This window comes from Macaca nemestrina, chromosome 13 (assembly GCF_043159975.1).
Source record: "Macaca nemestrina isolate mMacNem1 chromosome 13, mMacNem.hap1, whole genome shotgun sequence".
NCBI lineage: Eukaryota > Metazoa > Chordata > Mammalia > Primates > Cercopithecidae > Macaca > Macaca nemestrina.
This window is the reverse complement of record NC_092137.1, coordinates 67,803,522-67,875,610: the sequence shown is the minus strand read 5'-3', so window position 1 is coordinate 67,875,610 and position 72,089 is coordinate 67,803,522. Positions and strand designations below refer to the sequence as shown.

Genomic DNA, 72,089 nt, shown 5'->3' with positions numbered 1-72,089 from the left:
GTAAGACCACAATGAATAGATAAACAAACAAACATATAATATAAAAGTAGTGGAAGTATGCAAGTGAAGCCCATAACGTAGTGCCTGGAACCTAATGTTAAATAACTGCAAATTATTATTCCTGTTAATAATAATTATTAATTATTATAATAATTACATAAAGTTGTTATATATACAATATTATTACATAATATATTGTTATTATATAAGATAGTGGGTGTTCTGGTTATCTACCTTTTCATAACCAATCACATGAAAATTTAATGTCTTAAAATAACAACAACAATTTATTTTGCTCATAAATCTGCAATTTGGGCAAGGCTCAGTGACATCAGCTGAGACATCTCAACTGGAGGCTGGAGAATTCTTTCCAAGATGGTCCACTTACATGCTTAGTAAGTGAGTGCTAGTTATTACATGAGAGCTCAATCAAGGCTATTGGCTGGAGGCCTCAGTTTCTACCAAAATAGGACTTACAACGGGGCTGCTTGAGCTTCCTGACTACATGGAGGCTAGGATCCAAGAGTTTTTCAAGTGACAGAAAGTGAAAGCTGTCCTTAAAGTCCTGACCCTAGAAATTATCAGCATCACTTCAGTGATGTGAGTCAAGCAGTCACAGAGTCTGTGAGTCAAGCAGTCACAGAGTCTGGCCACTTTGAAGAGGAGAGGCCATAAACACCTATTTTCAATGGGAAGAAGATCAAAGAATTTGTAGCCATTGTTGATCTGGCACAGTGGGTTAACATACAAGGTCAAAAATGCAATCATTCCTTTTCATGAAATACCGGCTTATTTGGCTGCAGCACATTTTAAAAGCAATTCTATTTTTCATTTTAGGTTCTTGCATGAAGTAGGTAGCATAATTGGTGTTGCCCTTATTCTGCAGGGATTGAGACAGATTTTAACTTTGCTTAAGGTGCCAGCCATATTGTATAAACCTAAGGAAGTTTGCTTCTTCTCAGTCCCCAAGTGCTTTCCATAACTTTTTCCAGGTTGTGACTGGGTTTTAACCAGTCACACACACTGGTCTGTGACTCAAGAAGTACATAGTTTTAATGGTCAGATCAGCGTACCACTTGTACCCAAGTTTTACAATATCCAGCTGTGGAATGGATCATCTTGTCTCTGAGGTCTCAGTTACTGAGATTATTGTTCACTCTTGGTGTACCATCTGTTGTCTGGATCTTCCTAAGTGATTTTCTGGGTTGGCTTTCTTTTTCTCTGGGAATAGAGGAAGTTGTCAAAAGCCCAATACATTCTTTTCTGCATTGCAAAACCATCAGGATTTAATTAAGGAAAAATCTGTTAGCAACAATTGATTTGTTCAACTGTCACTCAATTTCAAGTATTTTCTCTCTCCTTTTATTAAGAATTACTTAGAAGTTGTGGATGCCCAGCTCTGGTCTTTTGAGTGTGTTCCCATCTACTTCACCTCCTATCCTTAGTGAGTTTTCCATAATTACATTGTAGTTTGAAAACTAATTCTGTTTGGAAGCTGTTAAAATCTTTCATTTAACACTGAATCTTTTTTAGATATCTTTAGATTCAGATAACTTAACTAAAAAAAATGAGTTGATTAAACCTGACAACTTTGAGTTGTTGGAAAGTGTTTTAAACAATTGTCTAGAACTTCGGAAAATCTACTTCATGTTTGTCTCTAGCTCCTTTCCTGAATTTTTAGTCTCCTTTTATTTCGAGGAAAGTTGCAACCATGTGTTTCTGATTCATTTGTAACTAACTTATTTAGAATTAGCTCAAGAAGCTATTGTTTTGTAAGAACATGTACTTTAAAGCTGTATGTAATCCATTTTAAGCCCTTTCTCTTCTTTAAGTAAGGAAAAATTATTTGCCAGACTTTACCTGAGAATCCAAAATTGGTTTGTTTCAAGATGCTGGAGCCATTGACAGTACTGAATGTAAGTCCAGGTATTGCAGCAAACTCTGTCTGTTCCTCCATTTTTGCCTAGAATTGGTATGGATACGAATTTGTGAACATGTCATTAGATCATTGGGCCGCACTTGACCAGTCTGCAGTTGAGGTTTCCCCAGGACCTAAAAAACATCCATATATCTGGTTATGCATAGATTGATGAGTCTGCTCTCTGGTGAGGCCATTTTAGGACATTAAGAGATTTGGAGATACAATATAGAATTGAATCCCCCATTATTGCAAATGTTTTGGAATTGGAAGAATAGTACCTCCACATGGCAAGATGAACACCTTTGTAAACCAAAGAAAGAAACATTTGCCTTGACCAAATGCAGTTTAAAACATAAAGGAAACAAGAGAATGAAGATATTGAGAAACTAAATAACTGGAAGAGAGCTGGCACAGAAATGGTGAGGGTGAAGTGAGGAATGGGTCTTAGAATGGTGGTTCTAAGCCTAGCTAACAATCAAGAGTCACCTAAATGTGCACTTGTTTCACAAGCACAGATTCCTGTGCCTCAGGATGGGCTGATTCAGGCGCCTATATTTTCTAAAAGCTCCTCAAGTGATTCTAATGATCAGCCTAGTTTGGGGACCATATTGTCATTGGGGAAACATCTGTAAACTTTTCATGCATATAAGCATACATATACCCCCCATCCCCCAACACACAAACACACACACAAACAAGAAAGCACAATTATCACAGAGGGAACTAAAGTCCAGTCTGGGCCACAACAGTCTCTTTTATCCCCTGAAATCTGACTCTGCCTTCCCTCAAACTTTAGGAATAGAAATCAGCTAAGTTAGCAGTTTTACTTCTGCATTCTTCCATACAATTCAGACTACCTCTTTCACTAGGTCTCAAGTCAGGCCCTGAGGTGGGTGGGAGAACAAGACAAAGTAGATAGGTAGCTGCGGACACCTGCGACTATGGGGGAGCGCTTCCCTGTGTCTTGAGTATTTAATGTCCAGGTCACAACTTTATTATATGCTTATGAAAAAAGCCCCAGCGTCATTACCAGGAATCCTCTATCTATACCAGGACTACATTATGTAATTTTATTGCTTTTTGGAATCTTGCCAATATCCTCAATGGAATTCTTAATTGTTCGAAAGGAGTTGAGTAAAGAGGTTGGTGATGATGCCAAGTCCAGTGGGTGACGATGATCAGTCCATAACACCAGATTGCCCATCCATTCAGGGCAGTGCCTTCCCAATAGACTGACCGTTTGTTTCCAGATTATGTTTGGGAATGGGTCCAACTTGGTTTCAACAACTAAATTCACCAGGTAAAAGCCCTCCTTATGATTTTACTAGACTAGCATTTTCAACAGCCATTAATGAGCCAAGTACTATGCAATTTTATAAATTAAGGGATTCAGGCTATAATTATGTGTAAATCCTCCCCAAATTACCTGCTCTAGTCAGAAGGCATGGTCTGAAAAAGGAAGCAATAATGTTTTGGAAAAATGATGACATTCTGTAAATAAACTCTGGCAGCAAAAATTTCTTGGCAAAAGTAATGTTCAAGTCAATAAGCCTCAATTTATTACTACATGAATCAGAAATTAATTCTTCCTCAGTCATTTCCATACTTCTGAAGTATGACATCATTGGCAGAATCTGAACACTATGGGTACCTAGACTCGTCATATAGTAAGTCAAAATGAACGTAAACAGTTGAAGAGGGAAGCAACTTAGTTTTCTTGAAATTTTCTGGAGAATTGAGTTTACTGTAATGAGAATATATGAGGCTGCCAAAGGGTGTGAGGGGGATGGGAGAAGTGGAATTATTATGACCTTGGTGTCCATAGGGGCATTTGTATTCTCTGGGGGATAACAAAGCCAAATACGCAAAAGTCTGTTCACAAGGAGACGTTGTTGCTGGGACTACCTTTTATTCAGCTCTTTTGATCCTTTTCTCCTTTTCCAAGGAATGATATAATCTCTGATTCCGCTTTTGGAGTACTTCCCAGCGCATCCCTTTGTTGTCTTCTAACCTTCCATCCATGTGTCAGAGTGGTGTGAAAACATCCAAGCGTCCTGCTTAGGAAAATGTATTTGCTACTGATATTGTTTGGCAAAACACCTTGACAGGGTATTTTGGTTGTGAAAAGTGAAACGTCAAGTCAAGATCTAGAGGCAGGAGGCAAAATAAAGGCAAAATAAATCCCTGAGAGCAAGAGGGGATGAGGGACTCAGAAAAATTGGAAGCTTGGCGCTACAAGATCAAAGGAGAGAGGCTGGCTTAGCAACATGGTGGGCATCAGGGATGGTGGGGGCATGGGCTAAGCTGTTTTATAATGGCAATGTTTGATACTACATTTTAAATTGTTTGCTGCACTGCTCTGAGAACAGGAGCCCCTTGGGGTACCATGAACTTGAGTAGAGTTCACTATGTATACTTCCTTGTGTTGGCAATCATTTGGCAGAGGAATTAAAAGGAGATGAGGTGGCAGCCCACACTGGGGTTAACCTATGTGGTGAGATGGTTACAGGAGACGAGACACTGGGTAGAGGGCAGACTATTAGAGTAGAAGAGCATTAGAGACAAATGAGCCCCTGAGACTCCTCTACTCTTGTGTGAGTCAGCTCCCATCTCATAAGGGCCTCTGTGGTCATCTCTCAGCTAGTCTTGCTCTTCCCTCTGCTGCCCTGCTATCATCCTTTCTCTACAACAGCAACTGAGGTGAGCTTTAAAAATGTAAATCTGATCATGATGGCTTCTCATTCCTTTCAGAATAAATTCTAAATTCTCCGCCATGGTCGAGCAAGCCCTGTGCAGCCTGGCTCATGGTTGCCCCTCTGACCTCCTCTCTTCCACCCTTCTCCTTCCCTCCCACTGATCTGCCCACACTGGCCACCTTACTGTTTCTCCTACGCACTAAACTCCTCCCCATCTCAGGTTTCTACACTTTGTGTCTCTTCTGCCTGATAAGCTCTTTGCCCAGATGTTGGCATAGCTGGCTCCCAGACATCATTCAGATCCTAACTTACATGTCACCTTTACAATAAGACCTCCCTTGACCATCCTACTTAACATACTCAACCCTCAACAGCTACTTTTGATTCTTTACTCTGTTTCATTGCTTTTCATTGCGCTTATTATCATCTTCCATTTTTATTTATTTGCTTATTTATTTGCTGTCTGTCTTCCTGGGGTTGATAGCCTCTAAAACAGCCTCAATGTTCTCTGTCTTCTGGTATTTCTCATCTTGAATGTGGGCTGAATCTAGTGACTTCTTTCTAATGAGTAGAATTCAGGAAAAGTGATGGGATTAGGTTACAAAAAGAGTGTGACTTGCATCTTGCCTTCTCTTGCCCTCTCTCACTCTGTCTCTGGGGTCCTTGCTCTAGGGGCTGCAAACTGTTATGTTGTGAGTAACCTATGGGGAGGCTCTTGTGGCAAGGAACTGAGGCCTCTGGCCAACAGCCAGCAAGGACCTGAGGCCTGTAAACACCTGAGGCTGTGTGAGTGACTTTGGAAAAAGGTCCCTTCCCAGCTGGCTTAGAGATGACCATAGCTCCAGCTCATACCTTGTAACGTTATGACCCTGAGTCAGAGGCCCCCAACTGAGCCACACCCGGATTCCTGACCCACAGAAACTGTAGAGCAGTAAATGTTTCTCATTTTAAGTCACTAAGTTTGGGGGTGCTTTGTTATGCCATAATAGGTAACATACTGCTCCGCTGGAATGAAAGCTCAATGTGAGTAGAGACTTCCTCTGTCTTGTTTCGCACTCTCTCCTAAACAAATAGTATAATGCCTGGCACACAAAAGGCACCCAATATATTTTTAGTTTAAATTAGTCAATTAATACTGGGATAGGAAGGGAAGAACACTGGGTTTTTCAAAATATGTTGAATCGGGGCTTGAGACAACATTGATATTTAAAGTTGAGGCTAGTCTTTTTTTGTTTGTTTTTTGTTGTTGTTGTTGTTTTGAGACGGAGTCTCGCTCCGTCGCCCAAGCTGGAGTGCTAGCGTATGATCTTGATCTCGGCTCACTGCAAGCTCCAAGGCTATTCTTACAGTTGACTCCAGAAGTCTCAGGAGTACTCATGTAACATTCTGGTAATACCAGGCTCATAATACTAATCTCTTGAGCACGATTATTGATGATGGTCTCTGTTGCTGAGCAAACTTCCACTGACAAGCCCAAGCTGAGGGTGGGGCCAAATGTTACCCAGTTGCTGTGTGCATTTGGAAGAATGACTCAAACCTCCCACACTTCCCTCATCTGTAAAGACCTCAATGGGGTGTGGGTAATACAGAGAATAAAATATGAAATGGGCTAAGGTTTGCTCGCAATAAATGGTGGTCTCCCCTCCCTCAGGGAGCTTGTTATCTAAATGAGGAGACAAGATCTGTGCATAAGAAAGAAGACTCACAACACTCCACATGAAGCATAATGTGATGTTAAATACCAGCTGTTTTCCAGGCAGGAGTTACAATAGAATAATTAATTATTTTATGGTTCTTCTTTTCTGTAGGGTGTTGGGTGCACATTTGTCACCTGGGAATACTACCAGCAAGCCCCATATTTTTTCTGCAGTAAATGCTGGAAAGGAAAAAGAAATGCTGAAAATGATGAAGTAATTCCAATTCTGCTGATAGAGACCTGGAAATGCACTAGGGAAAAATGACAAGAGTGTAACACATTTATTCCTACTGCTGATTATGTCATAATGATTATTTTATGCTGTTTGAAGAAGACTCACTGTTCTGAAGAACTAGCATCCATTTCCAGGAAAGACAGAGCTGGGATTCTCAATCCATACTCCATGGGATGAACCACATTGAAAATAATGATTTCCTTCTAATAGCTTACTCTACATTATCTACAGAATTCCTTGGGATTCTACAGAAACCTAATAATATAGTAGTAATAATAATAACAGAGGTTTGTTTTTGCTATGTGTTATCTAATATTCAGATTGTGAGCAGCTGTTTTGGAAGGCAAGAAGAGTGAATGGATGTGAAGTCATCTTAGAAATGTCCAGGTTTCCAAAAGAAATTTCACTTTTAAAAGAAAATAGCCTAATGTGAACCACATTAGAATCAGCACATCTAATCCTACGGAGAAAAAGTGACCATGGCTGTCTACACATATAGGCAGGTCATTCAAGCTCATTCAAAAATTCCATTTTCACTGGTGGTCCGTCTGTGTCCACATGGTGACAAATGGCCCCGGCAGGGTTTTCGAGGTGTTGGCGCCACCAGTGAGTGCCAGATGGAATGTGGTGAAAGTTCTGATTTGTACCTTTCAGACCAAAGGTACTTTCCAGAATGGACGGGTCCTTCTGGCTGCCTTTTGTAAGTGCAGCCACAGGTATTCTGTTGAAGCCTGTGGGTGAGAAAGACATAAACAGGTGCTATAAATTTGTCAGACCAGGAAGCCACAGGCCATTTAGTAAATGGTAAACCCAATGGCCCAAAAGAACAAAGGGGTCTCTTTTCATCAGAATGATCAGGCTCATTCAACAAATATTTATTGAGTACCCACTCTCTGCCAGATGGAAGAGCCACTGACAAGCCCTCTTATTTAAAGAGTGCCTGAAGTGAGGAAGCAAACCCCCAAATCATCTGGGATGGTATGAACTGAACTCTGGACCGCAACATGCTGGAAAGGAGGAGCTGGGGTCCCAAGGGCAGGCCAAGCATCCTAAACCTGTGACACTCACCCTGCCCACACTCTCAGAGCTGCAGCTTTCATGGGGGTGAGTTTTCTGCCTTGATTTACTCAGGCCAAAATGATTTACCTTTCATTTTCTGGAGAAAATACAGCTTTTTCTGTAGTATTTCACAAGCCAGACCATTCTCTCAGGGAAGTGAAACAGCATTGCTTCTCAACTGAAATCTGAATTTCATCTTCCAAAGTTTATATCTTTGAGTCGTAATGATTGAGTCATAAAGACCAAAAAGGATGTTGAAAGCTAATTTATTTACCACACTATGGCTTAGACTATTCTAGAAATATGAAAATATCTCCTGTTAAAGCAGACTTTCTGAGGAGAAACCATTGCTTTTTCAACTAACGTTTTACCATGTTTTATTGCCTTCATAGTTAACTATTTTTTTTTTTAAATCATATCTAACGTAAGTCTCTCAAGCAGCATTTATATCTCTTTTACAATACTTCACCCCTGGACAGTTGAATAGTAGTTGATCAAGTCTCATATAACAGTAATTAAATTGTCACCTTGGTGTTTTTCAGACCCAATTCTTGCTAATTCTTTGTAGGTGACATGAATGCTTGTAAATGAGCTTGCTGAATGGGAGACCAAGAACAATGATGATATTGAGCTGTTACTACGTGCCAGACATTTAACCCTTTCATCCAGATTATCTCAGTCATTCCTTACAAAAAGGCTTTTGAGGTAAGTTCAATCATTTCCCCCATTTTATAAGTGGGAAAACTGAGACTTTACGAGAGGTCAATATTTACACTATACCCCCACTGGGAAGGGGTGCAGCTGAGATGTATTTCCAGTTAATTACACAGATGAGACTGCCTGCTTTTTCTATGAATATTTCCAACTATTAGATTGAGTAAGGGTTAGTTAATCAACGTATTACTTTAAAAATCAACTTGTTCATGTTCTAATGCCCGTTTGTCACTCAAGTGTTTACAAAATCGGGGGATAATTTTTTTCTAGACTCTCACTCCTTTTCCAGATATAAGCTCTTAAAAGCCTTTGTTTAATCTTTGATGTAATAGCTGGTGAGATATCTAATACCTTTGCTATTTTCTTTGAGGATATAAGTCTTGATATTTATCTGTTTAAGCCAGTAGCTCTCAACCTTGGCTGTGCATTAGAATCCCTTACAGTAGCTTTTAAAGATCCTGATGCTGGACCACACCCAAGGCCAATTAAATTAGAATTGCTGAGGGTGATACCCGGGTGATTACAATGAGCATCCAAGGTTGAAACCACTGATGTAAACAACTCTGCCCTGGACTTTCCTGTACCTCCATTTCACCTGGACTGCTGTGGCTTTCACTTATCTAGTTAGAACTATGATTTGGCCAATTCATCGCTCATTCCCAAAGGGGATCTCATTACCAGTCTCTAATACAGAGGCTGAAAAAGCTAAATATTCTGTCTTCCAGATGTCCTTGCAACTGGAGGTGCCATATGATACAGTTCTGCCCAAAGACAAGAAAGTGAATGTCTGTTGAGGGCTTCCAAAAAGCCAATACATACAGGTGTCACCAACAACAGGTAAGTCAATTCAGGTGGTTGGATTTTTCACTTTTCGTCTGAATGTTTACCTGCATCTGAATGTCTCCATAGACATAGGCTGAGCATGTGACTTGAGTCAAAGTTAATTTGAGTAAGAAACCAAGGGGGAATTTTATCTCTTTTTATTGATGCCTTGGTCTCTTTCCATTTTTTCATAGAGACCCAGGAGTCCATGTCAAAAGTGTCCTAAAGAGGAGGTAAAGGCTAAGAAATTTGAGAACCCTAAGATTTTCTTTGAAATTCTGTGGAGATGATGCTAAGAGGATCAATTATAAAATGCTTATTGGATGTAATTTCCATGTTAGATGGGTGAGATTTCCAGGGAGAAGCCTAAGGGATTGTAGGTAATATAAAGCCTCAAGGTAGAAAACACTGACTCTGAGCCTGTGTATTCATAATGTGTGTGTGCGTGTGTATATGTAATCCGTTTGCTGATCTTTGTTCAACTTTTTATTAAACTATAATGTATGTGCAGAAAAATGCACATATTATAACATAGAATTGAAAGAATGTTCACAAATGACCATATCTTTGAACCCAATACCCAGGTCACAAAACAGAACATTACCAGAACCCTAAACACCCTGGTTCTCCCTTCTAATAACTACCTTTTTAACCAGCAATATCCACCAGGCTGCCATTCTTTCCTTTTTAAAAAACAGACCAATGAGTGGAAACGCAAGGTCACCCTTTCGCCTGTTTTCACTTGCTCTCGATTGACATGGGGAAGTAAAACCTGTACTATGGCACACTTAATTATGGGAAAATGAAAAGAAAGAAATAAAAACCAGACCAACAAAGCAAAGATTTAAGTTGGCATCGCTTTCCATATAATTGTGATGCCGGCAGACACTCAATAAACATATCAGCATTGTTAAAATGATTTATCAGCCAAATAGTTGAATGTAAAATATTATCAATACAGGTGTCATCATTGATCTTTCTTGGGTCTCACTGCTGAAGAATGGGGCTGTAAGATGATTTCAACAAACAATCCTTGACAGGAAACCAAAGGCAACAAGGCACAGGGACAGACAGCTGACAAATGCAGTATGGGGCCATTAAAGCATGTGATGAATTTGCCAGGAAAGTATATATTTGTGCAAGAGGTGAGCTCATATCTCCCATAAATTTGTCAGCCGTGACACAGTGTTCTCTGGCTTGGCATGAGTAATGCCTTGCTATTTGCTGCCTTTGTCTGGCAAAAGCTCTATCAGTCACTCCAGGGTTATTTACAAAGAAACGTGTCTATCAGTTACAAGGACATGACTTTGCTGCTAAAAGATAACAAAAGAGGAAATCAGGCAGTGGCCTCTCAGCGAGGGATGCGTCTTTTCCAGACAAGCTCTGGACTGGAATGAATCAGATGGACGGCAATTGGCCGGGCTGGCCCAGTGCCTGGCATGACCAGCCTTAGTGCATTTATCCACACTGATTAGATTAGAAATTATTAATAGGGGGCTACGGAGTAGAGCAAAAGGTCATTTAGAGTTTAATTCTGTTCTCAGATAACTTCATTTCGGCTGATGGGATTGTTATTGTAGGGGTTTTATATGTTTATAGGAAACAATATACTCAATAATGAAGTCCTGCCTCCTTCTGCAAGGTCAGGAAAGCTATTGTGTGGCTAGATTGAAGTCTTCACAATTGTGTTAATTAAGTAACAGTGATTGGACTTGGTCTTCTCTTGAAATGCATTTAAGAGCCTAAAAGCTGCTGAGAATGTATTCTTTCAATATAAATATATAGTAAAGCAAGTGAGACCAGAAAGCAGCCGACGATTGAGTAAACAGAAGAGCTGACATGAAGCTTTTACTTAAGGAAGACAGGAGCCTGGTTGGCAGATGTAACTTCTTGCCACATAAATACAAATGTCTTGTCAGTTTATGATTAAACATAACAGGTCCCTTTTTCTTACTCAATTCCTGATGAATCTGAAAGATAAAGCTGTAGAATGTATCATTGATGGCACATTATGTCTCGTCGGTTACTTTGTTCCCTCGCAGGCCTGCCTATATGAGGCAGATGATCAGAGTATGGTAAGAGGCATGTCCTTCTCAGATTAAAGGGCCATAGCCTTGGTCTTGGCTTATAGTCCAGGGTCATTCTGGAGAGGGAACTCAGCTTTGTCCCCTCCTCTAGAGGGCTTATAACTCAGATATTAACTTTTGCTGAAGATGGTTGCAATTTTGTTTGTTTTGAGATACCAGATCTCTTCTAAATAGCTAAAAAAGAATTTAGTTGACTCTAAGTGAAAAGTGGGTTCATGGAAAGCACTTTGTTGCCACGTGTTTCTTAAAGACCACAGAAGACTTTTGGGCTCCATTTAAGCAAGTCCCCTTCCATTTGGCTCCAGATGCAGTGATACCCCATGAAGGGGAAGTTTAAAGTGAAACTTGGCAACTGGTGATTGAGTCTTATCTTTCTAGCCCTCCTCCAACACCCCCACCCACACATACAAGAGAACCACCATCCAAAGACAGAATTTAGGAGAGTTGTTGAATGGAAATGATAGGTTCATTGATGTAAGTTTTATAAAATACCTCTAAGGCAGAGATTCTCAAATGGAAGTGATTTTGTTCCCCAAAGGACATTTGACAATGTCTGGAGACATTTGGGGCTGTAACAACTAGGGGTGGATGGTTGCTACTGGCATCTAGTGGGTAGAGCCAGGGATACTGCTAAATATTCTGCAATGCCTGCCGCACACATAGAACAAAGAGTCATCCAGGCCAAAATGTCAGTAGTGTGAAGGTTGAGGAACCCTGCTCTCAAGAACCTTTGAATCTATGAAGAATGAGGAGTTGGGAGAGGTTACTCTCTCTAGGGAATGGATTACCATACAGAATTTCTACTTAGAAAAAAAATCTGTAATTATGACATTATAAATAATCATACTAGAATTTGGAAACATTTCTTATAAAATGTGCTCGGCCAGGTGTGGTGGCTCACGCCTGTAATCCCAGCACTTTGGGAGGCCGAGGTGGGCAGATCACGAGGTCAGGAGATCGAAACCATCCTAGCTAACATGGTGAGACCCTGTCTCTACTAAAAATACAAAAAAATTAGCCAAGTGTGGTGTTGGGTGCCTGTAGTCTCAGCTACTCGGGAGGCTGAGGCAGGAGAAAGGCGTGAACCTGGGAGGCAGAGCTTGCAGTGAGCCGAGATGGTGCCACTGCACTCCAGCCTGGGTGAAAGAGTGAGACTGCATCTCAAAAAAAATAATAATTAATTAATTAATTAATTAAAATGTCCTCATTTCAATGAAAAATTGGGAGATAGAAAAATACTGCTTTTTTGTTGTTGCTGTTGTGCCACATGATTTTAGAGTTATTTGCTACATGTGCTGCATGATTTTAGAGTTATCATGGTGTGATGAAATGTCAAGACTCAAAAGCTTTGTATGAATATGCATGAGGTGGCATGATGTACTGGAAGGAAGACTAAACTGAGATCCCATATATCTAAATGCAACCTTGCCATCGATGAAACATGAGCCTGGTCAAGTTTTTTAACCCATGTAGGCCTCAATTACTGTTTCTGGCCAGACACCAAGACTGAGAAGCTTGACATCATTACTTGGCTATTCCTTCCTCAACCACAGTCATAGCCAGGACAAGGATTTCTCCTTATTTCTGAACCTACAGTCATCCCTTCCTTTATATTACCAGTGGCCTGACTTTAGTTTGAGTCTTTGTTGCTTCACATCTGGACTGTTGCAGTGGTTTCCTAGCCGATGGTTTACCCTTGGACATATGCAATGAAATGCTGCCATTTTGTCTGTTTAAACCATTGCTTTTTTCATGTCACTCCTTTCAATTTCTTCAATGGCTTCCCATTGCCTCTAACGGTTACTCTTGGTGTGACACCCCCATCCCTCCCTGATAAGCCTAAGAATACTTTTCTATCCTTGTCCCAGGTGTTTTCCCTACTTGGATCGTTGCTGTCTCCATCACATTAATGCGCTTACTACCTTCTCCATAATGGCATATCCTAGATTGAAAGTCTTGTTGCTCAGCATTTGTTCAGAAACACCCTCCTTCCTGGAACGTTCCCTCTCTATTGTTCTCTCTCATTCTTCTTTCAAATCTAAAATCCAGAGCATCTCAAAAAAGCTTAATGAGATTTCCAGTGATATCGCTGTCCTCTGAGTTCCTATGTACTTATGATTGTCTGAGTGGTGTGCATAGTACTTACTATATTTTACTTTGTATAAAATTTTTCTTCTCCCTTCATTTACATCTTTCATCCCTTCTCAACTAAGAGAAAAGAGTCCACCACACTGAGTAGGCTTTACATGAGCTAATACGGGGTTCAATGGGAAAGGTAAAGAAATGTTTTATACCATCTTCTGGGTTTCGTGCACCTTCATGATTGGCTAAAACTAAGACATTTTGGGAGAGAATCATAGCGATGTATTCACACACATAAATTAAAATGTAAAGTCTTTCAATAGGCTCTAAGCCTCATCATGACAGTCATGATGCCCAAGACACCTTGTGTCCTCTTGGCTTTGATGTAGAAGGTGTCCAAAGAAGGCTTAGGTGAATGATTTTATTTTGCACATGACTTTCTATGTCAAAATTATCAGTGAAAAAAAATAGTGTCCAGGGTTGGGGGACTTTCAGTTACTACAGAAAGCACTTTGCATTTAAAAAAATATTTTACTAGCATTCATTTTTTTTTTTAATTTTTGAGAGAAACATCTCTGTTTAAATGTGTCTCTTTGTAATCCAAAAGTGAAAGTTTTTTTCTGAAGGTCTCAGTTGACTCTTGTAACTTGATTCCAAAGACAATGGATTCCACTAGACTCCTAAACTTAAACAAAATGGTCAAATTTTGACATGGAGTTGGAGAAAGTGATCCATATTGCTTACTGTTTGGGGAGGGTGCTTTCTGTTTTTTGTTTGTTTTTCTTTAGAAAGCTGTCTGGGATATAGATATAATGTGTGATTTTATGCCACATGAGCATCAAAGTGTTCTTTTCATCTTTCCTTTTGACTTAAGCATACTCATGGTTAATGTAGGCCAATAGATTTTAAAGATGCAGCCATCTGCCTTGCCTTACCTGTAAAAGTTTGCTTGTTCTTACCTCCTTTGTAGGTCCCCAAAGTTTTATACATCCTTTATGTATAAAAAGGATGGCATGGCTGTCTATATACTGCAATATTCATGTCAGGATTTCCAAGTCTTGGCTACGACATTGTTTTATTTTATTTTTTTAAACTGGAGTCACCAACATGATTGCCATAGTTAGACACACTTCTTTATTATTACCTGACTTGTTTTGTTTTTAATCTATTCATTTGCTAATGTTGTTCCCTTCAACTAGACTGCTTCCCTGTTAAAAGGACAATATAGCTAAATGCAATGTTTCTTAAACTGTGGCCCCTGGACCAGCAGCATTGGCGTCATATAAGGACTTGTTAGAAAGACAAACTCCCAGGTGTTATTTATTGAATTAAAAACTCTAGGGCTGGATTTTAACAAGCCCTCCAGAGCTTCTGATGGAAGAATAAGACTGAGAACCACTGGCTTTTATTGTTCACACTGTGGCCTCTAGGGCAGGCTGCTTGAATTCAGATATTTAACCTACAAGTCACTTAACTTTCCTGTGCTTCAGTTTCCTTCACCTATGAATGGAATAATAATAGTACTATCCATGTAGAGTTTTGGTGAGATTAGATTGAGATAATACATTTTAAAAATATAGTAAGTCCTGGCACCTGGGGAGCACTTCATAAACTTTAGCTGTTGTTTTCAAATTTTTCCCATTCTCTAGGCTTAGAGCACTTCTTCCTCTTGATCATCTTTCCAGTTCTTGCTGGGCTGACCCCTTCCCCTCTCTTGAACATCGCTGACACCTCTCTTCACCTCTTCTGATGTTGTCAAAGCAGGGAGAAGGGTACATATATTTTCTGCAGTCAAATACTGAGCTTTCCCCTCATTAACTTACTTTTTTTTCTTGAAAACCTATACTTAATGAGGAACAAACAAAGAGGCAGAATACAATGCACTTAATTTTTTTCTTAGGTCTGGTTTCTATTTAAAATTTAATCTAATTTTTAAAGTCTAACTGATTTTTTTTTTTTCTAGGCCTTGGGAATATGAACCCGTACTTGTTTAGTCCTTGGGAATATGAGTCTGTACAAGCATAATTGATATAAGGATGGATGGTGGGGGGGGAGGTAGTGTTTTCTGCCTGTCTTCAATGATGAATCCTTCTTGTTTGTTCTAGATGCTTCTGGACTTGTTATCCTGTGTCATTTCTACCTGGTGCCAGTTTTTGACAAATGATAGTAGCAAGGTGTGGTATGCTACCTTAGGTTCCTATTTTCCCTGAGTGCTTGGATGTAATAATTTTAGAGACAGCCAAATGGCTCATGAGTCTTGCCCTCAGGAGCTCAGCACAGAGGGGATCCTCACTAGCCTATCAGATGCCTCCTTGGAAAATGGTGGAAGTGTAAGAGAGCAAGATGAATGGACATTTGTGTATCACATTCTTTGAGAATTGAATAGAGGATTTATGGTGTTCCCTGACTTGACACACTTCACACTTGTCATGTTGGCACATTGCATTATACTCTGCTGCCCATGGGGCTTTTGATGATGTTTCAGAAACAGGTAATAGATGTTTCTGTGCTGTATCCATGCATTTGCAGGGAAAGATCCAATATTAAAAACAAAGGTACAGTAGAATCCATCGCTATCAACCAAACACAAAAGCCTACCTCTGTTTTCTGCTGTCTCGTTAGTCTCAGTTCCTTACCTAGACATATATAGCCCTTCTCCAACTAGATATGGTACCCCTGAAATAACAGCATAGCCCATAATCAGTGCTGTTGCTTTATGCACAGTTTAACGTTGATTTGGGAGTGTCGCAATTGGTGACTACTGTTCTGGCAGCACAGTGCAGTAGAAAGAACACTGGATTAAGTATCGTGATGTTAACCCTGGCTTGGCTGGGGACCTCCTGCGTGTGAACTTGGATGAATCTCCTGCGGCCGTGGCCTAGTTGCACAGAAATTCCTGACCAGCCTCCCTCCCAGGAGGAAGACATGAGAACTCGTTTTGAAAAGTATACTTTTCATACTTTTTTGATTTGCTAAGTATGGAAGTGAGAGAAAACCACCTATTTGACTATTCATGAGGCAGTTGGAATACAAATGTATTTGTCCTCAATTTTACAGAAAGAGAAACAGGGCCTTAAAAAGGATGAGGAACACTGTAAGTGATGGACAAAGAAGGCCTGGACTTCTGTCTTCTGCTTACTAGTTGAGGTTCCCTGAAATTTCTACATCTACCTTAAACCCACACCCCATACTCAAAGGGCCACCGCAGGCCTGAGCAGTAAGGAATCAGCAACAGCTATGCTGTGCTCAGGGTAAGAGGCCTTTTGTTCATCTTTTGGGTGAAATTCTGCAGCAATCCTTGAAAAAGAAGGCTCCAATAATGGCTGTTACTAAATTTTCCAATAGCCAGGCAAAAAAGAGGCCACAGATGCAATTACTTTTATGAAAAAAATGTTTTAAATGAAGATTTCTTTTACAATTGTTTATGAACAGAGAGTCTAACTGGTTGCATATAAGTAGTGAACACTGTATGTTTACCACCTTCGTGAAATTAGAACAGTATTTGTAGATCCTTTTCATATGCACCCTGTCTTCACCAATAGAGCATCAGAAAGAGCAGAAGCTTTGATTTTTAATTCTCTGTCATCTTCTCAAATTCCAGAGGTCAATGCTCATTAGAAATAGACTTATCAACTTCAAGTGAAGACAGGTTGAAAACATCTGGAATAAAATAAAGAGAAAATTTCTGAGCCTAATAGTCTCTCATCCCATCTCCCAAGTAAATTAGGATCCCTTTAAGACATCATCTGTCACGATTAACTACATATATTCCCCAACTTCAATATTTCTGCTGCTATTTAGGGCTTTTGTAGGGCTGCTTAAGGTTCTTATAAGCCCTAATGTTAAATCCTGTGATGTTGGAGTTGCTGACAGCTCTGCCTCTGTGTCGCGTGCTTTAAGCATTCAGTCTAGCATCTTTTCTTTCCTATTCATGCCACCGGGGTGCTACCAGCTTCCCCAGTGTTCTCCTGAAAAGATCTTGAATCAAGAGGTAAGACCTGAAAAACATGCAAGGGATCATCACAAGAAGCTGTAGGGGTAAAGAGAGGACTGTGAATTGCAGAGTGACCTATATCTAAGTATCAGTCAAGTATGCACTCTAGTTAAGTTATACTGTCCAGTTCATGAGAAGGGTGCATGCTATGTGTAACAGCATAACATGGTTCTATGTATGTAAGTCATAATGATTTAATTTTTGCATTCACACTGACCTTGCTTTTGTATTAATTAGCTATTACTGTGAAACAAATTATGCCAAAATTTAGCAGCTTAAAATGATACACATTTACGATCTCACAGTTTCTGTAGTTCAGGAATCCAGGCACAGCTTAGCTGGGTCTTTGGCATCATAGTTTTTTACAAGTTTGCAATCAAGGTTTTAGTCTAGGGGTTGCATTCTCATCTGAAGCCAGGATTGAGAAAGGATGTGCATCCAAAGCCACTCTCATGGTTGATGTTAGGACTCAGTTTCCATATGGGCATTGTACTGAAGGCTTCAGTTCCTTGCCAGCTGCTGACTGCAGGCCACCCTCCATTATTTGCTGTGTGGACCTCTCCAACATGGCAGCTTCCTTCATCCAAATAGGCAAACTCTGAAGACTGCTATAGAATGAATGTTTATGTTTTCCCCAAATGCATGTGGTGAAACCCAATCCCCAATGTGATAGTATTAGGAGGTAAGGCCTTTGGCAGATAATTAGGTTATGAGGGAGGAGCCCTCATGAATGGGATGAATGCCCTTATAAAAGGGACCCCAGTGAGCTGTTTCTTTCTTCTGCTGTGTTAGGACACAGCAAGAAGATGGCTATCTATGAACCTGAGTATGTCTAGCCCTCACCAGACACTGAATCTGCCAGAACCTTGATCTTGGATTTCTAGCCTCCAGAGTTGTGAGAGCTAAATTTCTGTTGTTTGTAAACCACCCAGTCTGTGGTATTCTGTTATAGCGGCCTGAACAGACTAATATAAAGACAATAAGGAAAATTTGTTAGCAAGATGGAAGTCGCAATCTTTTGTAACCTAGTCACAGAAGTGACAGCCTATCACTTTTGCCTTATTGTGTTTATTAGAAGCAAGTCACTAGGTCCAGCCTACCCTCAGGGGGAAGAAATTCCACCAGGGCACAAATACCAGGAGATGGGTATCAGTGGAGACCACCTGAGAAGTCTGCCTACTAAGGCTTTCCATGTCTACCTCCAAACAAGGAAATCTATCATGATTATTGCATGTGCCCCGAGCACTGGGTTTGGGTGACATTAAGCGGAATGAAGGTAATTGTTCAGAAAACCTTCAGCAGGAGAGTCTGCCCTGTGTCTAGTTTCTCTTTTGCTTCAGAAAATACTTATTTGAAATGTTTCTAACTTAATAATACTTTGTGTTACCTGAGGGTCTCTAAAGGCTTTGTAAGCATCAGAACAAAAAAATTATTCTCCACTTTCTGGGAGTTCTTAGATCATTATTTTACTGGTACAGTAACTGGTTCTCCTAGTTCACCATGACGCTTGCTTGTTTATTGTGCTGACGATTTGGACCATCAAAAGTGTGGAGTTAAGATAATCAGGGGAGAGAATATTAGAACCAGAATCAAAGTAGCCTAAAGTTACCTCTTTATGTACCTTGTTTCTTCCATCTGCAAACTGTAAGCTCCAGTGTCTTTTCTCAGGTGGTCACAATGTAGTTTGAGCATAGAGGGATTGTGGATGAAGATGCTCTGAGTTATTTAGAAGAGGTGCACTAAATCAATAGTGGATGGTTATTTGATTAAAATGGCTAATTTTAAAATCTTCATTTTCTCTCAGTTATATTGCTCCTATGTTATGTCAAACACTGGTCATATCTTGCCTTGTTCCCCTCTCCATCTGTTCTGCATGCTGCAGCTGTAATAGTGTTTATGCGATGTTCAACTGACCATATCACTCCCCTACGTAAAACTCTACAATGATATGCAAAGATCATCATACTAGAGTGTCAAGTGAACAAAGCAGAGTTATATAGACATATTGTTTATATATATAAAACATATTTCCCAAAGGAGACTCAAGAAGTTTGTATTAGTGGTTCCCATGTCTAAGGGAAAGAACAGAGGAAGACTCTCTTTTAAACTGTAAACCTTTAATGCTTTCAAATTTTGTGCCATGTGACTACACAACTGAATTAAAAACAAAACAAAACAAAACTCTTCTATGGCCCTGAATACCTTTAGGAGAAATGCAAATTCCTAACCTGGAAGACTCTCACAATAGGATCCTTTGCCCACTTTACATAATTTTCTGCTGCTCACTCTCCTGCAAACCCCTTCCCCATATTCACCTTAAGGGAAGCCTGCTTTTCTGCTGCCATGTGCTGCTTTCTCTGCAGCAGACCCACTGAGCCAGGCGCAGGCCCCACACATGACACCTTCTTGTCTCTGCACTTTGGCCCTTACTATCCCTTCTTCTTGGCATGACTTTTCACCACTCTTCACCCAGCTAAGTCATCCTCCAGGAAGCTCTTTCTGTATCCCCCACAATACCATGTGCCATTTCTTTGTACAAATTTTCATTGCAGCATATACTGCATTATATTCACAGCAGGTACCAGTCTCAAGCTACAAACTCAGGATGCAAGAAGCATGCATTTTAATTTTTTTCTGCAACTAAGCTTATCTAGCATAACTCTTGTCTTAGGTGAGGTTCCCCACAAACACGCTGAGATGAGGATTTGTGTGCAAACAATTTATTAAGGAAGCACTCCAGGAGAAACTGAGGGCATTGAGGAGCAGGAGTGTAAGGAGAAGACATCAGGCAAGGGTATAGTTTTAGGCAAAGTCCTCCCGATTTCAGCCTGATCCTGCGGGGAAACATACAGTAAACTCAATTCTGGTTTAGTTTTTGTTGTCTGTCTCCCTTTTCATAAGCTCCAAGAGGGCAGGAATCTTTTTCTACTTGCTCATGGATATAATCTAAGCAATTACAACAGTGCCTACTAACAGTAATCACTAACTATTATCTTTATTAAGTGAATTAATAAACTGCAACCTTCTCCTTGTTGCGTCTTCCTGGAGAAGCATATTCGTTTGCTTGCCCTAACCAATTATGGGCATCTACTATATTTTTGGCTCTAGGCTCTGAGACTAGAATAATGAATGAAACAGTTAGTATCCCTACCCTCAGGTAGCTTGTAATGGGGAATATGGGAAGCATTTGGCTTCTCATTGCAACACAGTGGATGCAGAGAAAATCTGCAAGAACATTGCCGCCATTCTGCATAGATACCTTTGCATCCTTCTCTACTGAATCCACCCTAACCTGGGTGCAAAGTTTACGAGAGGTCTACCACCTCCCCGGGCTTTTCTTTGGTGATCTCATTCAACCTCATGCTTTAAAATACCAGCTACATGATGATGATGCCAAATTAATTTCTCCTGCTCAGAATTCTCTCCTAAATGCCAATTGTCCAGGAAATAAGGTGCAGTTCCTTTGCCCTTAGATCTTTCCAAAGTGTCTCTCACAGGAACTTACACCAGCCTCCAATTCTTTTCCTTTTTCTCTTAATCTCCTTCTTCTCCTCGCATATCATTGAGAGGAGTAGTTGTGGGGGCAGGAGGAGGAGGACTGAGCTGGACTTGGCATCATCCTGAATTATTCCAAACCTGTTGTTTATGCTGTACCTTCTAGGCGCTAGGTCCTGCTGACTCCGGATTTGGTCTTCAAAAAGCGTCTTTTCTGCTTTTCTGCTTTAACAATCCTAATGTCTAATTTAGGGAGGAAGGGGGCCATGAAGTAAAAAGGAAATGACAGAGAATGAAGAGAAAATCAGCTATTATATCTAAACATTATCCCACATTATATTGAAATTAGCTGTTTAAGAGTCTCTTTCTATTACATTTAAGCACTTTGGTAGCAGGAGCTATGCCTGTTCATCTTTGTAACGTTCGTAGTTGGTACAATTATTATTCACCATAAATGCACTGGTTGGACTGAATGAAAGATACTCGAAAACTCTGCAACTTTATACCCTTTTTTCTAGGAAAAAAAAAAAAAAAGCAGTATATGGTCTTAGTTAAGAGCATGGACCCTAACTGCAGTCTACATGGGTTAAAATTCTGGTTATCTCCCTTATTAGCAGTTTGACCTTGACCAAATTACTTACTCTCTTCCTGCCCCACTTTCCTTATGTACAAAACAAGAACATGGATGTTATTTCTTCTGTAATATTGTTATTGTAAAGTTAAATAGGTTAATACTTGTAAAATGCTTAGGCCAGCTTTGGTACAGACTGTATGTAAGTGTTAGCTGTAAGAAAAAGCATATTCCTGCTTCTTAAAACTCCCCTGTCTTTGTCAACCTGGTTAAGTCTGCTTTCCTATCTTCTTCAAGTCTCCTTTGGAAAGATTTTTATGCTCTCTCCCCCAGAAAGTGTCCCTTTCCTCAGGTTGAGTATTGTTCATTTATGTTCCTTCTCTTAGCCGTGTGTTCTCCTACCTTTTATAAAACACATCTGGCCGGCCAGAGTGGCTCACACCTCTAATCCCAGCACTTTGGGAGGCCAAGGTAGGTGGATCACCTGAGGTCAGGAGTTGGAGACCAGCCTGGCCAACATGGCAAAATCCCATCTCTACTAAAAATACAAAGGAACTAGCCAGGAGTGGTAGCAGGTGCCTGTAATCCCAGCTACTCAGGGGGCTAAGGCAGGAGAATCTCTTGAACCCAGGAGGCAGAGGTTGCAGTGAGCTGAGATCACGCCACTGCACTCCAACCTTGGCAACAGAACAAGACTCCGTCTCAAAAATAAATAAATAAATAAATAAATACAAATAAAATAAAACACATTCTATTGTATTCTGAAGGGGATAGCGCTACATTTCCTTTGGACCGGCCTATAATCTCTTACTTATCTTTATATCCTCAGAACTTATCACCGTACGTGGCACAAAATAGATAACAAAGAAATACCAAATCTCCTTCTACTTCATTCCTGCCAAGTTTAACTCAATATGCAGGGACAAATCTGTACCATAGTGAGTAAAGATTCATCTGCTGTAGTTACTACTCTCAAAACTAGCTTGAAGGCACAGCCTCACTTGCACCCAATGCCTACATTTTCCATACCTGGGATCAGTCTTGCCCACAATAAATGGGATTCGTAGTCACTTCAATAAGCTCAGAGAATGTGGCTCAGTGGGGCAGAATGCCTTTGAAGGAGATACGTGTGCTATTGCCCTCTTTGAACTATATTATAGAATGATTCATCTTCCATGAGCCACATAACCTCCAATCAGGGCTCCCATCCACCCTCATCTTTCATTCCTTCTTCAGTTGCCCATTTTTTTTCTCCCCTCTTCCTGTTTCATCTGTCTCACCTCTTGTGATGCCTGTGCAGGCACACAGACACGCACACACACCTTTGATCCTGCTGACATCAATGGCACTAAGGAAAGAAGTTCAATATGTCCACTGGCGTCAAAACATAGTAATAACAATCCTTCAAAATGACAATCACAGGCAGCCTAGGGGCATTCAGGGGCTCTTTTGCTTTGTGCTTGCTGGCGTCTTTAGTGTTTTTATTTTGGTGTTTAAAAGCACAGGTAACTGTAGTTTGCTCTACCTGAGAGGTGCTAGTGTGCTGGCATTCAACACACAGACAGTTATGGCCCTCCTGTGGTGAGGAAAAGGCAGAGTAGGGGGTTGTTTCGTGCCCCATCTCAGATTCCAGCAGAGCAGGATCTCCCGTTTGCAACCAGTTACTCAGCTGCATTCATGTTTGTTATTGTGTTGACAAGGAAAAAGGTACCATTTCTGGCAGCACCTCTTAGCTTCCTGAGCCGCCTCAGGCACTTAGACAATGCAGGAGGCACACACTGACTTGGTTGCTACCTGACACCTCTTCTGCTTATCTAAGCCCAAAGTACCCACTGGGGGTCCAAAAAGCAACATCCTAACTAGGCAGCTGTTCACCAGATCTCCCTCTACCTTCCTGTAGCTCCTGCTACTCCCTTCCTGCCCAGTACAATCCAACATCCAGGGACAATGAAACGGACTTCCCTTCTGACTCCTAAGACAAGCCATGTCCACTTTCCCAAGTAGAGAATCAAAGTAGACGCTGTTGATGCTCTTTTGTGTTTATTTTTTCTGATTTTCTCTTCTTTGTCAGCAGGAGCAAGGAAAACCTCAAACCTCAAAACTGAATACCACTTTGAGCCACACCAAGCTGGAATTTTCTAACTCTGATTCAAAATTTAATGTTCTGTTGATGGCAGACATCTAAATTGTTGTATGATTCCTTTAACCAGCCACCTCACCTACCAACCAAAAAGCTTCATTTTCTAATGAAGCTTTTCTTAGGGATCCACCAACTGTGTTAAATCAACATTCAATAATTTATAAATTAATGAAACATATACAGATTAGCTGTTCTTCTGAAAACACACTGGAGGTACAACACTGACAAAAATGGTCTTGATTTAGTGTTGTTAAGGGCACTTGAAACACAGATTATCATATCTAAAGATGGGACATTTCTAGATGCACTGCCATATAACTGGCACAATGGTGTTAAATGCCATTATTTCCTCTTGTTCTTTTGATGGAATGTGGGAATGATACTAGTTTCTATGTATTTTCATCATGTTTCCAAAGACGAGCATTTGACCATCTTCTTTTATAGTAACCAGAGAGAAGAAAAAGGAAAAAAGTAAGAACAAGAGTTTAGAAGTTGTAAAATTCAGCATCTGTATACTTTAGAATTGTTTTAAAATTTTGTATGAAAACATACTAATATGGTTTGGCTATGTCCCCACCCAAATCTCATCTTGAATTGTAGCTCCCAAAATTCCCAGGTGTCATGGAAGGGACCTGGTGGGAGGTAATTGAATCATGGGGGTGGGTTTTTCCCATGCTGTTCTCATGGTAGTGAATAAGTTTCCCAAGATCTAATGGTTTTACAAAGGGGAGAGCCCCTGCACATGCTCTCTTGCCAGCTGAAATGTAAGATGTGACTTTGCTTCTCCTATACCTTCCACCATCATTGTGAAGCCTCCGCAGCCGTGTGGAACTGTGAGTCCCTTAAACCTTTTTCCCTTATAAATTACCCAGTATTGGGTGTGTCTTTATTAGCAGTGTGAAAACAAACTAATACAGTAAATTGGTACTGGGAGTGGGGTGCTGCTCTAAAGATATCAAAAAATGTGGAAATGACTTTGGAACTAGGTAACAGGCAGCGGTTGGAACAATTTGGAGGGCACAGAAGACAGGAAGATGCAGGAAAGTTTGGGACTTCCTAGAGACTTGTTGAATGGCTTTGACCAAAATGGTGATAGTGATATGGACAATAAAGTCCAGGCTAAGCTGGTCTCAGATGGAAATTAGGAACTTGTTGGGAACTGGAGCAAAGGTGACTCTTGTTGTGCTTTAGCAAAGAGACTGGCAGCATTTTGTCCCTGCCCTAGAGATCTATGGAACTTTGAACTTGAAAGAGATGATTTGGGGTATCTGGTAGAAGAAATTTCTAAGTGGCAAAGATGTCACCAAGCATACAAGTTTGGAAAATTTGCAACCTGATGATGCAGTAGGAAAGAAAAACCCATTTTTCTGGGGAGAAATTAAAGCTGGCTGAAGAAATTTGCATAAGTAATGAGGAGCCAAATGCTAATCACCAAGACATTGAGAAACATGTCTCCAGGGCATGTCAGAGACCTTCATGACAACCCATTCCATCACAGGTCTGGGGGCCTAGGAGAGAAAAATGGTTTTGTGGGCTGGGTCCAGGGCCCATCTGCCCTATGCAGCCTCCAAACATGGTGCCTTGCGTTCCAGCTGTTTCAGCTCCAACTGTGGCTAAATGGGGCCAATGTACAGTTCAGGCCATTGTTTTAGAGGGTGCAAGTCCCACGCCTTGGCAGCTTCCACGTGGTGTTGGGCCTGTGGGTACACAGAAGTCAAGAATTGATGTTTGGGAACCTCCACCTGGTTTTCAGAAGATGCATGGAAATGCCTAGATGTCTAAACACAAGTTTGCTACAGAGGTGGGGCCCTCATGGAGAACCTCTGCTAGGGCAGTGTGGAAGGAAATGTGGGGTCAGAGCTCTCACACAGAGTCCACACTGGAGCACTGCCTAGTGGAGCTGTGAGAAGAGAGCTACCATCCTCCAGACCCCAGAATGGTAGATCCACCGACAGCTGGCACTATGTACCACAGACACTAAATGCCAGCCTGTGAAAGTAGGCAAAAGGGGAGATGTACCCTGCAAAGCCACAGGGAAGGGAGCTGCCCAAGGCTCTGGGAACCCAGCTCATGTATCAGCATTGCCTGGACGTGAAACATTCAAAGCAGATCATTTTGGAACTTTAAGGTTTAATGACTGCCCTATTGGATTTCGGACTTGCATGGGGCCTGTAGCCCCTTTGTTTTGGCCAATTTCTCCCATTTGGAATGGGTATATTTACCCAGTACCTGTATCCTCATTGTATCTGGGAAGTGACTAAGTTGCTTTTGATTTTACGGGATCATAGGCTGAAGGGACTTGCCTTGTCTCAGATGAGACTTTGGACTGTGGACTTTTGAGTTAATGCTGCAATGAGTTAACACTTTAGGGGACTACTGGGAAGACATGATTGATTTTGAAATGTGACGACATGAGATTTCGGAGGGGTAAAGGTGGAATGATATGGTTTGGCTGTTTCTCCACCCAAATCTCATCTTGAATTATAGCTCCTGTAATTCCCGCATGTCATGGGAGCAACCTGGGGGGAGGTCACTGAATCATGGGGGTGTGTCTTTCCCATGTTGTTCTCATGATAGTCAATAAGTCTCATGAGATACGATGGTTTTATAAAGTGGAGCCCCCATGCACCTGCTCTCTTGCCAACCACCAGATAAGACGTGACTTTGCTTCTTTTTTGCCTTCTGCCATGATTGTGAGACCTCCTATGCTATGTGGAACTGTGAGTCCACTAAACCTCTTTCCTTTATAAATTACCCAGTCTTGGGTATGTCTTTATTAGCAGCATAAAAACAAACCAATACAAGTACATTGTGGGCTTGGGAGGAAAGCTCATGTTAAAGTTGGTAGATTTTTTTTTCCAAGATGTCAGATATTTTTCCAAGATGGTGTGCTTTGTTAGCATGCCTTATTTGCTCAGAAAGAGGAAAATAGTATGTAGAGACTCATGGTGTGGACTTTTATCCAAGAAGGAACATGGCAACTCAACAGAAAAAGTGAAAGGTTAGGTACTTTGAAAAGAGCAGCAGATGGGAACTTGCACCACGAGTCAGGTAGAAAACTCTGAGTCTCCAGAGGGTGGAAGATGGAGGGGCTGTCTCTCTGGTACACATTCCCACTGGGGACCTGGACAGTCCAGGCCATGGGAGAGTGCCTCACCCTGCCCAGAACTGGAGCTGATTTGGTGAGTGGTGGGGAGTATATAAGAAGAAGTAGCATTAGGTTGTGCTTTGCATACACTCCCAGACCCAATGGGGACAGAAGGAAGATATTCCTGATCCTAACTCATAGAAGACACTATGGAAATCTCCCAGCTAACTCAGATGCTGGTCACAGATTGTGAGAAGCTCCAAAGTGATATTTGTGATCTAATCAGGAGCGGGGATGAGCTCCCAAGGCCAGAACCAAGAGGTGAGCAGGAAGCATGCTCTTGCCCTGGCTGAGAGCTGGGTGCCCCTGCTTCTTAGGCTGAATCCAGAAGGATGTGGCCTGGTTTCTGTCTCCAGCAGGAGTCTTGAAACCTGGGGTAGTTTTGCATTCTGAGCACAGACAGCCAAAGGCCCAGTTGGCTGTGGCAGCTTTCTGCCAGCAGAGGTCCATGGATATAAGGTCTGTTCTGCACGAGCTATGATTGTGCTACTGCACTCCAGTTTGAACAACAAAGTGAGACCTTATCTCCAAACCAAAAAAAAAAACAACAAAATCCACAATCCAAACATCTGCTGCCTTTAGGAGACTCCCTAAAGTTCATATGGAACCAAAGAAGAGCCTAAACAGCCAAAACAATCCTAAGCAAAAAGAATACATCTGAAGGCATCACATTACCTGACTTCAAATTATATTGCAAGACTACAGTAACCAAAACAGCATGGCACTGGTATAAAAGTAGATACATAGACCAATGGAACAGAATAGAACAGAATAGAGACCCCAGAAATAAAGCCAAATACCTACAACCAACTGATCTTTGACAAAACAGACAAACACATACACCTGGGAAAGGAAATTCTATTCGATAAATGATGCTGGAAAAATTGTGTGGCCCCACGCAGAAGAATGAAACGGAATCCTTATCTTTCACCATATACAAAAATAAACTCAAAATGGATTAAAGACTTAAATGTAAGACCTAAAACTATAAAAATTCTGGAAGAAAGCCTAGGAAAAACTCTTCCGAACATTGGTTTAGGCAGTGAATTTATGACCAAAACTCCAAAATCAAATGCAACAAAAAGAAATAAACAAGACTTAATTAAACCAAAAAGCTACTTCACAATGAAAAAATAATCAACAGAGCAAATAGCCTACAGTATGGGAGAAAGTATTTACAAACTATATATTTGAAAAAGGACTAATATCCAGAATCTATAAGGAACTCAAATCAGCAAATAATAATAAAAAACAAATCCCATTAAAGTAGGAAAATGACATGAACAAATATTTTTTGAAAGAAGATATACAAATGGCCAACAAACATATTTTTAAAAGTTCAACCTCCCTAATCATCAGGGAAATATAAATTAAAACCACAATGAGATACCAACTTACCTCAGTCAGAAAGGCCATTATTAAAAAGTTGAGGCCGGGCGCGGTGGCTCAAGCCTGTAATCCCAGCACTTTGGGAGGCCGAGACGGGCAGATCACGAGGTCAGGAGATCGAGACCATTCTGGCTAACATGGTGAAACCCTGTCTCTACTAAAAAATACAAAAAACTAGCCAGGCAAGGTGGCGGGCGTCTGTGGTACCAGCTACTCGGGAGGCTGAGGCAGGAGAATGGCATAAGCCCGGGAGGCGGAGCTTGCAGTGAGCTGAGATCCGGCCACTGCACTCCAGCCTGGGCGACAGAGCGAGACTCCGTCTCAAAAAAAAAAAAAAAAGGTTGAAAACCAACAGATGTTGGCATAGGTGTAGTGAAGAGGGAACACTTATAAACTATTGGTGAAAATATAAATTAATAAAATCTCTGTGGAAAACAGTATGGAGATTTCTCAAAGAACTAAAAATAGACCTACCATTTGATTCAGCAATCCCACTGCTAGGTATCTATCCAAAGGAAAATAAGCCATTATATCAAAAAGACATCTGCACTCATGTGTTTATTGTAGTACAATTCACAATTGCAGAGATATGGTGTATTAATCAGGTCTTGCATTGCTATACACCTGAGACTGGATAATTTATAAAGGAAAGATTGGCTCACAGTTCTGCAGGCTATACAAGAAGCATGGCAGCATCTGCTTAACTTCTGGGGAGGCCTTAGGAAACTTACAATCATGGCAGAAGGGAAAGGGAGAATGAGCACCTCACACAGCCAGAGGAGGAGGAAGAGAGAGAGTGCAGAGGTGTTATACACTTTCAAACAACTGGATCTCATGATAATTCACTCACTCACTATCACGAGAACAGAACAGGAGATAGTGCTAATCCATTCATGAAGGACCACCCCCATGGTAGGAGGATCATCACCTCCTACCAGGCCCCATCTCCCATACTGGGAATTACAATTTGACATGAGATTTGATGGGGACACAGAACCAAACCATATAATATGGAATCAACCTAAGAACCCATCAACCAAAGAGTGGATAAAGAGAATGTGGGATGGATAGATAGATAGATAGATAGATGGATAGATAGGATTCCGTGGGGTGTGTGTATGTGTGTATGTGTGTGTGTATGAAATACTACTGAAATACTACTCAGCCATAGAAAAGAATGTCTTTTGCAGCAACTTGGATGGAATTGGAGGCTGTTCTTCTATGCGAAGTAACTCAGGAATAGAAAACCAAATACCTCATGTTCTCACTTATAAGTGGGAGCTAAACTATGGGTACACAAAGGCATATGTAGTGGTATAGTGGACACTGAAGACTCAGAAAGGGGGAGAATGGTAGGGGATGAGGGATAAAAAATTATCTATTGGGTATAATATACACTGTTTGGGTGTTGACTATACCAAATGTCCAGACTTCACCACTATACAATTCATCCGTGTAACCAAAAACCAAGTGTACTCCTAAAGCTATTGAAATAAAAAGTAAATAAAGTTGGTAGACATCTTCAACAAAGTAATATAAAAAATATTATGCATCTCCTTAGCTTTCAAAACTGGCTTACGATGAGATAAAAATCAGCTTAAAATTGTTCAAAGTGGGAAAAAGCCTACCAAAGTATGATAGGTATTTGTCATTTGTGACAATTATCATTAATACATGATTTTTGGATATGGAGATCCTTCTTATACTGACATATGGGTCATTCAGAAAACTAATCACAAGCTAAGAAGAATGATCTTTATTGGCCATCTAAAAATCATTTCCTAAATTATTGTTTTTAAAAAGCCAGTTAGCTGAACTTTGGCCATCCACTGCTGTTATAGAAGGGGTCAAGTGTGTTGGCTTCATACTTATAGAGAATATAATAGTGGCTAACTATAAGTAAATGCTTATTTTAGCCAGGAACTCTTCTGGACCCTTCATATTATTTCTCAGTTAATCTTCATATGGACCCTATGAATTAAACTACTGTTGTTATCCCCATTTTACAGATAAGGAAACTAAGAGAATTTTAAAAACTTGCCCCATTGATAGATTGAAGATTTGAACTCACCACTATGCTAATCCAAATATCAGAGCTAAATTATTTATTAGAAATAACTTGTCCCATTGATGAGAAAAATTGAGGTCCAAGATGGGAGTACCTTGCTTAAGTTTATATAACTAACATGGAAGGACATGGAGTATAGTGAGAAGAGCACCAAACATGGATTTTAGACAAGAATAAGGTTTTAATTCCCATGGTTTCATTTCTTGTTTTGAAACCAAAAAAATCACTTTCTTCTATAGATGTAACTTCCTCCTATTGATACTCAGTGTCTGTACATACAAATTTGAGATCATTCAATATGTAGCAATACCATTCAATATGTAGCTACCAATATGTAGCAAATACCCAGCACTGCTATGTGTGGGAATAGAATACAACTCCCCTTGAGGCACTCACAATCTAGTGGAGAAGCAGATGGAAACATGGAATTATGCATATGCTACATTGTATCAGTGAAGTAAGTGCAAGGTAAAAGATGCCTTCCCTCCAAACTAGTATGGTTTTTGTAGCTGGACTTGAGAAATTGATATAGTTGAGTGTGTGGAAGAGCAGGTTGCTCACAGGTGGATAAATGCTAAGATTATTTTGGAGAGGAAGATGGGGCAAGTCCTGCATGTCATTCTAAGTAGTTTACATTAGGTCATGGGGGCCATGCAAAGTTACTCAAGAATTTTAATCATAGGGGTGATCTATTCCAGTGTGCATTTTAGCAAGTTCGCATTGCTAGTAACCTGAAAGATGGTTTGAAGGTGGCACAGTTAGAGATAAGAGATTGCAAGAGTTCAAATAAGTAGTGATAGGCTGAACAAAGGCAAGCGTAGAGGCCAGGGAGATAATGGAAGGGTTTTGAGAGATATTTAAGATGTAGAATCAAAAGAACCTTGTTGTTAGATATAGTAAGAATCAATGTTATGTACAGACTGTATTGTTCAAGTTGTCTCTTGCAAGGTGGTGGATGGTGACAACATTTGACAAGATGGAGACAAAGACTGATGATCAGTATGGGCAAATTTTGAGGGGAAGGCAATGCATTCTGTTCTCTATATGTATAGTTTGGTGAACAAGTGAGACATCTAGGAGATTTCTAGGAGGCTGTTTGAAATAAAGATGAGGAACTTTGGAAAGATATTCATGACATAAATATAGATTTGACTCATCCCTGCCAGAGCCATGAACATGAATGTCATCTCCAGGGAAAGTGAATGGAATGTGAAGAAATGGAAGTGGGACCCCGAGAGACACCATCATTCTGGAAAAAGGCAAATGAAGTGCTAACAGGGGGTCCAGAGAAAATTCACACAGAGAAATCATCAAGAGACTGGGGACAGAAGAATGTTGCTTAAGCCAGCAGATGGAAGGGCTTTAAGGAGTTGGTTGTTCAGAGGATCAAGTGTTCCTGAGACATCAGAATGACAGGAACTGGCAAATAGATAGCCATAGATCCTGGTGAGAGGAGTTTCATGGAAGCATGTGTTGGGGCAAAAGCTATAATGCAGTGAGTTGGAGGGTATATGAGATACGAGGCCGTGAAAGTAAGCAACTATTTCAAGTATAGCTACAAAGTGGGGCTGTGAGGTGATACGGTAGCTAGAAGAGTCAATAACATTAAGGGAGGGTTTTCTAAGGTGGAAGATAGGTGAGCATGTTTTTAACCTTCAGAGGAGCCAGCAGTAAAGAAAGATTGATACTGTGGTAAAGACGGCTTAATAAATGGAGTAAGGAGGTAGAATTGGGTGTGCTCCGGAACTCAGATGCAAAATCAGCCTTAGTCCGAATAAGGATATTTCTTTGTTTGCTGTGTATAAAGTTTTTAAAATTTCTTCAATAATTTATCAAAGTCATATATGTAAATACATGGTGTAAATACATGATATCAAATCTAATAGTACAGAAGTAGGTGATATAAAATAATAATCATCTTTACCACTCTACTTTCCTCAGTTCCATTAGAAAGAAGGAATTTTTTCACACTAAAAATTGATTTATGGTTTTGTATTGATTAATAAACAATATACATGCAATATAAACAATTTAATAGTACCCATACAAATATAAAGAAAGTAAATGTTGCTTAAAATTCTAGCCTTCTAAAATAATCACATGGCAGGGACCATTCTTGCATCTATCTATGTATCTATGTATCTATCTATCATCTATCTATCTCTGTATCTATTTATCCATCCATCCATCCATCCATCCATCCATCCATCCACCCACCCACCCACCCGTCCATCCATCCATCCACCCACCCACCCACCCGTCCATCCATCCATCCATCTTCCTGTCTATTTCTTTTCCCTACCCTTTTCTAGCCCATGTAAGTTTAATACCACCATTCTGTCTTATTAACTATAAGCCCTGCTAGCAGCCTAGTGGGTGCCCTTCTGGCCTTACATGCAGCTCCTATATTTATATAATCTCATATGTATAATGTATATAATCTCATATATAATTATATATTTATATAATCATATAGATTCTATATTTATATAAATTTATATATTATATATTTTATACCTATATACCTTTTGTTGGTCACTGTTCTATTTTTTTAAAATAAAATTATATAACACACACTTTTCTGTGTCTTGTTTTTCTCACTCAATAATGCATTGTGGAATCACTCCAAGTCATTTCGTATTGCTGTAGCTCATTCTTTTGCTATACAATATTCTGATATGTGGCTATATATCAATATATTTAGACATTCTTTTATTATAGAATGTTTACTTTCAATCCACTGCAAACAGGTTTGTGATAAATACCATTGTACACATGCTCTTTTATATTAGTACATTTATTTCTTTGAAATAGACTACCAGAGTAAAATTGCAGGATCTAAGAGTACGTGTATTTTTAATTTTCATAGCTGTTGCCTAGTTGCCTGGTGTGTTGCGTATGTTGCTTTTTTTTAGAGTGCTTCCTTATGTTGCAGAGGCTAAAAAGCTAAAGCTTACATTTTCCAGAATCTATTGCAGTCAGAATGTGACTTAGTTTGGCCGGTCACATTTATGCAAACTTTGAAATGCAGAAGTGAAGTGGAAACACTGTTTCTGCTGATTATGCATTTTTAGATGAAATATAAGGACATGGAAATATTTAGCTTTTTGTTTTCCTTTGGAAGCATTAATGAAAGTCCCCATGTCTAGAAATAAACCAAATGTCCATCAACAATAAAATGGAAATTAAGTTGTGGAACAGTCAGGCAATGGAATACTATGCATCAGCAGAAATAAATTAGCTAAAACTATTCATATCAACCAGAAATAGCTCAAAAAAAACTTCTGGTGGGACAGAAGGAAGTCATAAAAGAAAATACATAATATAGTTGACTCTTGTGGTGCCCCTTACTCCACCCCTTTAGTTCACCTGAGTTCAGGCGGACAGTTCCATGCAGTGTCCCACCTCAAGGTCACAACGAGGGGCCTCTGCTTTTCTGCCTCAGGCCTTTCTTGGAGCCATGAGAAGCCACTCAGCTTGAGCGTATACAGGGGAGGTAAGCCCCTAGGAGCAACTCTCTGACAAATGAAGATAAAGTCAGTGAATAAATGCCTAGTCTCCTTTCCTTTGGTCTGGAGGGCCAATTCTGAAATGCATTTTATACAGTTGTGTAGAGTGTACCCAACAGGACTGTGTCTCAGTTGCCCACATTGGCAACGAGCTTAATGTATTTTTATTTTATATTCTTCCTTCTCTAGTCTCTACCCCATCCCTACACTTCTTCTTCCTGGGATCACCTCCAAAATACACTAACTGAACCCAAGTCCTTTTCTCAGGCACTATTTTCAGGGAAACTCGAACTGTGACATATAGTATGGTCCTACTTGCATGCAATTCAAAAACAGGCAAATTAAACATTGTATAGATAGATATGCATGTGAGATAAAACTACAAAAGAAAGCAAGATAATGGTTAATATAAGATTAATATACTATGCTCATTCCTGGGAGAAGGGAAGAAGCTATTCTCTGGGAAAGACATTCAATGTCTTCAAAGATGCTAGTCTTATTTTATTCTTTAAGTTGTGCTACTTACATGACATCTGTCTTATTACATCTTAAAATGATCAGTTCTTGACTTTTTAGTCTCAGGAACCCTTTACACTCTTAAAAGTTATTTCAGACTCCAAAAGACATTTGTTTACAGGAGTTACATCAAATGATAATTGCTATATTCAAAATTAAAACTGAGTAATCTTTTAAATATTGATGTTTATTTATTTGAAAATTACAATAATAAACCCACTACCTGATAACATAAATAATTTATATTTATGAAAATAAATAGTTTGAAAAGCAAGAACAAAACAAAGAAAAAATTAAGTAAGAGTGACATTCTTTGCATTTTTTCAAATGTCTTTAATGTCTAGGTTAATAGAAAACAGCTAGGTTCTTATATCTGCTCTATCCTTCTATTTAACCTATAGAATTATGTCATGTGGTTGAAGAATAATGAAGAAAATCTAGCTTCAAATCCTATGCAATTGGAAAATGGAGAAATAGTTCAATAGTTAAAACAAACTCATTGTGTATGTTCTTTGATCCTATACCCAAATTTGACAAGTGCTAGTTTCTTAAATGCTAGTTGCAATGTGGCATCAAAAACTATATAAATGGATTTTCAATACCCTGTTACATTAAAATCCATTGGTCTTCTTGAACTTTGAATGGATCTTTTACTCACACATGATGTTACATTGGAAAATAGTGATTCTCTGAATTATGCAAATCTTTCAATGTTGACACATTTCATTCTAGAATATCAAAAAATCACATGTGACAAAATCACCACTGATATAATCAGAAAAAAACTCTTTAAGTATTGGGAAGTGTCAAGCACATAATGGTGAATACATATTTTCCAAAATTCTAATTATTTGCTTGAAAGCACAAATTTTACAATGGGCAACAAATGCTATCAATTGTTTTCCTTGCAGTGTCAGGCTCTCTTTATTCATTTTTGAGAAAATATCTGCCAGATGCCCAAAGCTGAATAATCTTGGTTTGTCTGTCAGTCATTCTTCCAAGTACAAATAATGGTTCATGAACAAAGCATCTAGTTCAGCTCACAACACAAAACATACAAGGGTTTCACCTCAAGGCAACCATCATACTTCTTTGTGCAACAGAAGTTCTTTGTACATACATGTCATTTTGTTGCATGTACTTGAGTCAAGATTTAATAAAATCAGTAATGTTTACAGACTCATTAAAGCATTTGTAAAGTGAAGCTGGCATTCTTTAATCTGTGAGTGCATAGTGAGGAGGAATACAGTGACTACTAGTAGAGTTTGGTGCTATTGCCTTGGTTCAGGCTTCAGTGTTTTTACTCACCGTTGTTTTTGCATCAGTGCAAACGTCAACACAGTAAAAACGGCAAATGTCTTAGTATCATTATGAAAATAGTTTGACCTCATGGGACCCCTGAAAGTGTTTCAGGGAATTATAAACCATACTTTGAAAACTTTAAGTTGTATTTACATTATATACATTTTAAAAGTTTATGTTTCCCTATAATCAAAAAGACAAAATTCCTGTGCTGCCAAGTAAATATTTTACAGTTTTTTTGTGACCTTTGCTAATTGTATAAAAAACATGTTGGATGGGGTTTTCTCCTATTTTCTTTCGGCCATACCACTCCCCACTTCCCATCTCCCAACAATGCAAGCACTTGGCTTTTTAAAAAAATTGATACACTTTATTTTTTAAAGCAGTTTTAGGTTCACAGCAACATTGAGCAGGAAGTAAAGAGAGTCTCCACATACCCTCTGATATAGTTGGCTCTGTGTTCCCACCCAGATCTCACCTTGAATTGTAATAATCCCCATGCATTGTGGGAGGGACCCAGTAGAAGGTAATTGAAACTTGGGGGCTGGTCTTTCCTGTGCTGTTCTTGTGATAGTGATTAAGTCTCATGAGATCTGATGGTTTTATAAAGGGGAGTTCTCCTGGACATACCCTCTTGCCTGTCACCATGTAAGACGTGACTTTGCTCCTCCTTTGCCTTCTGCCATAATTATGACTTCCCCAGCCGTGTGGAACTGTCAGTCCATTAAACCTCTATTTCTTTTCTTTTTTTTTGAGACAGAGTCTTGCTCTGTTGCCCAGGCTGGAGTGCAATGGCGTGGTCTTGGCTCACTGCAACTTCCGTCTCCCAGGTTCAAGCGGTTCTCCTGCCTCAGCCTCCTGGGTAGCTGGGATTACGGGCATCCACAGCTACACCTGGCTAATTTTTTTTGTATTTTTAGTAGAGATGGGGTTTCACCATATTATCTACTCTTGAGTATGTCTTTATTAGCAGTGTGAGAACAGACTAATACTCCCTTGTTCCCATATATACACAACCTCCCCCATTATAGACATCCTGCACCACAGTGGTACATGTTACAATCAATAAACCTACATTGACACATCATTATCACCCAAAGTCCATAGTTTATGATAGATTTTACTTGTGATGTTGTACATTCTACTGGTTTGGACAAATGTATAATGGCATGTATCCATCATTGCAGTACCATAAAGAGTAGTTTTTTTGTTGCTTGTTTGGATTTGAGACGGGTCTCTCTCTGCCACTCAGGCTGCAGTATAATGGCATGATCATGGCTCACAGCAGCCTTGTCTTCCCTGGGCTCAGGTGATCCTCCCACCTCAGCCTCCTGGGTAGCTAGGGCTACGGGCTATGAGCCATCACATCTGGCTAATTTTTGTATCGTTTGTAGAGATGCAGTTTTGCCATGTTACCCAGGCTAGTCTCGAACGCCTAAGCTCAAGTGATCAACCCATCTCGGCCTCCTAAAGTGAGGGATTATAGGCGTGAGCCACCACACCTGGCCCATACAGAATAGTTTTGATGCAGGACAAGTGGGCCACTAAATTGGGGCTTAGCCTGCGAGGGTTTTTGACTTTGCCTAGGAAAGAATTCAAGGGTGAACCAGTGGTGTTAGACAGCAATCTTTTATTGAACAGTAGTGTTCCTTGAGGAGCTGAGCTAACTCTTAGACAGTGTGCCCAGAGTCAGCAATGTATGGGCTCTTGGCAATTGTATTCGTACTCACTTAAACCCACTTCCAATTATATGCAAATTAAGGTACAGGTTAATGCAAATTGAGGGCAAAGGTTATTTAGAAATGTCTAGGAAAGGGGTGGTAACTTCTAGGTTGTTGCCACGAAAATGAACAGTAACTTTCAGCTCATTGCCATGACGCTGGTGGGGATGTCTTATGCTAATGAGCAATGAGGTAGCTAGGGATCACTTTTGTTATCATAGGTTCATTTCCTTCAGTTTCTTTGCTTTATCCTGTCTGGACTAGACCCTGTTTTTGTTAGCAGGGTAGTGACAGAAAACAAGTCCTGCCAGTCTTATACCTGTTTCACTGCCCTAAAAATCTTCTACACTCTACCTATTCATCCCTTCCTCCTTAATCTCTGGCAATCATTGACCATTTTACTGTCTCCGAGTTTTGCCTTTTTCAGAATGTCAGATAGTTTGAATCATATAATATGTAACCTTTTCCTTGGCTTCTTTCACTTAGTAATATGCATTCAAGTTCCTTCCGTGTCTTCATGGCTTGATAGCTTGTTTTTATTCTAGTAGTGAATAATAATAATAAATATTCTATTGTCTGGATATAACGCAGTTTTTTCATGCATTCACTTACTGAAAGACCTTTTGGTTGCTTCCATGTTTTGACAATTATTAAAAAACCTGCTATAAGCATCTGTTTGCAGGTTTTTTAATGTAAATATAAGTTTTCAGTTCAATTGGGTAAATACCAAGGAGTATACTTGCTGGATTGTATGGTAAGAATGTGTTTAGTTTTGAAAGAAATTGCCACACTGTCTTCCACAGTGACTGGACCATATTGCGTTTCCTGTTGCTCCACATCCTTGCCAGCATTTGGTGTTGTCAGTGTTCTGGATTTTGGCCATTCAAATAGGTGTCTAGTGGTATCTTACTTTCACTTTGAAATTACAATTGCCTGGTGATATATCGTAGGGAGAATCTTTTCATATGCTTATTTGACATTTGTATATCTTCTTTGGTGAGGTGTCTGTTAATGTATTTGGCCCATTTGCTAATCAGGTTGTTATTGCTGAGTTTTAATAGTTCTTTGTAATTTTGGATAACAGTCATTTATGAACTGTATCTTTTGCAAATAGTTTCTCCCAGTCTGTGGCTTATCTTCTCATCCTCTTTATATTGTCATTTGATGAGCAAATGTTTCAAATTTTAATTAAATCCAACTTATCAATTATTTCTTTCAAGGATTTAGTACTTTTGTTGTTGTACCTAAAAAGTCACTGCCATACCCAAAGTCAATCAGGTTTCCTCCTATGTTATCTTCTAGGAGTTTTATAGTTTTGAATTTTACATTTAGGTCTGTGATCCATTTTGAGTTAATGTTTGTGAATGGCATAAAATATGTTTCTAGGTTCATTTTTTTTTTTTTTTTTCCCGCATGTGGATGTCCAGTCGTTCCAACATCATTTGTTGAAAAGACAATTTTTGCTCCATGGTATTGCCTTTGCTCCTTTATCAGAGATCAATTGAATCCACTTATGTATGTATATTTCTGGGTTATTAATCCGTTCCATTGACCTCTTTGTCTGTTCTTTCATCAAAACCACACTGTCTGAACTACTATAGCTAATAGTGTCAGTCGAACTTTGTTCCTTTTCTTCAGTGCTTTGTGTCTGGGTCATTTGCCTTTCCCTATAAACTTTAGAATCAATAATAGTTACTTGCTGAAATTTTGATTACAAATGCATTGAATCTACAGATCAAGTTGGGAAGAACTGACATCTTGACAATTCAGGAATGTGGCATATCTTTCTATTTATTTGGTTCTTCTTTGATGTCTTCCATCAGAGTTTTGTAGTTTTCCTCTTACAGATCTTTTACATATTTTGTTAGGCAGCATGTAGCATTTATACTCCTAAAAAGTTTAAAACCTTTTGACCTACACATTTGATGCCACCATTTGGACTTGGGTTCATTTTGACAATGCTTAAAAACCAAGTCATTAAACTTCAGAGTTTTAGACTATTAAATAAAGTTTTTAGCAGACTCCTTCACAACATGTTTACCAAGAAGATGTCAAATAAATTCTGGAGAACCATCCTAGAGATGGGCTGAAGAATGACATGATAATCAGAGATGTCTATTGAGGACGTAACTATTTTAACTTAACCACTTTAAAATGTTGGCAACAGTATGGCCTATGTCAAAAGAATTGCATAATATATCCTGTTTGGGTAATTATTTCTATGAAAATGCAAGTTGGAAGCTGGAATGTAGTCTGAGGGAAAATCCAATGTAGCTCAAGTGTTCCAGTCGGTAAACCCCAGAGCACATAAATATGATTCTTGGGCTCTCTAACTATGAGGACTTCATTTCATTCTGTACCATGAGCCAGAAGCTGTAGTTATTTTCTACTCTTGCTCTTTCTCTCTGCTCAAATAATTGTGGCACTATTTATGCTCTTCCAGCTCATGCATTTCATATCTCTCATTTGTTTCTAAAGTGAATATTTCATGTGGATTTTCAATATCATTTTTAGTGATTCATAATCACATTCTATGAGCCAACATTTTTCATGCTTGGTTTCAGGCCCCAGTGTAGTATTTTTGCAGTGACTTTCAACTGATTTTGGCTTTTCAAGAGGCCAAAACATAATCCAACAACCCACAACTAAAAACAATAATAAATTAGTGGTTAGATGCTATGATTCAACCACATGTTTTGTTCTCACTGAGAAAATCTCTTGGGTAATTTTAGAAAACAAATTAAAAAGTAATAAATTTTTAAATGATTAAGGTTTGTATTTGTATATGCAACTATTCTTTTTATCATGATATGTACAGCATATTTAGACATTTGGTCCTAATTTTTAAAATCCAAAATCTCATGGTATTGTTTGTAATGAGAATATATTTCTTTTTTTTTTTTTTTTTTTTTTTTTTTTTGAGGCGGAGTCTGGCTCTCTTGCCCAGGCTGGAGTGCAGTGGCCGGATCTCAGCTCACTGCAAGCTCTGCCTCCCGGGTTCACGCCATTTTCCTGCCTCAGTCTCCCGAGTAGCTGGGACTACAGGCGCCCGCCACTTCGCCCGGCTAGTTTTTTGTATTTTTTTAGTAGAGACGGGGTTTCATTGTGTTAGCCAGGATGGTCTCGATCTCCTGACCTCGTGATCCGCCCGTCTCGGCCTCCCAAAGTGCTGGGATTACAGGCTTGAGCCACCGCGCCCGGCCGAGAATATATTTCTAATCATCCCTGTGTTTTTAAGCCTGTGGGGTTAGATTTCTGCCCAAGGTTTGTGTTGTAGATAATTGTGCACGGCTTTTAATATTACAGTTTTGAAGATGCAAAGCTGTGGTTTAATATGCCTATTTCCTTCATTATTGTTTTTGTAAATGGTGCGCATTTTTGTAGCACCTCTCTTTCTTTTATACAGTGATCCCTTGCTGTTTTACAAAACATATCTAGAAACCAAAAAAAAAAAAAAAAGAAAGAAAGAAAGAAGAGAAATTGCTGTTAATGAACATTTACTATTTGTGACTTGTTTTCCATGAATTCTGCAATGATGTTGTGGTTTAATACTGGTTTCCAAACAGCTCTCAGATTATTCTGATTCCAGAGGAATTCAGCAAAATCATGACTCCATCTCTGTGATATTTTGACACTTGTCAAAGAATGCACAAGTCAGTGAAACCAGCATTTTTTTTCAGATATTTCATTCCTCATATGGTGGTTTTGTTGAATTCAAATGCTTAAAAATAATTATTTCACATTATTAATTTTATGGCAATAGCTAAAGTCAGAGATTATTATGTTTTGTGCTTCTTATTATGCCTCTTATTAAAAAAAGAAAGGAGTTCTACAACTTTGAAAGGTAGCAAAATACATAGTGGGAAAAGACTCCAGTTTTAAATCAGAAGTCCCAACTTTAAATTCCATTTCTGTACCATACTAGCTATTGGATCATAAGCAAGCCATTTAACCTAGGCTTCAGTTTTTATCAAGTCGGGCTCACTGACTTAGTAGCTATTGTGAAGATCAAAGATTAGTGACTGTACTATTATGGAATTAATTGCTGACTAATCTTGGCTCATGAATCACTGTGCAAGGCAATCTAGTTCTTTTTTTTTTTTTTTTTTTTTTTGAGACGGAGTCTCGCTCTGTCACTCAGGCTGGAGTGCAGTGGCCGGATCTCAGCTCACTGCAAGCTCCGCCTCCCGGGTTCACGCCATTCTCCTGCCTCAGCCTCCCGAGTAGCTGGGACTACAGGCGCCTGCCACCTCGCCCGGCTAAGTTTTTGTATTTTTAGTAGAGACGGGGTTTCACTGTGTTAGCCAGGATGGTCTCGATCTCCTGACCTCGTGATCCGCCCGTCTCGGCCTCCCAAAGTGCTGGGATTACAGGCTTGAGCCACCGCACCCGGCCGGCAATCTAGTTCTAATAGCAGTGTGTGTCTTTTCTCCCCAGTGAGGTATACAGTTTCCCAGGAGCAGATATTATATCTGCCCAAATCAGTGCCCAAATCAGAGTTAGCATATGTAAGAGAATCAGTAAAATACTTCCTGAGTTCAACTGAGGCAATTCCATGAAGAAAAAGGGACCACAAGAGGGAACACCATGAGGTAGGGGTTCTTGTCATTGTTCTGCCACCCATTTTGAATGCGTTAACTTATCACTCAAGGTCTGTATATGTTTGTTTGTGAAATGACATTGGATCAACTGGCTAGGATCTCTAAGTATGTGTCTTCCACTGAAATTACTGGGCACCTGATGAGCTTTCTCTGGAAATCTCCAACTAGGCCACTTCCTGTTGCAGAAGTGGAAAGAGCTTTGTTTCAAAGGAGATAACGTCTGTGAACCTTCCAGCTCTTCACTCCTTGCAGGGAATATCGGTGTCTGGATGGGGCAGTTCTTCATCCTTGGTTATAAACACTGAAATATGCCTCTGCTTCTTGACCTATTCCTTCTCTTTTCCACTTCAGTTATATTCTCCCTGAGGCCAGGGAAGGAGCTCACCTCTGACCTTGTGTGATTTTCCCATATTAGCTCACCAGAGAGTGACTGAATTGCAAATCAGATCCTCTTTTCTATTAAACTCAGAATTTTACTTGATCTTGCCTACTGCAAAGTTGCAATTAGGCTGTCTGAGAAGTGTAAATCAAATCCATTTAACCTCGCTCAGGAAGATGGCAAATGCTCAATACCAAGTTCCCTATCTTTTCCATGGCCATTTGTATTAAAATACTGGCAAATGCTTATTTCTCTCCATCTGATCAGCTTCTCAGGTGCTCATCCTTTGCCATTATTTTCTACTTAAAAAGATGTTCACATACATGTCTCTTTCCCCCAGGTTCTAGTGCCCCGGATGTGATACACGCATGAGGGAGCTAGAACTTCCTGCAAGGGTCCAGGGGAGCAGGGAAGTGGGGAGTAGTGTGGGGTCATTGGTGCGGGGAGGCGATGAAAGGGCTCAGCTGCCTTGGCTGATGTAGAGGCTCACACTTGGCTATAGAGACTGCCCAAGGCTCATGGTGATTTCTGTTCTCAAACCAGATAAATCAAGACTTCCCACTATCCAACTCTAAAGTTCCCAGTCATCAACAACTTCATGCCCACTCTCCACCACAAACGGAAAGGAAACTGCCCTTAGCATCCCTGAAGGGATTTTGCCTTGCTTGTGTCTCAGAACTCTTCTGTGCTCTGTGACCCAGGATGTCAGCATATCATCAAACAACACTCTGATTTTCTTTTTTTTTTTTTTTGCCTTATCTCCGGTTCTTAGACCTTGGTCTCTCTTCCTCAGTCTACTGAATCAGCTTTTGCTATAATTTTGGTGACTTTCACATTGGCCCTGATCATTATTGGAATCTCATAAGTTTCAAATTCTGCTCCAAGAAACATTTGGACAAATTGAGGAAAACTAATAGCCTTTCATGGTAATAAGAGTCTATTCCCTTCATAATGCCAACAAATGCTATCAGAGTCCACACAAGACCTCCCAAACGTTTCTGATGATCAGAGACAAGATACCATCTTATATACCAAAAACCTCAGGTGAGAAACAGAAGTAAACTGGCAAGCCATCCCTGAAGTTCCAACCAGCAAACACAGCAAGCATGCGGCTTCTCATTCTGTCTAGAGAAATCTTGTGCTAAGCAGCACCTACCCATAAGCCTTTGTTTCTCCACAGATGGAAAATCTTGTGCTAAGCAGCACATACCCACAAGCCTTTGTTTCTCCACAGATGGAAAAGCTCCTGCCGTCCTGGGCAGCACATGGTAGAGGGGAGGCAGCCGCTGACCGTCTGGGTAACCTGTCATGGCGACCTGACAGCAGACCGGCTGGACGCTCCAAACTGTCACCAAAGATGTCACGAGTGCTTCTGAGGCTCAAGAATCTAATTTTCCTTACTTAAAATAAAAGGACTGAATGCTGCATAAATCACCTTTTTTTTCCCCCTAAACAAATCTCATAGGGAATCCCAATATGTGAAATAACCAAAGTATAAGCCCTGGGTTAAAGCGGAGGATGGGTGCTAGAGATGGGCTAGAGCATGTCTGCTTAGCTTTCTTCTACTATCCCAGCCATTTAAAGACCCCCCAGTTAGCTTCCTGGAGTTCAGTTTGACAAACACAAGAAACTTAGGCTAGATCATTGCCAGGGGACCTTCATTTCAAGCTCCGTGAAGTAGATCAAGGACTCTGCCTTCGTCATCCCTGAATCCCCACAGCCATGGTTCTGGCACACAGTAAGCACTAAAAACCAAAACCCAGAAACCCATATGATAATATATGTCTACAGGCATTTGATGAATGGATGAATAAAAGATTTTTCAGACACCATGAGATGGGTTTATCTATTTAAGATTATAACTCCATTGACCAATAGAGTTGGGTTTTAAGCTATAACCACCCCCCTGCATCTGACCATCTACTGTATACTTCCCTTCCCCCAACTTTTCTCTCTACACATATAAAAACTCAGCCTTATCTTCTCTGGGACTGCATCTCAAACACCAAATGTAAATGTCTCCCAAATGGGCAGACAGCTTGTTTATACAGAAATAATTGCTTCAGCACAGTGTCCTCCTTTACAGGAAAACTGGAAGAAAATGCTGAGTAGGCAGATTCCTCCTCCTTTGCATCAGGAAGAAATTTAAAACCTGTTTCAGTTGTTTCTTTGGCCTTATGTAAAAATAAGGCTTTTCTCCCCAACCTTGGAGCTAAGTAAAAAATAAATAAATAAATAAATCTAAACCTGGCTTACAGTTTCTCTGAGCTCCCAAAATAAGTCCACGCGATTTTGAAATGTATTCTTCCCCTTTCTTTTCTTAAGTTGGAACCAGTCCGAGATGAGTGGATGTTCATTTGGCAGCTTGAAACTGCCGAGAAAGGTGGAAACAATATGGATGTCTCGGCGTCGTTCACTTTCCCTCTCTTCCCTCTCCCTGAAAGAGGCTCTAATGTTAAGTGTGGATCCTGCCAACTAAGCCAAGGCTGGATCTTGAGGCAGGCCGTCAGGTGGCTGATCCACCAAGGGGCCCGCTGGCTGTTTGACTTTATTACCGTTTATCATTATGTCTGCCTTAAACAAAAATTCTTTAATCACCTAATACTATTTTTATTGGCATGTTGTCAGAAATGTGGGGGAGAGTGGAGGGGAATTCATTTCATGTCTTGTGGAACATTATTTTGGTAAAGCATTAGGACAAGTCTATGCCTTCTTCCTTTGAAAAATAAGATACAAAACCAATTAAAGTTAAGTGATTACTGAAATGCATCTAATTAGAATTAACTTACACATGTCAAACCATGATGGCAGCTTCGGCAGAAAAAAAAAAAAAATCCGGTTTGGTGTTGATACAGAAGATAATTGATATCACAGGGCCTCTGCATCTCAGGCAATTGCTTAAGAAAGCACCTTCACAGCTCAGAGGCTTCTCTCCCTTTGGGTTGGGTACATTTTCGTCAATCTGACAAGATCTGTCACATATTATCAGACAATTGATCACCGGCTCCTTGCAAGTCTTAATCCATCGTTTGATCACATATCAAGAAAAATTGCTTTTTATGTCTTACATCTTGGCCATGAGAAAGGGAAAGAAAGCAGAGACTTAGGCTTCTGGCTCCAGCTCATTACCTTTTTGCAAATGATAGATGGGTTCACTAGGCAATTTAACTTTAAAATGATCTTTTCCCCCTTCTCAAATAAGCAAATACAAGGAACTTTGCAGCATAAGCTGAGTGAAAGGGACTTTGCCTACTGTTCCTTTTGTATCTCTATAATAGGTGCCCATGTGTGGAGAGGGGCATGTAGGGTTACTAAATATGTATTTACTTAGCATTACTGCATCTGCTTCTAAATAATAGGACTTAAAGTGGACACACACAGAGAGACTAACTTGCACTCCCCAGGACATAGCTGTAATCATTTTACACATTTCTTTTAGAGCACTTATGTTATATATATAAAAAATATGAAATGACTTCTAATATGCAAAAGAAAAACAAAAACCGCTAAATTCAAGAGTATTATATAATGACACAGTAAAACCAATTCTAAAAACAAACAAAAAAAGTAAATTACTTCCTACACCATGAATCCAGTTACATTATTGTCAAATTCCTGACCTTATATACACAGCAATAAAGATTCTAGCTTTCTCGTGTTAGCATAAAACCTAACAATACAGAAAGTGGTGCTGTTTCTCATAGTTGATTGCTACTTACTATCAAAAACAAAAAGTTTAATTACCAACAAAAGAATAGCTAAAACCTCAAAGTTTTTGAGGGATCCCATTTAAGTTGTCAAAATCCTGGTGATCTCTAAGCAGTATTTCCAAAACACACAATGTTCAAAGATTCCTATTGTGTTCTCTAAGGCCAAGATGGAAAACTCCCCAAGTCCCCATGGCTTTCCCCACCTCTCCTCCACTAAAAACATCCTTGGGAATCCTTCACTGTTGTACATGATCTGTAATTTGAAGACACAAAGAACAGAGGTTCCGTGGCTGTGTGCTTAAGTAAAATGTAAAATGAAGGTGTGCTCAGAGATATGTAATTAGTGCTTTTCCCGTGTCACGGCAACTCAATGAGATAACAAAATTTCCAATACCAACTAGTTTCCAATTTCCAGCAGTATGTCATTGACCTGCAAACTTTTGCCAATAAACTGCAAACACTATAAGGCCAGGAACTGTGCCCCAACCCCTAGCACAGGGTGTGTCAGGCACAAGAAGAGTGCTACAAAAATACCTGTTCTGATGAAATGCAAATAAGGTCTGTAGCTTAGTTAAAAGTATTGTATCAATGTCACTTTCCCAGTTTTGATCCTAGTACTTATCATCAGAAGAAGGTGGGAAAGGATATATGGAAACTCTCCATTCTCTTTATGCAACTTCCAGGTGAGTCTAAAGTTATGCCAAAATACAGTTTAAAACAATATCTGTTGAAAAGCAAATAAATCTCTGATCCTTTGAGCCTACTGAATGTGGTTCACACTTGAGGCACTGATGCCTCAAGGCTGTTTTGGGCAATCTCATACACCCTTTTCTCTTGTGTTTATTGCACCTCTTTTCCACTTAGAGCCCCTGGTACCAAGCCCAGGTTCTGGTTCTGCCACAGGTGCTCTGGATGTGCCCTTATATTGGATCTTCCTCAAAGTTCAGTCCTTAGCTCTTCATGAGGAATTTTGGCTCAGACTTCCCTCCCATGTTTACCTCTTTCTAGTACAGCCTTCTCATTGGCCTTCTCAGCATTTAGTTTCTCTTTTGCCCAAACATTGTGTCTGTGTGTGTGTGTGTGTGTTGCTGAGGGTGTGTGCAGAGTGAAAGTAATGGGGGTGAGGCTGAGATTTAATCCATGGTAACCTGCATCTCTGAAATGTGTTTCTCTTTGAAAGGAGCAATTTTTTGCAGGGAATAGATTGTGCCTAGTTCACAGATCCATCAAATTGAACTCTTTCACCTCACTATATATTTCCTGAAGGTGCTGTTAGAGTCGTCAATGTTTACCTTGTTCCACATCTGTACTCACCACTGAGTGTAAAGGACATGATCCTTGTCAACATCAGTATCAGAGACAGTGGACATATTCAGACTTCATCCTGGGTCCAAATAGCACAATCTGCGGATTTATCTGAAACCTAATCTGGAATCGTTTTAGACCCTCAATGTCTTCCCCACCACCCTCCTCATCCAAGAGGCAGTGGGGTGCAGTGGTTAATGACACAGGCACTGGGGCTATATTGTTTTGAATCCAGCTCTGCTTCCCAGCAGTATGACTGAACATGTTACTTAATCTCACTGCCCTTTAGTTTTGTCATCTGTAAAATGGGAATAATAATTGTGTCTAACTCATAGAGATTGTGTGAGAATTATGAGAGCTAGTACTTTACAAAGCACCAGGGCTTGGCCCTGGTTAGCACTCAGTGAATGTAGCTTCTATGCTCCATCTAATGCCTTTTCTGCCTTTTTTTTTTTTTTTTTCACTTTTCTCTGGATCCCCCTCTACTACTTCCTAAACATTACTATTGTGACGTATGCTTAAAAATACACAAATTAGGCCAGGTGTGGTGGCTCATGCCTGTAATCTCAGCACTTTGGAGAAGCCATAGTGGGAGGATCACTTGAGCCCAGGAGTTTGAGATCAGCCTGGGCAATATAGGGAGACCTCATCACTACAAAAAATAAAACATTGGCTGGTCATGGTGATGTGCACCTGTAGTCCCAGCTACTCGGAAGACTGAGGTAGGAGGATGGCTTGAGCCCAGGAGTTTGAGATTGCAATGAGCTATGATCACACCACTGCACTCCAGCCTGGGCAACAGAGTGACACCCTATCTCAAAAACTTTTTTTTTTTTTTTTTTTTAATTTGCTTTGAAAATTTCCCTAAACTTCTGGAAATGAAACCAACCCAATACTCTCATAGATAGTTCTTTTTGTTTAATATAAATTGATCCTTCTGGTCTTAAAGCTTGAAACTTGTATTTATTTAATCTGAGCTCCTTCTTCAGGAAAAGACCTTCAGGCCTCTCAAAACAAAGAACTGACACTCACCAGATCACCACAGGTACCCCTCATTCATCAGTATTGCTTCCTTGTCCCTCCCTAGTTCTTATCTTCTTACACATTGTTACATTTATTCCCTGCTCTATAAACCCCTAGTTTTAGTCAGTCAGGAAGATGGGTGTGAGACTGGGCTCCCATCTCCTCGGCTGTAGCACCCAATTAAAACCTTCTTCCTTGCCAATACTCAGTGTCTCCGTGATTGGCTTTCTGTGTGGTGAGCATCAGGATCTAGACCAAATCCTGGTGTTTTGGTAACAGAACTAATACGAGATAATCAATGGAGTCTCAGAAATAAGCTTGGGAATTAATCAGTATCAAAAGAAAAAACCTGCTACAGAGTCACTCAAATTTCTGGATCTGTTACTCATACAACAGGTGGGTTTGATCTCTTGGTGAGTGACAGTCCAATGACCACAACCAAGGAGGATTTAACAAGATGATTTTATTACTTGCAACAAAGAGGGCACCAGGGATAGCTCCCACAGCACTACCTTCTTGACCAAAGGTGAACACAGAGCTGTTATTCAAATAGCTGTTATTCAGCTAAATAGGTGAAGTAAAGGCAGCACAGGTGCAGTCACTGATCATGCTTCCACACGTGTCACATATGTACAAAATGGCAAATAAGTTCCTCCCTGGGTGAGGTTTTTAGGGTGGTAATGAGGAGAGGTCCCCAAAGTTCATCTCCAATTCTGGCATCTCTGGATCCAACCAGTTTTTGTTTTTCTGGGACTGAGCTTCTTCCTGGAACTTTTTGAAATAAGAGCTCAAGATGCAACAGTTACAAATCGGTACTTTTTCACAGTGATACCCAAAAACCTGGTGACCCTGGGTTACAAATCTATGGATCAGATTACTGTTTGGATGAAGGCTGGGATGGAATGCTGCTGAGCATCATACTTTGTGGAGACACAGCCAAGGCCCTGGGAACTGCTCGGGCTGGTTTTTCCTTGTAACTTACTCACAGTGCTTTGACATGAGAGGTGTTGGGGTGGATTTGGAGTCTAGGCTGGATGTCGCACTGCTGAGAAAGATAGGCTTAAAAACATAGTTGAATGTTTCCTTTTTTTTAATGTTGACATTAAACAACGGGCACTTGGCTGACCCCAGCTCCCAGTTGCTAAATGTGGTGTGTATAGCCATAAAGCATGCTTAAGTAGCCACATCTATTCAGTGGAATTATGTTTTCAAAAGTCCCTTGGTTTTCCCAATCTTTTCAGGGATGAGTATTATCTACAAACACTTGAAGTAATGACATCATAATCCCAGCTAAATGGTGTCCAATCTATCTCACCCTCTCCAACCAAACATATAAAGTAATGAAAACTCATTGCCTGGGTACTCTCTTATAAGCCCCAGAAATGCAGATGTAAAAGTCATACTTTGGTAGCATTTATTAAGTTTGTATGATCTGCTATCCAAGAAGCTTTTAGAACAAACAATGACTTATAGCTAAAACCAATGTGAGCGAGCAATAGATTCAAATTAGAAGAGATAGAATTAAATTTTCATGTATCATAAATGAAATATCCATTAGGGACTTCTCAGGTGACCTTCAGGTTCAGCAGATTCTGTATTAAAACTTCCACCCTGGAAGAGATGGGTGCGGGGCCTGGTGACATACATTTTAGGTACTGTGGAAGAAAAGGCCCAGCCAGCTACAGTAAACAAATGTTAACTAGTTTTGGAGAAATGCTATTGACAGTAAAATTCTAATTTTACTCCAGCTCCCAGAACAGATGTACCTCCGAGTCCATAGACTGCAATACTTAACTGCAGCTACTCAGCTGTGACCTTCAGCCCCAGGCTCACTGCAATAAAATTTTCATGCAACCATATGGAAGAATATTTTAATAGAGATTTACTGTCAGTAACTGTCCCAAAGGAGCAAATAAGGAAGCTGTAACATATTGCGTACAGTAAATCAAGGGGACTTCAATGGAAAAACGAAACCTCCCGGAGGCAAGCATCTTTAAAATTACAGGCAACACTTTGTACAAATATGTGTACAAAGGACTAGATTTGCACTCAGTTAAGTAGCTCAAAATGGTTTCGATTTGCAGATATATTTATTTAGAATTTATTTATTGGATTTTATAAGTGGCAAGCACTTACCTGTCAGGGCTGAATGCGAATGTATCTCCCTTCCCTGGGGCAAAACGGAAGTGAGGGAGGATGACTTTAACTGAAAATCTTACCCAACCAGGGAATGTGGCAGGCAACATAAATTGCACCCTCTCTGTAGCCAGGTTTACTTCAATTTAGGGTGAGGTATTAACACCAAAGACAAAATATTCTCCTAGCCAGTACATTAACAGTACTGGATGAGTTAGTTGAATGGTTGAAAATCTGGCTTAAGCAATAACGGGGAAGACATGTAGATTAAAACTCCCAGCGGGGGCAGAATATGTTCAGAGTCCCTCTGTGCATCCTTGATTATATTTCACCCAACATTTTTGCACGTAAAAATGTCTTCTTAGATTGTGAAGCTATAACAGGGCAATTTTTTTCTAAATGGGTCTTGGACAGATCTCATTCTCGTCTTCTCCTGACCCTGTGTTTGTTTGGAGACATGAGTCCACGGCAGAGGGCCATGGGTGAGCTGAGCAGCAAAAACAGTGCCTAAGCACGTCACCTGCTCCATGGCTCTGCACTTTAGTTCACTTAGTTACCATCACTGCACCATTTTCTCGCTCGGCTTCAGCTCTTACTGTTGAGAGCCTTTCAGCTTCAGATATTTGTTTCCTGAGGGCAAACAAGCAGCCATCTCTCCCCCTCTACTCAACTGATGGAAACTCTAATGCGAGGGGCAGTAATTCAGAGATAAATAGACTGGTCACTGTCCATGACAGTTCACATTTTATGGTGGAGAGAAGGCCTAAAACTCAACAAACTCATGTGTAGGAGGCATAGCTTGAATGCTTCATCCATGGTACATAATGAACGAAGACGTCTTGGCATCAAACTGAAAATAAAAATATCCAAGTGACTGTGAATAAGGGAATCGGATGATAAATCTTTATGGTTTGCTAAATGCCCATGGGTTGTGGCATTTGACAAAGAGTGACAACAATAGAAGAATTGTCATATCTGATAAATGTGTCTTGGGCATTCCATTCTTCTGTTCAAACAGTCCCATTACTATAAAACACAGGTAACACATCTGCATGTACAGATTCAAAACAGGTTAGGTTACTCACTAAAAGTGGATTATCTTGACTAATCAGAACCTGGCTGGAAACTTAATGCAATAGTAAAAAGGCCTGAAATGTTAGTTCATGCTGTCAGATTAATGTATAAATCGTGTTACATGGCCAAAAACTAGTAAGTGAATCACCAGGTTTTTCGGTGTTTCAATTAATGTACTTTTTCACAGTTGGATATTTGTATTCTGTGAACCCTTTAACTACACTCTATTTTTACATTGAAATTGAAATTTAAACTAGAAATGCCACTTGAAAAATGTTACTTTGGGGACACAAACATATGTATAATAGGTCTGCTTTGTACCTTTGAGAGAAAGGCTGATCTGATTGGGATAAATCTCCAGAGTCCTTGCATTATTTGGCCATGACCACTTTTAGCATCATTCTTTTTGACTTTTTAAGGAATAGAATGGGCATGGAAAGACAATTTTGGTCTGTATTTAATTTTGTGTGTTTACCAAGAAGGGTGAGTAATGTCTTACTTTATTGAGCCCATCTCTAAAACAAATGATGTCAGCATGCTTATTCACAAAGGGCTCAAGTTTTCCCTCTATTTCCTGGAAGACTCAATGGCTTAGGCTAGCTCTATACCCAAAGTTTTTTTTTTTTTTTTGGACGAAGTTTGGCTCTTGTTGTCCAGGCTGGAGTGTAGTGGTGCGATCTCAGCTCACCACAACCTCCGCCTCCTGGGTTCAAGCGATTCTCCTGCCTCAGCCTCCTGCGTAGCTAGGATTACTCAGCTAATTTTGTAATTTTAGTAGAGACGGGGTTTCTCCATGTTGGTCAGGCTGGTCTTGAATCCCCGACCTCAGGTGATTTGCCCACCTCGGCCTCCCAAAGTGCTGGGATTACAGGCATGAGAGCCCCCATGCCTGGCCTACCCAAAGCTTTTGATAATCCTGGGCAGCACCACTCATCCCTCCACTCTTCAGCCCATACTCCATTCTGGGTGAGTTGGTCTCCTTTCTGTCTTCCGTAGGTTCTATTTTCAATTTTCTTACACCTTTGGGTCCAGAGTAGAATTGTTTTCCTCTCTTGACACCTCTCCAAACCTTAGCGATATTTGAAGACACAGTTCAGAGCCCCAGGTACCCAAATAATTCCATCTAACCATTCTAGGCCCATCACTAATGCTAAAGGCCAAGTAGTTTTCCCCTGAATAGCTAATATATCTTGAGAATATTTATAGTTGTTTAATAAATACCGATTGATAACTCATTTGTTGAATTTTTGACCTTCTTCTCTTCATTGTCATTACTTTGCCACATACTTCAGGCTTCCAAGAACGTGGAAGAGTGTATTCTGGAGAAACTTTTATTCTTATTCCTTCCAGTGGGAGTACTGGAAGTACTGTCTCCCTCAATTCTTACTCCAGTGGGAGTAAGAAAGTACTGTCTCCCTCAATTCCTTGGGAACCCTAACAGATACCAAAATCCATGGGTGCTCAAATCCCTTATATGAAATGGCGTAGTATTTGCATATAAGCCACGCACACGATCCTGTATGCTTTAAATCATCTCTAGATTAGGTATAATATCTAATGCAATTTAAATGCTATATAAATAGTAGTTATACTGTGTTGTTTAGAGAATAATGACAAGAACGAAAAGTCTGTACATGTTCAGTACAGATGCAGTCATTGCAGGCCTAACTACATTTTCTTTCAGTGGTTGGTTGAATCTGCAGATGCAGTACAGAGTGTGTACTGTCTTCATTACTTACTGCAGTTTCCCACCTGTGGGAGTCCATTTACAAGCTACAAACAACATGAGCAAAATGTAACAACACACCCAACCAACACACAAAGCTCCCAAGTTAAAAGTGACATACATCTAGAATGAGTAAAAAAAAAAACAAACTGTTAATCAGAAAGGTAGTCATGACAGATAGTAAACTCCTCACAGCTAGATGTTATCAAACCGATTTACTCAAAAATCGGGGAGAGGGGATTTCTGAAAAGAATGGGAGGTTGGGTTTAATAATCTGGGACCCTATTATAAATTGTTTGAATTTAACCAATTATTAAAATGATTTTCGTAGTACTGGGAGGTGGGTATTTTTGTGTTTGTTTTGCCTTTTGTTTTTTAGAGATAGGATCTGGCTCTGTTGCCTAGGCTGGAGGGCAGTGGCATGATCTTGGCTGACTGTGCTGAAGTGATTATCCCACCTCAGCCTCTCAGTAGCTGGAACTACAGGTGCACACCACTAATTTTTTATATTTTATTTTATTTTTTGTAAAGATAGGGTCTCACTATGTTGCCCAGGCTGGTCTTGAACTCTTGGCCTCAAGTGATCCTCCTGCTTTGGCTTTCCAAAGTGTTGGAATTACAGGTGTGAGCTGCTATGCCCAGCTAAGCTAGTTTTTAAAAAAATATATATTCCAAATGCTTCAAAATTACAGCCAGAGTTAGAAGATTAATTCAAAGAAATATGAAAATAACTTGTTAGTTGATTGCTTTATAAAAATCAAACTGATGGGTTTTTTTTAACTGACTTGGGTCTGTGGACACAGACACAGAGCACTTTGAAAATCAATCACATTCTTAGAACATGCATCTATGATTTAATTAACCTGTATACTTAAATGGGATGGCTACAGTGCACATTTTAATAAACAAATATTTATACGCCCATCAGTCTTGTCAATTTTCCTGTCTGTGATTTGTTAACCTTTGGTACATCAAGAGAAGCAGTGATTGTATTGCCGTCTAGGGAGTCCCAGGGAGCTCTACCACTGCAGGGGGCCCCTGCCAAGGACAGAAACTAGGCTGTCTTTGCAGGGGCCTGCTTTCAGACAATCAGAACTGATATTTCACAAGCAGACACCAATACAACAGTACTAGCGATAAGCCGGCAGGCATCTGTTCTCATTGTTTGTTATGTCAATTTTGTTGGTTGCTAAATATCTTAAATGATACTCCTCAACAATGTTTGCACACCATATGCTTGGATTAAGTAAGCCAAATATCTAATAAGTGTAATTTACTTTTTATTTTAGTGTAATCTTTTGATCTATATCCAGAGAAACCATGAAATGCTGTGTTTTAATTATATGTATTTGAAATACAAATAATGTATTTCAAATACAAATGTGGTCAGCCTAAGAACAAAATTTTGAAATGAAGTTAGAAAATGTACTCAACTAAAAACTATTCAGGTGTGTACACATTTCGTTTGTAGTAGGTATGTTAGACTTGGTAAAAACTTCATTGATTTGTAAGAATTTGGGAAAGTTTTAATTAAAAGATCCTTAAAGATTAATGCCTTTTTCAAGTGCATAGAGGGAGATATTTTCTGGTTTATGAATATCTTCTAAGCAAGCTTACTTGTTGCTTATAAGTAAATAAATACTTCGAAAGTGTTTGAAAGAAGTTTATTTACTTATGGTACATGTTACTTTTGGAGTTATTTTTACTCTTCTAATTAGGGAGGCAACCTTTTCTTCCCCCCATAGGGAATATAAAGGAAACTTCTACCTTACCTAAAAGAATACACATTTTTTAATTAGCAAAGTGTGCATCAAAATTTTGTACATATCAAGAAATGTTTGGAGTACTTTAGAGTTATAATCCCAGAGATATATTGTGGTTAAATTGACTGTCTTGTGATAAAAATGTGATTCCTTTAGTTCTGAAGTTTCCTAATTCACCGTTCAGCAATGAATTTTTCGTAAACTTGTTAACTGTTTTGCTGTATCTTCCTTTAGCCAGGAGCATACCTAACTGCCCCAAGGTGCATTAGAGAGCAGAACATTGGATGGTGGGCAGGAGATGGAGGATTTGGGGTCATTTGGATCTTTAGGTATTTAAGAAGCAGTGTCATCAAGAGCTTTTATCTCAGCCTCCTATGCTAGTCCACAGCAAGGGTAACCCTAATCATATCCACGAAAAAGCCTGGGCCTCTTTTGAGGTAAGATATTGGATCGATCCATAAGAGCAATGGTATTGTTATTAATATTCTTCTCCTTAATGTTATTATAATTATTTGAGATAATTACATGAGCTAAAATCACTCATGTACAACTCCCTTGTGTGGGGCAAGCAGACAGCGAAAAGCATGAAATAGTTTGTCTACAGTACAGTTTGAGCTTCTCTCCTTGTCCTCTCAGAGTGGCTGCCTGAATCTTGTTTAGTGGGACTGATCATTCTAGAGGCTAGGGAAAGCATGGAGATAAAGTGTGGAGGTTTTGATGAGGAACAAAAAGCCCTGTCAGATTGCAGAGTGAAATTGGTCTTCAACGAGACCTCCCCTACACCCCCTACCTCTACTGTTTCACAACTTGTATTCCCAGAACATGAGTATCGAGATTTCATTTGCCTTGGAGCTCTTCCAGAAATTAACAGTGTTAAGAAGAACCATTCTATTAAGTCAGGATGGTGTCCAATAACAGCAATGAATGATTGGAAAATGGACTGTTTTAATGCTGTTCAGTAAAACCATCATGAATGTTCTTAATTATGCAATTCCATCCTTCCTGTGTAATTGGTTCATTCAATTTTTTTCTCTCATGCCATAGAATAATCTGAATTAGGGGCAAGAGTCTTTTAATACTGTTATATTTGATTAATATTTGAAGATGATGAGGCGAAATATGTAAAAGTGTAGGATGATTTGGACTCCCCTAGACAACCAAAGAGCATGAAGGCTCATAGGACTGACAATAATGGAAAAATAACTATACTCTTCAGAGGCATCTAAGCTCTGCTCTCAAGAATAGAGCACTCCATTTTTTAAAACTTTAATCGTCTGGTTTTGAATCATTAATACAATCACATATTCAAAATACAGTCATATGTCACTTGACAATGAGGATACCTTCTGAGAAATGCATCGTTAGGCAATTTTGTCATTGTGTGAACATCATAGCATGCACTGACACGAACCCAGATGTTCTAGCTTACTACATGCCTAGGCTATATGGTATAACCTATTGCTCTAGACTACAAATTTGTACAGCATGTTACTGGACAGAATATTTTAGACAATTTTAATGCAATGGTAAGTATTTTTATATCTAGACATATCTAAAAGAAAAGGTACAGTACAAATAAGGTATGAAAGATTTTTTCAAATGGTACACCTGTGTGAGGCACTTACAGTAAATGGAATTTGCAGGACTGGAAGTTGGGCGAGTCAGTAGGTAACAGGTACATGAATGTGAAGGCCTAGAACATGACTGTATAGTACTATAGAGTTTAAACACTACACTTAGGCAACACTAAATTTATTTTAGAAAATTTATTTCTTCACTAATCAATCTTAGCTTACTGTACCACCTTTTTTACTTTATAAACCTTAAAATTAAAAGAAAAGCTTTGTGACAACACTGAGCTTAAAACACAAACACATTGTACAGCTGTACTAAAATACTTTTCTATCCTTATTCTATAAACCTTTTCCTATTTAAAAAAATTTATTTTTTTACTTTTTAAACTTTTCTGTTTAAAAGCAGACAGAAACACACACATTAGCCTAGACCTACACAGAGCCAGAATCATCAAGATGTACCTAGGTGATGAGAATTTTTCAAATCCATTATAATCTTATGGGACCACCACCATATATGATGTCCATTATTGACCAGAACATTCCTATACAGCATATGACTGACTTGTACAGTAAAAACTCAAGAGGTTCAAAAGGGTAAACAGTGAAAAATCTCCCTCTTTCCTGGCACTCAAAGCAATCAATATTATCAAGTGTGCATCATGCTCTCAGAGATGTTTTATGTACATTCAGGCAAATACTTGTAAGCCTTCATTTGTTTTTCTCTTACTTGTATGAAAGGCAGCATTCTCTACTAAAATTCTGTATTTGAGCACCTAGTTCAGGTAATAGGGATACAATGGTAAACAAAACCAAGTCCAGACAAGAAGCTTCCATTTCCATGGTAGGAAGCGGGCACCAAGCAAGAAGTGAATAAGGTGGCTTCAGGTAGTGTGTGACTCTGATTGGCAGAGAATGGGGTGCTGGCTTACTGAGATGAGATGGGGTAGTCATGAAGGTTCACCAGGGAAGTAAGAATTTCAAAGAAAGAAGATACTTTTTCCCTCTTGTATTCATCTAGCTAAACATGTAGTTAAATTGAGCAGTTAACCGCCACACAGGCCCACAAAACACATGTGGAGACATGGGAGTCAAAGCACACTTCACCAACATGCCGACTCCTCACTGCAATTTGGTGACCAAAAATTTGAAATGCATGCTCACCACTGCCTGACCATGCTTGAAACCACTATGCTATACTCCCCTTGGATGCAAAAAGCTGTAGCTAATAGAGGCCCTAAGGAATTCATTCCCAGATATGATATTTCATGAAACATCTACCACGAAGCTGGGACTGTACCATTCACTGCTGTTTCTCATCTGTACTCATTGCTCTGATTATATAATTTGGTCCTTCTACAAAACAAGCAATTGAATAGGGAGGATTAGATTATTCTCTTACTGTAGTCAGCATGCCAAGAAAATTGGAATGGCAAGGAAAGGATAGATTGCTAAAATAATGATTCTAAAGGGTGGCAGTAAGACTAGTAGAAAGTCACAGACCAATCAATCAAGGTGTATATTGCGATATAAAATTAAAAAAAAAATCTGTGTACTGTGTTAGACCATTTTCACACTGCTGTGAAGAAATACCTGAAATTGCGTAATTTATGAAGGAAAGAGGTTTGATTGATTCACAGTTCCACATTGTTGGGGAGGCCTCAGGAAACTTACAATCATGGTGGATGGCAAAGAAGAAGCAGGCGCCTTCTTCATAGGGTGGCGGGATGGAGTGAGTGCAAGCAGGGGAAATGCCAAATGCTTATAAAACCAGCAGATCTCGTGAGACTCACTATCATGAGAAAAGCATGGGAAAACCGCCCCCCATGGTACAATTACCTCCACTTGGTCCTGCCCTTGACAGATGGGGATTAGCATTCAAGGTAAGGTTTGGGTGAGGACATGGAACCAAACTGTATCATGCACATTTAGACATCTAAACAAATCCTAACTTTCATCACCAAATATATTGAATACTAACTATAACTGGTTATTGGACTAGTTTTTTCAAATTTCTTCCAAATGTGTAGTAAAATCTAGAAATATCCCCAAAAGGTTATTTGCTATACTTTCCTACATATGTGTGAAAACATCAATTTCCATGTCTTGGAAATAATTGAGGAGTGTATGGGTTAGTTTAGAAATGTTGGTCACTTCTAGCAGTGGCGAAATACATGCCACTTGAGGTTTGGTATTATACCAGGTGATGAAGCTCTCCGGAAAGTAATGTATTGTTTGATGGCACAAAACTGACTGAAGATTTATATAGTAATTTTATCCTCATTAAAGCCCTTAATTATCATCAAATTGTAAAATAAATGTAAAAGGGAAAGAATATTAGACTAATTTTGAAACAGTTCCTTCCCTCTTCTCCCCTACCACATGATATAGGAAGTTGCCTTCTGTATTAGTCTGTTTTCATGCTGCTGATAAAGACATACCTGAGACTAGGAAGAAAAAGAGGTTTAATTGGACTTACAGTTCCATGTGGCTGGGGAGGCCTCAGAATCATGGCAGGGGGTGAAAGGCAGTTCTTACATGGCAGTAGCAAGAGAAAATGAGGAAGAAGCAAAAGTGGAAATCCCTGATAAACCCATCAGATCTCGTAAGACTTATTCATGATCATAAGAATAGTGCAGGAAAGACTGGACTCCGTGATTCAATTACCTCTCCCTGGGTCCCTCCCACAACATGTGGGAATTCTGGGAGATACAATTCAAGTTGTGATTTGGGTGGGGACGCAGCAAAACCATATCACTCTCTTTTGTGGTCCCTTATCACGTCCTATATGCAATCTGTCCTTCACATCCATGGGTTTTGCATCCATGGACTCTACCAGATGTGGCTAGAAAATACTCGGGGGAAATAAAACTGTCTGCATTGAATATGTGCAGACTTTTTTTGCTCACTAATCCCTAGCAATACAGTATAGCAAATTTTTATGTATTAATAGCATTTACATAGTATTAGGCATCGTAAGTAATCTAGAAATGATTTAAAGGACATGGGAGGTATGTGTGTATGTAATTACTACACCATTTTATATAAGGGACTTGAGTATTCGCAGATTTTGGTCTCTGCAAGGGGATCCTGGAACCTATCCTGCATAGTGAGGGATGACTATATTTATGTTTCTCGTAGTAGACATGGATGAAAGAAGTTCCTCCCCTTGCCCCATGCCAACCAATTATTTGTGCTTTCTAGTTGTTTGGATCTTAGATATATGGAATTTCCCACCTCTAGTTAGCGTGCTCTGGAATAAAGCCGAAGTTCCTTGCACTGCTGTTACTGCTGTTAGACCTTTCTCAGCAGATCTCAGATATGAGCCCTTTCAGGTAAAAAGCAAGTGGATTTTTATTTCAGATCACTTTTATATCTAGCATCAGATCATCTCACCCCCAGAAATCCCAATGGGGTGAGGCAGCTCAAACGGTTGTATTGATAGAGTGATGGAAGCACCAATACACTGGATGTCCAGTTCAGGGCTGCCCAGGATTAGAGATTGCCCTGTGGTCCCTGACATGTAAGTTAGATGCCTTCCATGGAATGGGTCTCCTAAGAGCTGGGCTGGGAAAGTGAGCTCTAGAGAACTAGAAATTCCCCTGAAGGTGAGATGCAATGCCTACAGATTACATCTAATGCCAGAGGAATTCCAATTCTTTGTAAAAGAGGCAATGAGCATGGGAAACATCGGGTATTACTCACTTCCCTTTTTTCATGAGAAAGGAATCTTCTCTTTTGGAGCCCTTTTCCTCCAGCAGGGCCTGGAATGGTGGGTGGAAGGTCACTAAGAGGGGTACTGGAGCTGACTTCGTATTTACGTTTCTATGCAGAGTGATTTGGGTTACTAGCATCTGTGGACACATTCTGCCTCCCCAGTGCAACAATAGGTTCTTCTCTCTATCCCACACAACAAAGCTGGCCCAGGACAGATTCCAAAGTTAAGGATTTGTTTGCCAAATGAAGACAAAGTTCAGAAAATGCTTCAAGTTGTCTCCCTCTATCTCTTTACTTTCTTCTGCCAAACTCTCCGGTTTACTCCCAAAGAGCACTGCAAAGTCACTCATGGTTTGGATAGCAGTTGGGGCAGGTATACTGCTTTATGTTCTTCAAATACCAGAAAACAACGTATCTGTTTCCTCCTTGGCTAGGGTTAGGGAGTGGTTTACAGAAGACTGGGTCAGATCATGCCTGCTGTGCAGTTACCTAAATGGACGGGGAACAGACTAGAAATTAGCCCTCTCACTGTTTTACTGCCTAGGGGTGGAGAAAGGGAAGGCTGGATGTGGCTGCAGTTTGACAGAACACACAAATCCAGAGACATTTCTGGAGAAAGTTTCCTCACAACTTTACCAGTACTTTTTCACTTGCCTGAGGTCATTTCCTCTTATCTTGTAATCCATTGTTTTCTAAGAGAAATTTCATAAAAGAAAGCCTTTTTTTAATAGCCCAACTGAAGCTCCTGTGATGAAAACAATAAAAATTCTCATTTGAAAGTGATTCTTTTTCCACTTCTAGGACAACCAGGGGAATAAAATCATACCATGTGCAGCAGCTCAGACCTTATGATTGTCAAGACCAAGTTAAATTTGAAGGTTTAGAGGCTCAAAAGCATCACAATGGTTTCTAACCCCAGAGGGTTGCCTCAGCAGGATTCTTTTGAAGTAAAATCTACATCTAGTTACAGGGGGCACTTTCTGCCATCCACCAAATATAGACATTTCCTTGTAGCTTTCAGCATCTATTCCATTTTCTTCTTCTGTCTTCAGGTTCTGCTTCTTTTCTTCACTATTCTCTGCAGGTTCTAGATGGTCCATGTTGTGCTACGTGTACTAGATGATTGTTTTTGGTGGTGGAAAATGGGAAAAGACAAGAAGAAGACAGAGATTAAAATCTGGACAGATAAATGAGTTTTCAAAAATAATCCTTAATAGTCTATGACATGAAGGAAGCATATAATTCTAAAAATGTGTTTCGAAGCCAACCTGTATTAGTTTGTTCTTGCACTGCTATAAAGAACTGCCGGAGACTGGGTAATTTATAAAGAAAAGAGATTTAATTGATTCACAGTTCCGCATGGCTGGGGAGGCCTCGAGGAACTTAGAATCATGGCAGAAGGGGACGCAGGCACATCTTACATGCTGGCAGGTGAGAGAGAGAGCGTGTAAAGCCCAGGGGAAACTGCCATTTGTAAAACCATCAGATCTCATGAGAACTCCCTCAGTATTATGAGAACAGCATGGGGAAACCTCCCCCATGGTCCAATTACCTCCAACTAGGTCTCTCCCTCAACACCTGGGGATTACAATTCAAGTTGAGGTTTGGGTGGGGACACAAAGCCTACTCATAGCACACCCCTCTTAGACAGACAGTAGAGTCTCATTTTTATTTTTCAGCTCTGTGCATATGGGAAGCAGAATGAATTCATAGGAATGTAGCAGTCCTGTATGGTTCCCTGGCCAATCTTACTAGTACATCGAGCTCTGCATGTTTTAAAGAATCTTTTCATAAATTGGCAGCCATTGATAGCTGCCAATTTGTGATTAAAAGGAGAAGAGAAATCTTTGCCTCCTGAGTCAGTTGGATATATGGTAGAAGACAGCTCAGGTGAAGTTTTCTTCCAGAATGCATGCCATGCTGCATATGGGGAAGGAATTTTCCCAACGCCCCAGAGGTCCTGCTCAGGACTCTTCTAGAGCTCTGATTCTTCCCTTGTTTGGCCTTACAGGAGCTCCATCAACCCTAACTTAGCCTCCCAGCCTTATCTGTGATGAAAGATTCCAGATATTTCCCCTTTTACAAAGAATAACTTGTCATTTCCAAAATATATTCTGTGTTCTCTTGCCTCGGTGTCTTTGCCCACCACTGGGAATGCTATTTCTCACCATCCTCCTTTTCTGGTCAAATTCGGATCCACTGTTCAATGGAAATGTTATCTTCAACTTGTGAAGCACTCTGCAACCCTTCCAGATGGACATACCCCTTGCTCATTGGTGACCCCAAGCCTCCCGTGAACGTTGCTCTCTTGGTTTGTTAGGCCAAGGCTGGGAATGTGCATGACTGGCTCCACAGGTGGTTTCCTGAGAGCAGCTTCCATAGTGACCTTACTTATCATTGTGTCTTCCAGTCTTCCTAGCACAGGGCCGTCTTGCTGCACACGCTCCATGTATGTTTATTAAATTCACTGGAATGTGATAACATTGTTAATGATCATGTAAGTGTATAAGAACAACATAATACAGAAATACGCTAAAAGGAGAAGGTGAAGCCTAAACACAGTGAGATTCTTGGAAGACTCAAGGGATGTGCCAAGTGCCTCTACTAGGAGAGAAATAGAAAGGAGAAAATGATGAGCTTTTGAAAAAATCAAGTGTGTTTTTTCTGTTTTCTAACGGGCTTGAAAATTGTTTTCTGTAGAAGAATCACCATCTGGACTATCTGGATGAAAATGATCCCCACCTCCATGATTACAGGATGTCCCATAGTGCCCACAAAAGGTGCAAGCACCCAGGTACCTGCTGGTGACAGTTGGATCGCCCATGATGTAAGGACTTGAGAGGCCACCTTTAGTAGATTTCTTATTGAAAGGAAACTGCAGTATGAATGGAAGCGTGAGGCAGCACACTCCCAGGCTTTTCAAGTACAGGAGTTAAGTAAACAATTTTACAGACTGAGATAGGCCAATACTTTTCTGGAATTGATTATTTACTACAGATAAATATTTATGGAGCCACAAAAGGCACTGGGGTAACAACAGTGAAAAGGACAGATAGCATTTCTTCCCCTGTCCTCCCTGGAACTCTGCTGGCTACACTTGCTGTTTTTCTGTTAATCAAACTTCCTATTATAAATCTGTGGTAAGAGGATTGTGTTTCAGATATTCCCAGAAGTGTCAGGAAAGAAAATATGCCACCATCAACCAGGAGATAAAAAAATTAACCACCTGGGAAAATTAACAGGATTGTGCTTAAATGAAGGTGTTACATAAGACAAACAAACAAAAAACTATGAGTTCTGCCCCATTCTTAGAAAATTAGGTCTGTATTTTTACATCCTTCTGAGTGCACCTGGGGGTGGAAGTGAGTAGGTTCCACCTCCAAGGCTGAGTGGCTTTAAAGGTCTCCTGCTGAGGGGGTTGGGTGGCACATTCATGCTTTAATTCAGAGTATTCTCTGTCCCAAGCTCTCTGAGCTTGGGTGAGAAAGATCAGCCATCACTGTCTGTTTCCCACACTCTGATTTATTCCTTCACCTACAGAGGCCTAGCTTAGTATCTTGCATATAGCAAATGCTCAGTACATATTGGCCATATTCATGATTAAGTGACAGACATTTAATTGAGAAGCAGAAATGTGACATTTATAAATGTCCACATTTGTTGGGCATGGTTATAGGCGATACAGCCTCAGGAAAGAAGCCATAGGTCTTCAGCAACCTAACACTTTGGGAAAAGAGAAATTTCTGATCTCGGAATTTATATTTTGGAGTCCTGTTGCTCAAAGTGGGCCAACAATAGGATATCACTGTGTGATCAAAAATCAGAGGAGGTAGGGAAAGGACTTATATTGAAATGCACATGGATATAATGTAGTATAAAATGCAAAATTCACAAGAAAATAAAACCTGACACTTCAGAGAAATTTTACCTGCCTGTAGACCCACAGCTTTTGCAAAGTGCTTTTTAAGGGGCGTTTCCAGGAAATTATTGGCAATGTCTACTTCAGGCACAAAATTCATGCTGCTGGGGCAGCTTACAACTTATTTTCTAGACTCATGGTTTGTTTTTGTGGGGTGGGGGCTGGGGGAGAAAATCTCCCTTTCCCCAGATGACTTGAAATCTTCCAAGGTTTCTAAAGTTTCCATCTTCAGTCTTCATCATGCCAGCCCAATCAATACACATAGTGATAAGTACAGACTTTTGAAGTTATTATCTGGATATTTCAGACCACAACCTCACCTATATAAATAATTCTGACAAAGCTGTGTTTTCTCATGCAGGAGCAAGATAAATCCTTGAGTTGCCATTTCGTATGTGTCTGCAGATACTGACTCCACATTTCCAGAAGCCTAGGGAGAATGGTGCGGGGTGGAGGGAGAGGAGGGTAATGTCTTATACAAAAGTAGTGAAATGCTTTTGTGAGCAGCGAGTTCAGGTTTACAAGAGTATCATTTCAAAGGGAAAACCAGGATGCAAAGTGCATAATTTTGCAACTGGTTCTCTTCATCCTCCAGCATTATAGTTGCCTAGATGAGAATGCTTGTCTTCTTAAAATGCATCCTCTGCCTTCAGGTTAGACGATGTGTTTTATAGATGAGAAACAGAAAAGAAAATATTCATTTCTTTGTGTTTAGCAAGGTTTCCTGGATGGTATCTTTATCGTCTTTCCACATCAGACTCCCCAATCTTTCCCCTCTTTGATCTCCCCTACCACCATGATTGGGTTAGTTCAACATATATTTTCAGTTACTAAAGTGTTTTAGATACCGTACCAGGCATGATGGATTCAAAGATGAATGAAACAACCCCTGTCCACTGGCAGCTATGTTCTCAGATGATTTCAACATAGTAGATAAGTGCTAAGATAGAGGTAGGAACTGGAGGGGTTTCCAGAACACAGCTACAAGCATCTGTCAAAAGATGGTGCTGTTATAATGTTTTCCCATACATTTTTATTTTCTCCTACATTGCTTTCAAATTCCTTGAAGGCAAGATCTGTGTACTTGCTACTTCCCATTTCTCTCCTAGATGGTGTTCTCAATAAATATTAATTGAAGTTGTTCTAGATCCATGGTTTACAATGCTGTCACTTTAATATTGGCCTTTTGTGAAGTTCTTACAGTTTAGACTCTGACCACACTAGGAGAAAGAGAGACCCCCAAATTCAGGTTGGTTGGCAAATTCATTATCTGGCATTAATATTGTACCTCTCTGAAAGACCAAGGACATGTACTTGCTTCAGTAGTAACAAGAGCTCCGTTGGTGGCTTAATTTGGAAATACTATTTAATGTTCATGACTATAACGTTGCTCAAGTTGGGAAAAGCGTGTGTGGTGTTCAACGTGATCTTAACATTGCAGTCGATCAGAAAGGGAGCACAATCATGATAGTTGCCATTTAATGATGTATGAAACAGCCTGGTAAAGTGCAGCATTAAGAAAAGCTGAAACAGGTGCAGAACCAAGGCCTGATAAAATATTGAGACCTTTGTGGCAAGGCCACATCTCCCAACTTGAAAAGTGATGAGCATCAAGTGCCATCACAGAGTACAGAAACTAAGGTAGATCCATGGAGTCAGAGCAATGGACAGGGATGCTGCCTTTGGAGAAGGGGGTGACTGATGAGACACATAAGGCTTTTACCTGGATATGTTCAGAAAGCCTCTTACTATTCAGTCCATATTTGGTTTATTTTTAAATCTCCTGTTTTGTCAATCTACTGAAGCAAACCTACAAACTTAGAAAACAAAGACTCTAGTCAACAAAAGTAATCTGTATTAGAGTTGCAAATGATGAGTAAGTCTTGGATCCTTTAAAGAAATGTCAACAGCAAAATTCCTGTTACTATTATTGTTCCGCTTTTACAAATGCAAACTAGTAGTGTCAATATCTTTAGTTTAAAATGCTTAGTGTAATATGAGACACCCAACTTATCTGTATTGTTCTAATAGGTGACTTATAATAAGCTGTGGGTTTAGAAAGGACAATGGATTTTATGTCCTCCCAGGAAGATTTTATTGAACTAAAGAAAAACTGTTACAAAATAATAAAAGTCTGTATCTCCTTGCTTACTAGAAGGAGAGTTTCAAGGTCTATTTCTTCATAATTTCTATCTAATCAATCATGTTCCTTGTCTTGGTGAATTATGGTCTTATGGATTGACATTTATGAGTATTTCTTGATATGGCTAGAGGGTAAGTCCAAGACAAATATTATCCAGATCTTACATGAACATCTCTTCAACTTGCACTGTTGCTTTGTGAAGACACCAAATTCAGTGAGGGACATGAATCCTATCCCTGAAACACTTAAAGCAGGATTGGTGAAACAAGACATAACTATACTTAGAACACTGTTTAGAGAGATAGGGCAAGAAAGTAAAGGTTTTATTCTTTTTTCTTTTTCCAAATGAATTATACTGACAAGAAATATACTAATTTGGAAGGAAGGAGAGCTAACTTTTTGTTATTCAGGAAACTTGATGGATGTGAAATTGGCAGTGGCCCTGAAGGAGCCGGCTTTTGAAGGCAGAGAAGGAAACCGAAGAACCTATTATGTGGGGATGAACTCCAGCAAATGAGCAGGGCAAGAGTGTCCAGATAGGCAGGGGCAATGGGAATAATACCTAAACTAGACTGGCTGGAGCAAATGACGTGAAGGTGTTGTAAGACTGTTTGCGACAGAGGCATGAGGTAACGTAGATAGTGATTACTTTTCATGTCAGCCTAAGGAGTTAGCATTTTATCCAACATCCAAGGTATTTTCTATTGCTAAAGTATTTCAAGATTGCCTTGGTCAATAATAACAGAATGTTTAAAAATTTTTACCCCCAAAATTGAATGTTGGCTCCTATTTCAAATATTTCTCTACAAGGCAAATGGAACATTTGAATGTTTATACTTTTTGTCACTGTTTATACCAAGTGCATTTTTATTTATTTTATGTGGTTGATCTTTAAATAGTGCTGGGGTATATTGTCTAGTGCAATCTGTTGGCAGAGATGGAAAAATATCTGAATGCTTTTGTGACATGAAAATTTATTCGGGGACTTAAATAGAAATCTCAAGAGGAAAGCACATAGGATATTATTGATTTTATTTTTATTTTTGTTTTCTATTGCAACTGAGCATTAAGGAGGAATCAGTTAAAGCAAGAAGTCTGATCATAAATTATTCTATGGAAGAGCCATTTTTAAAGTTCTGGCAGAGCTGAAAGGCTCCCAAGTAGAGTATTCTTTGTGCATGAAACTCATAAATACAATTAACCAAATTCTCATCTTATTTTACTCTTCATTTATCCCCATGATGGTGTTTACTTTAGGTAAAGGGATATTTTATTTTACTGTTAATATCTGAACTGAGCCAGATTGTTGGGCATGGTATGTTCAAAAGCAGCTGATGCACATCAACCAATGTAGAACATTAGTTAATCAAAGGGCTTCAGTTATTTCATTGTTAAAATTAATTGGAAGTTTTTCATCCTTGCCCCATGCATAAGGGAGCAAGGCATCTATGGTTGCATGGGCAACACTTGAAGGAAAGTCATAAGGGCTACACATATGGCAAATAGTAGACAGATTCAACATGCCCAGGTTTTGCTGGTATTTGCCACCCAGGTCAGCATCTTACATCTACCTGGATCTACAGTATTTGACACTTGCTCGCAGTGCAATAGTTATTTCAGAATTAAGATTGTTTACGTGTTTCCTTTGGATGCCAATGGAAGCTGAAAACAGTGGCTCATTTGTAGACTTGAAAATCCCAAACCATAAACCTGAAAGCCATATTCTTTTCATTCCACTTTTCTTGCTAGTTTCTCTTCTCTCTCCCCTCTCCTCCTCCTCCCTTCCTCTCACCTCTTTTCATCCCATTGTTTTATCCAGTCATCCATATCTCAACCTATTGTATACTCCACCTGAGAAAAGAGAGGAAGTGAGCTGAAACCTATTTTTTTTTCTATTTTGGGGGTCAATGTTTAGCCTTTTGGTGTATAGCAGCTGAAAGGGAAGGTTGTAACTTGTTCTCTACCTGTAGAAACTCTTGCATGAGGCAATTTTCACATTCCTAAGGTGGCCACCTAATATTTTCTTGCCTTCTGATTCCATCTGAATCCATGGAAATTATAAGTCCACATACTACTTGGACTTAAAGAGGGAGTGTTTGACCTCTACTGTCTTCCATAAAATATTTAGGCACCTAAATGCCTAAGCTGCATTTGGATGCAGCCAACATGACTATAAACTCCTCAAGTTTCACTGAGTCCTATTTCCAATGTTTTTACATCTTCTGCCAATCTTTGAGAGGATGCATTTTATACCCTCCAAGTCAGCATGCATATTGCAGTGTTTGCTGGTTTCCAAATTAGCACAGGGAAAGTGAGAAAGCATTCAGTAACAACCTGCAAAACCTCTCCTAGCAATGTTTCTCCTTAACCTAGTGGTCCCACGTTATTATTATTATTATTATTTGAGATGGAGTCTCGCTCTGTCGCCCAGGCTGGAGTGCAGTGGTGCGATCTTGGCTCACTGCAAGCTCCGCCTCCCGGGTTCACGCCATTCTCCTGCCTCAGCCTCCCGAGTAGCTGGGACTACAGGCAACACACCCAGCTAATTTTTTTGTATTTTTAGTAGAGATGGGGTTTCACCGTGTTAGGCAGGATGACCTCGATCTCCTGACCTCGTGATCCGCCCGCCTTGGCCTCCCAAAGTGCTGGGATTACAGGCGTGAGCCACCGCGCCCGGCTGGTCCCACGTGTTTTAAACCCAGATTTTAAAATGCTGATAAGGGAGGCTTGAGATCCACAGGTGGTTCTCCAAACATGAGATCATGACACTTATAACTCTCTACCTCTTATTCCCATGTCATTTTGCACAGAACTTTTGCAGACAGTGCACGCAGAGGGAGTTTTGAGAGGGTTCTTTGCTCCAGTGCAGGAGACCTCATCTCCTGTCTCCGCCTCCAAGAGCCCCAGGACACATGCCCTTTGAGGATAATTCTGGCTGTTTCCAAGCCATAGTCTACACAGTCTTCTTTTCAGAAATCCCTGTTATCAATGAAGTTCAATGTACGTGAGCAGCCTGGGTAACATAGTGAGATTCTGTCTCTACAAAAAACATAAAATAAAAGTTAGCTGGGCATAGATAGAAGTGCACACCTGCAGTCCTAATTACTTGGGTGGCTGAGGATTTCTTGAGCCCAGGAGTTTGAGGCTGCAGTGAGCTATGATCATGTCACTGCATTCCAGCCTGGGTAAAAGAGCGAGAATCTATCTTAAAAAAAAAAAAAAAAAAAAAAAAGAAGGGCATGAGTTTTTCTTCCTCCTCAGTTCAATTTTAAACACATATTTTGAAAAGTGTTCTATATGCTTTATTATAAGTTGGCTTACATGAAAAGAGACAAGTTTGGATCCTGTTGTTATGACTGAGGGCTCTATCTAGAAGGTGTAAAAATTGTCTGTATTTGTATTTTACTTTCATAAAAAGAAAAATGGCAGGCCATGGGCTAAGTGCTTTATTTATATTATTTCATTTATTTACCCCCCCCCCCCATAACTTTATGGGTATCGTATTCTTTTTTTTTTTTTTTTTTTTTTTTAACATTATGAAAGAGGAAACAAAAACCCAAGAAAGTTTTAAGTGAGTTGTTCAGGGCCACACAGCTCATATTCGGAGGAGCAGAATCTCAATCCTGCAGTTCTGGTACACAAATGAGTAAATAAAAGAGAAAGTCATTCCCTTTCTTCTGTACTATGGCAGCCTCCCTAATGCATAATTTCCTTTTTTACTCCTGTGTTTTAAATGTCTTAATCTCTGGATTGGATGCTTTCTCCTTTTTCTTTCTAAAGAAAAGAAGAAATGAAAAGAAAAAATAAAAAAGCACTACTACTTTCTTGGCCTTCTACAAGCATAAAAAGCACTTCAATGCAGAGTTGGGGAATATGGGATGTCAGAAAGGTCAGAGGTGTTCACGAGGTCTCCTCTGTGTTTTTACTCAAGGACCTGGTAGGATGATGCAGTGCCCAGGCCTTCCTGAAAGCAAGAAACTCTCTGGAGAATTGTTCCCTGACCATAAATAAAAGGTGCCGTGAAAATTCAGGGACACAACGCTGGGGGAAGGGTTGGACAGAAACTGGCAAAGGTCCCCACAGCACCAGACCCCACAGCAGCCCCTCTTTCCACCAGCACCCTGCCTGTCCTCTCCTCAGCCTTCTGGATCTTTCAGTGATGATTATCTCATTCTATTTTCAAAAGAACGCTGAGTGAAATAGTCCTCTTATCCCCATCTCATAGATGAGGAAACTTGGGTTTAGCCAGATAGCTAATTTGTCCATGGTTTTTACAATTACTAAGTAATAGAGCTGGTTGGGAATGGGGGACCAGCTGTGAGACCTGAGTGTACTGGGGTGTGGGATTTGCAGTGCTAAACCTCTGACAGTCCCAGTACTCTGGGACCACTGTTTATCCTAGAATGGAAACTGGTGGTGCCTAACTCCAGCCCTTATGCTTAACATCTTTATGGCACCATCCCATAAAATTTCTACTTTAACTCAAAGTCGTTGATAACATTCAATTTATGCAAAATAAGGACAAGCACCTGCCAGTTCTAGAAAGATTCTTCGGCGATGGGTTTGTAACTCCTTCTTCTACCCTTCCACAAATCCTTTTCCTTCCTTCTGTGCCCATCTCTTCTCCCCAAGTAGCTGGTAGCCATAGGTGCCTTAAGCATCTTATTCATTGGAGCTCCTGGGAGTGTTGGAATTTGTTAAGAGTTCTCAGTGGGATGCGGTGGCTCACGCCGGTAATCCCAACATTTTGGGAGGCCAAGGCGAGCAGATCATGACGTCAGGAGATTGAGACCATCCTGGTCAATATGGTGAAACCCCGTCTCTACTAAAATACAAAAAATTAGCTGGGCATGGTGGCGTGCACCTGTAGTCCCAGGTGCTTGGGAGGCTGAGGCAAGGGAATTGCTTGAAACTGGGAGGTGGAGGTTGCAGTGAGCTGAAATTGCTCAGTTGCACTCCTGCCTGGTGACAGAGCAACACTCCATCTCAAAAAAAAAAAAAAAAAAAAGAGTTCCAGGGTGAAGAAGAGAAGCCAAGCTGCCAGTAGGAATCATTTCTGTGTTATATTTCTGGTAAATTGCTTAAGAAATCTCAGAAGAAAGGAACCCCGATCCATAAACCTCCAGTAACGTGCTGTGATTCCTCTTTTGTAGTGCTAACTATACATTCTATTCCATACCTGCATTTATACTTGCAGTTTCACATGCCTTTCTTAAAGAAGTACCCCAAAGTTGGCTAAGCTTCAGGTCCAACAAGCCCAGATCTGCTTATAGATTTGGATTTGGCCCTTAGTGGTTCCACCCAGGTCTCTCTCCCTGTCCTGAACAGGGCCTCAAATCATCTCTATCCCTGCTACATGTATTCTCTCAATAGAAACTTTTGAACAATCCTTCAATACCTGCATATTTATTTATAAGTTACATACGTAAGCTACAAATGAAAGTGTGCAAAAATTAAAATTTAAAAGATGAGATAAAGTTTTAAAAGATTTTAAAACTTCTACATATTGTGAAATTAATAGAAGTTTTAGTACTGTCTTCTCCATCCCAAATGGATAATCACATGGACATTCTTTGGTGTATGCAACCAGTTAGGAGACCATGCTAACCACTGTTTTTTGATCTGTGTTTTCTAGACCTGGGTATATAGTAACAATCCAGGGATTGTACAGACACATATTAAATATTATGCCTTCTTGAGGCTGCAACTGTCCTTCCCTACCCTCAATTAAAAATTCTTTGAAGCAACCTTATTCATCTAATTGATAAACTTTATAATAAATGAATGTTACTAGATTGGGGTTTCACAATATATTTTTGAAAATAGGCTCTGCTATTAAAAATGTTTCAAATGT

General features: G+C 39.9%; 1 long non-coding RNA gene across 1 annotated transcript; it reads right to left on the bottom strand.

Annotated features, from left to right (window-relative positions):
• Positions 1 to 16,712: 16,712 nt before the first annotated feature.
• Positions 16,713 to 44,520, bottom strand: LOC139357709 (uncharacterized). The gene is made up of 3 exons (XR_011611313.1): positions 44,402 to 44,520; positions 20,961 to 21,044; positions 16,713 to 16,972 (listed from the first exon to the last, which is right to left on the bottom strand). It is a non-coding gene; the product is annotated as an uncharacterized lncRNA (long non-coding RNA).
• Positions 44,521 to 72,089: the final 27,569 nt, after the last annotated feature.